This window comes from Haliotis rufescens, unplaced genomic scaffold (genome assembly GCF_023055435.1).
Source record: "Haliotis rufescens isolate VD_foot unplaced genomic scaffold, xgHalRufe1.0.p SCAF_13, whole genome shotgun sequence".
NCBI lineage: Eukaryota > Metazoa > Mollusca > Gastropoda > Lepetellida > Haliotidae > Haliotis > Haliotis rufescens.
This window is the reverse complement of record NW_025963813.1, coordinates 12,258,824-12,314,526: the sequence shown is the minus strand read 5'-3', so window position 1 is coordinate 12,314,526 and position 55,703 is coordinate 12,258,824. Positions and strand designations below refer to the sequence as shown.

At 40.1% G+C, this 55,703-nt stretch overlaps 1 protein-coding gene across 1 annotated transcript; it reads left to right on the top strand.

Moving 5' to 3' along the window:
• The first annotated feature begins 22,731 nt into the window (after positions 1-22,731).
• Positions 22,732-55,497, top strand: LOC124139111 (2-phosphoxylose phosphatase 1-like). Its single transcript, XM_046506133.2, has 4 exons — positions 22,732-22,844; positions 25,016-25,184; positions 49,725-50,183; positions 51,764-55,497. The coding sequence occupies exons 2-4, from the start codon at positions 25,064-25,066 to the stop codon at positions 52,975-52,977; spliced, it is 1,794 nt and encodes a 597-aa protein (XP_046362089.2). The 5' UTR covers positions 22,732-22,844; positions 25,016-25,063; the 3' UTR covers positions 52,978-55,497.
• The last annotated feature ends 206 nt before the right edge of the window (positions 55,498-55,703 follow it).

The window sequence follows — 55,703 nt, the reverse complement described above, 5'->3', positions numbered from 1 at the left end:
GTGTTGTTGTACTATACCGGACCTAGCAGTGTTGTTCTTCGTGAAACCCTCGAGGGGCAAGGATCTATTCCCCTTTTCTTTTGTCGGCTAGAAACTGGCGAATGATGAGCTAAAATGTGAGTGATTATTCTTAGAAACGAACGCGCGCTGACTTTAGACTGATAATAAGAGACTTAAGGTTTGAAGGAGTGCCGCCTCTGGGGCCGTGGTCGTTTCCTTGTCTATTTCACGTTATTGAAATTGGGCATGAAATCGACATAATGTAACCCGGGTAAGCCCTGTAATTAGTGTATGACCTAATGGATATATAACACCCCACTTCTTCCTTCTTTTGACAGTTCAGGGGATAAATGTACCACAGAGTATTGTTCCTTCTGCGATAGCAGTTCTGCGTAGACTCAAGAGTTGTGTCCCCTGTCAAAAAAGAACTGGATGTTGCATTAATAAGTTATTTTGCTAACCACACGTATATATTATTTTTGTGCATCTCGTTGAAAGTTTAATGATTTTCCTGAAATGTGTACTGCTTTAATTTATACGCTGAATCTGTTACAAAGTAATAAAAAGTGAATCTAGTCTAGTTTGAGAGGTTTGTCTTTATCTTGGGAATGGTATTTGATGCACCTTTTGAGAGATCACCGATTCATGCTTTAACAGTGTCATATGTGTAGCAATCAACTTTAGAGGGGTGTAGATATAGGTGTGTGTGTGTGTGTGTGTGTGTGTGTGTGTGTGTGTGTGTGTGTGTGTGTGTGTGTGTGTGTGTGTGTGTGTGTGTGTGTGTGTGTGTGTGTGTGTGTGTGTGTGTTTGTGTGTGAATATGAATGCATATATTTTCTCGTTGTATACTTGGTGTTTAAATGTGGAAACCAACTGATTTTTATTTTGATTAGAATATGAATTATTTGATACTTCTCTCGTGTATCTTGTCTTCCGTGTTGCTTGCATACAGTGTTATACATGCTGTTTAAAGTACACAAAGACCTACTTACTAATATTGGTGTAATTTTCATGTTGTAAATTAATAATATTTTGCATGTTAATATAAAATAAAACATATTTATAATAACATACTTACTGCAAATGTATGTATGTATGTATGTATGTATGTATGTATGTATGTATGTATGTATGTATGTATGTATGTATGTATGTGCACGTGTATATGTATGTATGTGTATATGTATGCACGTATGTACGTATGTATGTTATGTATGTATGTGTGTGTGTGTATGAATGGAATGTGTGTGTGTATAAACATGTTTTCGTGTGTCCGGGATAGAATAGGTCTTCAGCAACCCATGACATATATGACAAGTTATCAAGTAAGTTTGTTTGTTTGCTGTTTAAGGCCGCATTAATGCTGACTTGGTTTATGCATGTCATCGTACCCCATACTGGTAAATCGATGCTCATGAAGTCAATCACTAGATTGACTGCTCTGGACTAGACGTACGGCCGTCTTATAGCTGTTATGTGGTTGAGTGCGCTGTTTAACAACAAACAAGACACAGAAATTCAGCCTCAAACACATGTGTGTGCGTGCGTGTGTATGGGTGTATGTGAAATAATAATGATACCCCCTCTACATGTTCCATCGTCAACACGCAATTGAATCTGCCACCCGTCATAACCTCTTGAGTGTCTGATAAGAAATTACCTTCTTGCATGATACTTGTGAATATCTATTTACAAGAGGTGTAAGCCCTTCAAGACAAACTATCATTGTAACGTGAGAATAATTTATAAATCATTTATGTCACATGTGTGGTGATACTACTCGATAAATTATTTTCTGCCTGAAATATCATATATCGAACAAACGAAGCGATGAAAAACCATACATTGTCAAGGACATTGAGTGTCATACTCCATAATAATTCCATCTGGTTTGATAATGTAATTATCTGCACACAATCAGGAGTGGCTTGAAGCCCAGACCGCATTTTCACAACAATTTGGTTTATTTATGAAAATTCATGCCCGATTTCCGACGTTCTGACTACAAACTTCCAAATTACGTTTAGTTTGCAAACATAATTTGATTAAATGAACAAATATAACACAATCGTGAAAGTGTACTCATTTGTGAAATATGTATTTTTCGTCAAGAACAAAAATTCAATTTTCTGCTACAACTATGATACGACTTAGAAGTGAATGCTCCGGGGATCCTTCAGTTGACACAATGGCAGTTTGCCTGACTTGACTTGTAAATGTAAAGTCTTAATAAGTGCTGGAAGTAACTTTGTAAACGAGGGGTTTGATCGACAGAGCAAGACGTTTAGATAAGAATAAAGGTTGTTGAAGCACACAAACTCTACCTTTACAAAAACATAAAATCATCCCACATTGTGTGTCATCTAACACTAGCGATTGAGCACTGCTTAAAGGCTGGGCTTCTTTTTCTCACCTATGTTTCGTAAACTTGTTTGTTAAGTCAGGACAATACTTAAACGAAATCGTGAATTCAAAATTTGGAATGTATAAAGATAGATCGCCATAAAGTATATGTAGTGTATGTATGTCTGGGACCACAATTTTCCCCAAATATCTCGATTTTTCAGTTGAAATTTACAATTTTGGACATAATTCGTGATGAAACGCTGTCTTTAAGCACCATATCAATGTCTTTTCGAAGCATACGCAGATCCAGAAGATGGAGAGGGTTGGGGTGCGTACATCCCCACCCCAAACCCCAGCTTCAGCCCAACACTCACCCACCCATACCCATTTTCCTTTATTTTTAAAGCATACTCAACATATAAGGACATGTTGGAGTGTTGCAGGTGTACACAATCTGAACAATCTGAACGCACCACAATACAATAATAGACGACCACTATAAATGTGAGGTATCTGCTTTTATCTTTGACACTTGTATGTCCACTTATGATCGTCCCAACTCGCATCCGTGGTCAAGTGCGATAGGTGAGGTGAGGTGAGGTGAGGTGAGGTGAAGTGCGATAGAGCGTCTATCCAAAGAGTGGAGGGCCGGTCATACCAAAAAGACTCTGAAAGATGGACTTGTTGATACCCTGCCTTATTTACCACCAGCATAACACCGAACGAGCGCACTCGCACGCACACACAAACACAAACACGCACCCATGTGACGTTAACCACCATTTCACTTTAACCCCCCCCCCCAAAAAAAAAAAAGAAAAGAAAAAAGAAGAATAAATAAAAATAAATAAAATTTAATAAAGAAAGAAAGATTGAAAAGTATTCGCTTGTCGTCCGGAACGTAGCTTGGGTATGGCAGATGTTGATTCGAAGCTCAGACAAATAATGTTTACCAAAATAGGTCTCGAAGGCGCACGGCGTTCAACTATCGCCATGGATGATGATTGAAAATGCAGACGCCATTACACCTGTTCCATGCTTCTATACATTAAATCTCAGAATCTGAAATGGTAATTTCGTCTGAGCATTTTCAATAATAAGCTATGTAGTTGTGACAGAGACAAACACAATTTGTACAAATACAAAAAACTGCAGACCGACGTAGAACGTTTGCTATGTTTCCCCTCTTCACATCGGGGGCACGGGGCCAGTCGTCGAAGGCGCCGCTGTGCAGAGTTGCGTCCCCTGGACACGCCAGAACCCTATGCTTGTGGGTTCGAATCCCGATTCACCCCGAATATGTTTCTAGGTTTGTCAGCTCGTTGGTTTCACCGAAGTGGTAAACGTCTGAGACCTGCATCACTTCGGGCTTTCCTCCCACATTAAGCTGACACCCAGCGATATAACTGTAATACTGTTAAAAGCGGCGTTAAACCCAACTCACTCACTCACTCACTCACACTCATCATGCGTATTTATATTTGCATTCGACCGCCTCCGTGGTCTAGTGGTAGAGCGGGGTTCTATCCCCGGATGCCTCATGTCAAAAGACGTTAAAAGATGGTATTTGTTGTTACCCTGTCTGGCGCTTTGCATTAAGGGGCTAAAACAAGGACTGGTCGGCTCTGAGTCAGTGTACTGTGTATGAGTGGGGTATTCATGTTAAACTGCGGCATTGTATCTCAGTGAGCTGCCCATAAAAATCTTCTATCATCTGGTTGTCACACTCATCATGCATAATTACATAAATATGCATCTAAAATCACTTTTCCGTTTCCTTTTTGCCGAGTACTAGCATTTATTCATGAGTGCATTTACATTAATTCTTAAGCCCTTTTACTTATTGCTGCTGCTAATTGAACCCATTGTATAGCTATTTTTATCGTGAACCTAAACATGTGTTTAAATATAATTTGTCGTTTATTCATTGAAGCCGTGTGGTTATTTACTGATTTCATAATATAGTTCTGTACATAACGACTTCCTGGTTTGCATTTATCTGAATTCCCCAAGCACCAACATTTACAGTTTATTTTACAACGCTTCTCGTTTATATTTAAATTACGATTTGAGTATCACCAGTATTTAACGAACTGGTATATATTTCATTCCCCCATCGGGGGCACGGGTGGCCCAGTCGTCTAAGGCGCCGCGATTCGCTGTGCAGAGTTGCGTCCCTTGGGCACGCCAGAAACCTATGATTGTGGGTTCGAATCCCGGTTCGCCCCGATTATGTTTCTAGGTTTGTCAGCACCATACCCGTGCTCGTGGGTTTCACCTGCATTACTTCCGGCTTTCCTCCCGCATGAAGCTGACACGCCGTGATATGACTGGAATACTGTTAAAAGCGGCGTTAAACCCAACTCACTCATTCACTCACTCACTCACTCACTCATTCCCCCATCATCCATGAATACATGCGGTTTCTCTGTGGTGTAATGACATCAGCTGTGTGCTTTAGTCAGTTCTTGAAAAACTCAGTGGAGGCGATTGAGCCTTACCCAGTATTAAGCCTTTGCGAACATTACCATTTTCTGACATTCAAGCAATGTGTTCACAGAACCGATGGTCTATATCTTACATATTGTCAAGCGAGACACATTGCCTTTTCAGTGATATATAATATCAGCGACCATTCGTTAGAGCATCTGCTGGCATTGACCTCGTTGGAATCAGGCAGTGGTTTGAACAGAGCCAGACCTTATTCCGAATGTATCCACGGGTGACGAAAGAACGTTGAGTATTGATGACGCAGTTTTAGTACTCTGTCATAGCTACATCACTTCCTTGTCATAGGTACATCACAGCCGTACCACGTCTATGTCACAGCTACATCATAGTCGTACCACGTCTATGTCACAGCTACATCACAGCCGTACCACGTCTATGTCATAGCTACATCACTTCCTTGTCATAGGTACATCATAGTCGTTCACTTCTATGTCACAGCTACATCACAGCCGTACCAAGTCTGTCCCAGCTACATCATAGTCGTACCACGTCTTTGTCACAGCTACATCACAGCCGTACCACGTCTCTGTCACAGGCTACATCAAAGCCGTCATAGTCGTACCACGTCTATGTCACAGCTACATCACTGCCGTACCACGTCCGTCACAGCTACACCATAGTCGTACTACGTCTATGTCATAGCTACATCATATTCGTACCACTTCTCTGTCATAGCTACATCACAGCCGTACCACGTCTCTGTCATAGCTACATCACAGCTGTCAGTTGTACCACGTCTATGTCATAGCTACATCACAGCCGTACCACGTCTATGTCATAGCTACATCACAGCTGTACCACGTCTATGTCATAGCTACATCACAGCTGTACCACGTCTATGTCATAGCTACATCACAGCCGTACCACGTCTCTGTCATAGCTACATCACAGCCGTACCACGTCTCTGTCATAGCTACATCACAGCCGTACCACGTCTATGTCATAGCTACATCACAGCAGTACCACTTCTCTGTCATAGCTACATCACAGCCGTACCACGTCTCTGTCATAGCTACATCACAGCTGTCAGTTGTACCACGTCTATGTCATAGCTACATCACAGCCGTACCACGTCTATGTCATAGCTACATCACAGCTGTACCACGTCTATGTCATAGCTACATCACAGCTGTACCACGTCTATGTCATAGCTACATCACAGCCGTACCACGTCTCTGTCATAGCTACATCACAGCCGTACCACGTCTATGTCATAGCTACATCACAGCCGTACCACGTCTATGTCATAGCTACATCACAGCCGTACCACGTCTATGTCATAGCTACATCACAGCCGTACCACGTCTCTGTCATAGCTACATCACAGCCGTACCACGTCTATGTCATAGCTACATCACAGCCGTACCACGTCTCTGTCATAGCTACATCACAGCCGTACCACGTCTATGTCATAGCTACATCACAGCCGTACCACGTCTATGTCATAGCTACATCACAGCTGTACCACGTCTATGTCATAGCTACATCACAGCCGTACCACGTCTCTGTCATAGCTACATCACAGCCGTACCACGTCTCTGTCATAGCTACATCACAGCCGTACCACGTCTATGTCATAGACACATCACAGCCGTACCACGTCTCTGTCACAGGTACATCACAGCCGTACCACGTTTCTGTACCACCTTCCATGTCTATGTCACAGCCGTACCACGTCTCTGTCATAGCTAAATCACAGCCGTACCACGTCTATGTCATAGCTACATCATAGTCGTAACACGTCTATGTCATAGCTACATCATAGCCGTACCACGTCTCTGTCATAGCTACATCATAGTCGTACCACGTCTATGTCACAGCCGTCTCTGTCACAGCTGCATCACAGCCGTACCACGTCTCTGTCACAGGTACATCACAGCCGTACCACGTCTCTGTCACAGCCGTAACACGTCTATGTCATAGCTACATCACAGCCGTACCACGTCTCTGTCACAGGTACATCACAGCCGTACCACGTCTCTGTACCACCTTCCATGTTTATGTCACAGCCGTACCACGTCTCTGTCATAGCTACATCACAGCCGTACCACGTCTATGTCATAGCTACATCATAGTCGTAACACGTCTATGTCATAGCTACATCATAGCCGTAACACGTCTCTGTCATAGCTACATCATAGTCGTACCACGTCTATGTCACAGCCGTCTCTGTCACAGCTGCATCACAGCCGTACCACGTCTCTGTACCACCTTCCATGTCTCTGTCATAGCCGTAACACGTCTCTGTCATAGCTACATCACAGCCGTACCACGCCTATGTCATAGCTACATCACAGCCGTCATAGTCGTACCACTACCACGTCTATGTCACAGCCGTCTCTGTCATAGCTACATCACAGCCGTCATAGTCGTACCACTACCACGTCTATGTCACAGCCGTCTCTGTCATAGCTACATCACTGCCGTTATAGTTGTCATAGTCGTACCACGTCGTACCACATCACAGCCGTCATAGTCGTACCACGTCTATGTCACAGCCGTCTCTGTCATAGCTACATCACAGCATTCATAGTCGTACCACGTCTATGTCACAGCCGTCTCTGTCATAGCTACATCACAGCCGTCATAGTCGTACCACGTATTTAGTCATACCTAAATCAGTCTCTTCAATAACAATTCACGATGAAGATCAGTCCAAAATATAACCTGTTGTGGAATTAGAGATCGCGTGATTGTGCTTTGTAATCACATGAACGTGTTGGATGTGAGGTTGTGTGGTCCAATAGTGCTGCGAGGCGATATGAAATTATTGAACGTACATAACGACCTGCAAGTATGCGTGCGTGCGTGGGTGCATGTGTATGTATGCTTAAATATTGTACTCGTCAGGACGAATGCTGGTCTTAGAGTGCTACCCCACTGCTATACCATACCACAGTTTAACATGGACACCCCATTCAGACATAGCACACTGACACCAGCCGACAGGTTCTGGTTTTATCCAGCCAACAAAAATAGTTTGGGTAAATGAGGCAGGAAAAAGGGTCCAAACTGGGTCGCCCTTTGCGGACCCATTCGTATTTGTCCAGAGGAACCAACTAGTTCCTAAGTGGTGAGTGAGTTGGGTTTAACGCCGCTTTAAACAGTATTCCAGTTATATCACGGCGTGTCAGCTTAATGTTGGAGGGTAGCCCGAAGTGATGCAGGTCTCAGACGTTTACCACTTCGGTGAAACCCACGAGCATGGATATGGTGCTGACAACCTAGAAACATATTCGGGACGAATCGGGATTCGAACCTATTAAAACATTGGAAGTGGGTGGCTACGATGTGTGAACAACTGGTGTGCCTTGCCCAAACTACGCCATTTAGCTGCTAGCTGAACGCAGCATAAAACAGCATTCGTCTTGACGATATGACTGCCACAACATATTGGTAATATATACACTACATACGTTTTCTTTGAGTACAAGTAACCATGAAATTCTCACTTGAGTAAGTAATGAAACAGGTTCATCTTATGTTATTTGCCTTATTATTGTGTAACGAAAAACTGCTATCGCTTTGGTAAACTGGATCCGTCGTGGGGCAAATTTACATTTCGTTCTTATACTCATGTGAAGCGCGTGTAAAATCCCCGTTGTGATTCGAGGCTAGAAGTGCTCCCCAGCAGTCTGTCACAAGAAGTGATAACGTGGATCGGTTGGTCGGTGGCTTGTTGACTGCGTGTGATGTACCCTGACGGCGTGGATTGTTGCCCTTATGTTCAGACTCGATTATTTACAGGTTGTTATGTGTGATATAGCAGGAATATTGTTCAGTGAGGCGTTGAACAACAAACTCTTTTCATTTGCTGCTTGATATATAGTTTCAGATGCGACAACGATGAATATTCGTACGTGTGAGGCATTTTGATTTCTATTATAGAAGAAAGGGAGGAAGAAGAAGAAGAAGAAGAAGAAGATAATGTTGATTGGTTGGTCGGTGGCTTGTTGACTGCGTGTGATCGTACCTTGTTGCTCTTAATGTTCAGACTCGATTATTTGCAGGCTGTTGTCTTTCCCATCTCTCCCATTTTCTACTGCTGCTAAAATATTTGATTCAAAGATTGCTCCTGTTCTTTTGAATGGCTCAGAAATTTGGGGATGTGCCTTCAGAAAAAGCGTTGAAATGATACAACGTTATTTCTTTAAAAGTGTTCTTTCCGTTGGTAAAAGAACATCAACAAATGCAATAATTCTAGGAGAAGATCATTCTGTGTACACTATTACTATCGTTGTATTAAGTACTGGTGTCGACTACTTAGTCGCTTTCCTTGCTTGAATAGCTAGTGTATCACATGCTTTAGTCCAAACAAGCCTTGAAGAAAATATTAGACCAAGATATTTGAAATAGGATACAACTTCAATTTGTGAACCTTTATAAAACCATTTCTCAGTTTTCCTCAGATAACCACCCTTTCTATTATAAACATGTACTGTAAATCTCCAAAATTATACGACTGCTGACCCCTAGACCAAAATGCGACTCAATATCGATGTAAGTTGTTTGATATACATTGTGCTTGATACACACTGCCACCTGAATCTGGCGCAACAAACGACGAAAAATAGTATTGTTTCTCAAGCAGGCTGAACAAAAATATTTGCTCCAGACAATTATAGTTTTTACCTAGTATACCAATACTCAATGATGTAACAAAAAGCTGACTTAATTTCATTTGAGATAGAAAAAAAAGGAGAAAAACGTTTATCTCTCTGGTTATAATTGTTTCTTCGTAGAAAATAAATTTAAAGACCCTCAGTCATAATTTTAGATATGTGAATCATCTGAAAGTGGATTACCAGTGTATATTATCGAGAATGATGTCACCGAATGATCGCTACCAGTAATAGTTACAACGTACAGTTCCCAGTGTTTATTTCAAGTAGAATATTGTTACCAGTATATAGTTCAGCGTCCATGCTGTCAACCATTGGATGGACTGGTCTGGAATAGATTGCATGGCACCGTGATATAGCTGCAATGTTGCCGACTACGATGAAGAACAATATTTACTCACTATCTCACCCACATGCTTGTGGGACCAGTGAAGAAACAAATGTTTGTTTTGAAATTTGAAAAATATTATCAATATTTTCATTGCCTATAAGTCTCTAACGAGGGAAGAAAGATTGATATGAAGAGTAGACAAATGTTTCAAGGTCAGTAAACTCAGAACGAGTGGCGTTATTTTTAATGTTTTCTTGTGTACTCAAAATATAGAGACGTGAAGATTCGGGGTAGAATAGGTCTTCGGCAACCCATGTTTGCCGTAAAAGGCGACTATGCTTGTCGTAAGAGGCGACTAACGGGATCGGGTGGTCAGGCTCTCTGACTTGGTTGATGTATGTCATCCTACCCAATTGCGTTGGTCGATGCTCATGATATCAATCACTGGATTGTCTGGTCCAGACTCGATTATTTACAGACCGCCGTTATACAGCTGAAATATTGCTGAGTGCGGCGTTGAACAACAAACAAGAAGGGGGTTGAGGAGGACGATTCGATCAATGTATATTTTATGCACGCTTCTAGAGCCTAGAGTGGGTGTGTGTGTACGTGTGTGAGGGAGTGTTTGGTTGCTTGCTTGTTTAACGCAGCACTCGGTCGTCTGTACGGGAGTGTGTATGACTTAGTAATACTATACATAATACTTCAGCTGGTGGAAGAAAAGTGTTTAATGTAAGGTGTATGGAAACAAATTTACGCATGTTGTCGACAAAGCGGATTCATTGTATTGTCAAACCATTGTTGATATTAAGTCTTTGAAAGGCAATTAGAAGTGATACACATAAGGAAGAGAATTTATGTCAACTTCTTTATTATGAGGAACACAATATTTCGGAGTATATGCTTACTCCTGGGTTTATCTTTGTTTGTTTGTTGTTTAACGCCGCACTCAGCAATATTTTAGCTATATGACGGCGGTCTGTAAATAATCGAGTCTGGACCAGACAATCCAGTGATTAATATCATGAACATCGATCCACGCAATTGGGATCGATGACATGCATCAACCATGTCAGCGAGCCTGACCACCCGATGCCGTTAGTAGCTTTTTACGACAAGGATAGTCGCCTATTGCGGCAAGCATGGGGTGCTGAAGACCTATTCTACCCCGGATCTTCACGGGTCATATCATATATATAGTCAACTACGGTTGACGAACTTAATGGGACCATTAATTAAAATTCGTTATAACCGTAGTTCGTTATAAGCATATGTGCAACATATATACACAAAATGGCCGGGACCAAGAAACAGTTCGTTATATCCGGAAGTTCGTTATAAGCGTGTTCGTTATAAACGTAGTTTACTGGACATGTAGATTAAGGTATTTATTTCTGTACAGCTCCGAAGGCCTGTGGTTTGGGAATGATCATATATGAAAGTCGAAACATATGGGGGAGGTTCATAATTTAAAAGGCAAAATAACATATGACCGACATTACTCCTAACCCAGGATTGCCTCGAGAAGAAGGTGAGTGATGGATAACGAAGAGAGTGAGTAGAGATGTCCGCTGCATTTAAGAGTTCTCCGACAATAGATGAGATGAGGTGAAATAGGGTTTAACGTCGCGTTCAACCTTATTGCGATAATATAGCGACGTGCCCCAGCGTGTGTGGGGATACCCGACTTGAACGGAGTCGACCTTGTTTTATCCCCTTATAATGCCGAACGCCAGTTCGGGTAACAACAATCGCCATCTTTTAACGTCTTTTGTCATGGCGAACTGTTGTATGATAGAGCTTTTCCGACAGTACCACGACACTGACAACAAGGATGGGCTTCATGACAATAATCTTTGTTGGGAGAGGAACCTTGGTCTGCGGCCTGACGGGTAAACGCTTAATCATCACATACCGATTTACTTATTTAACACCATGTACACTACATTAAACAATTAAGAGACCCTTTATCCTATACTTTTACAGCATCCTATATTAGAGGTCCGGTCCTTATTGCTTATCTGTAACGACAGATAGATATGAATAAGTTTGATGGGAAGGAAATTAATACAGTTGATAGCCACAAACATTTAGGCGTTACGTTCGAATCAATCGGCGAGGGTTTTGTCATGTAAACAGTACTGTTTAAACAACCTCAGAAATTACATACTCATTAAGAAATTTAAGTTTATGTCAAACCGAGACACGCACAATTTCTCAAGTTGTGGGGTGGGGTGGTAGGTGGGGGTTGCACAATAGGTCAGAGTGATTGACAAACAAGAGAGATTGCAATTCTAAAAAGCTAGAATCATTATTGTTAGACCAAAATATACATCGCGAGCATCATATTATTTCGAAACTGGTTGGGAACCTTAGCATGCATGTAGATGGAAACGAGTACCCTGTCTTTTTTTATAAAATATATCACAATACAGTCCCATCTTTTTTACAAAATTCGGTTGCTTCCAAAAAAAAAAATTCTCTTAGAAATTAAGAAAATATCACCAAAAAACCTAATAAATCAAAATCATCCGAAGGCCCCTTCATACTTCTCTTTCGGACATAAAAACATATTATACATACTAAGCTAAGACAAAAGGTTAGTCAGTTAAATTATGATTTATGCAGACAGGAATAAAAGACACAGCACAATGTTTGTGTGATAGTTAATGTTAAAATGCATTTACATGTAAGTTTTTCTTTGAGTGTGACTTGTTTAATGAAGAAAGAGAAATTTTACTTTGAGAGAAGGTGTCGTAAGTGAATAAAATATGTTTAAATCAAATGAGAAGGGACGAATTAGTTTGGTAAACGTTGTGATGTTGCAATGTGATGGGAAACCATTAACTGGTGATGACCCCGTCTCTTGCGAGGAATGATCCCTCAGTTAAAAAAATCCGGCTTTTAATAAGACGTTTTGACAAAACATATGATTGAAGGCGTCTACCTATTCTCAGTCCATCAATCAGTCAAATCCAACATGACTGTATTACGTATTGCATCCAAGTGCACTCTTTATATACATGCGTATTGAATACGCAAATATAGAGTGAAGTTAAATGAACTCATGATTGCAAATAACGATTTGTTTAACATTGCTGGGGTATGCAATTATACATCAGTAACATGGAAGACTATCGGATAGCCCTATGACAATAGCTCGACAATGAAAAAGAAAACGATGTCTTTATTATTAAAAGGTTCACGTACTGAAAGCGGGTACTCTTGTAATTTCAAATTTAACCTATTTAAAATGCATTTCCTTTAAAGCATGCCATTCTAGCGCTTACAAAGACGTTCTTCAGTACTGCATCTAGTCAACCGTGTGACGTTGTAAAGTAATGCGTTAATCTTTAGATCGGGGCAATTTGTCACCGGCTTGTCGGATGTGATAGGTGAATCAGACCCTTCTTATTGTAGATGGCGATTGTATAATAAATCACCAAGGTTGTATATAGCCTAGTTTGTCATTCATGGCTCAGTAGACACCTACACTTAGCAAGTGGAGATTTTTCTGTCAAGTCGCGCGACGTGATCTCGCGTTATCAAAGCTCCTCACAGCGATTCATACCACAAGGTGCGGTGAGCTCATCCAAGGAGAATAATTAGTGACGTTCATGACAAATTTATATTACCCAAACACACGGGGGTTGCAAATTTGTGTGTTGGTCCTGGCATCAATAAAACTGTGGTCAAATGGCGATAAACTCAAATGAACCAAGACAGGTGTACAATGTGAGTAGTAGTGTCCGCTGAGGGTTAGTGGGATACACGATGCGAGATAAATGAACTACAATCAATTTGCAACGATGGACGTCGGAGGTTGTATGTGTGGTCGTGTTTGTTTTTGTTGTTGTCTTCTTTTGAAAATGCACGAAAATTCATATAGCACAAAAAATACAGTCTGACAGTAAACTCTGAACCTGTTGAATAATAAGACCGAAAGCCAATACTTAGAAGTTGCTTCTGCGGTAAACGGAATCAACCTAAAACTGCCCCTAGCAAAGCGAAAGAAACTAACTAACCAACCAACCAACCAACCAACCAACAACCAACCAACTAACTAAAAAGGCTGCATTTTAGGATTCCGGTTATACCATAAGCATGACATCATAACCTCTATATGAAAAGAAAACTTATATGTTTCTTTTTTAAACATAGTATGGACACCCAGATATTAGGTCGAGCCACCTCTTACACGTAGAAAGGAAATCAAAGTAGAATTTGTTCCCAGTAACCCGGGTGCATCGCATGAGTCGTACCAGCGCATCATCATATGTACAGTGACACAACTTCTCTGTGACCCTTCAGAGATTGGGGCCATAAAATGGCATTCTTTCGTTAGCTGTGGATCACGAGTGCATTTTGGCTTAATCCGATTTGAACAATATTCGACGTACAACACAGCATGTCAGCTCGGCGTGGAATGAAAGCCCGTAGTGAGACAGGTCTTTGATGTTAACACCTTGGTGAAACCAGCGGGCAGGGTAGGGTGTTGAGGAAGTGAGAAACAATCAGGACAAATTACAGAGCGAGTGAGTGAGTGAGTGAGTCGGGTTTAACGCCGCATTTAACACTATTCCAGTTATATCGCGGCGTGTCAGCTTAATGTGGGAGGAAAGCCCGAAGTGATGCAGGTCTCAGACGTTTACCACTTCGGTGAAACCCACGAGCACGGGTATGGTGCTGACAAACCTAGAAACATAATCGGGGCGAACCGGGATTCGAACCCACAATCATAGGTTTCTGGCGTGCCCAAGGGACGCAACTCTGCACAGCGAATCGCGGCGCCTTAGACGACTGGGCCACCCGTGCCCCCTACAGAGCGAAGGCAATTGCGGCGTCTAATACCCCGTTCACATGCACAACATTTACTCACGTAAGTAATTTTACACATGTGTAACTATACATACGTGTGGATATGTAAATTTACTATGCGTTCACATGAAAAGCATCTTAGGTGTGTAAATAATAAAATTATGTAAGGGACACATATTCGTCAGTCTGTTCACGACTTTCAACACAAAACAGGTTGTTTTACAATCAAAGTTTAAAGAGAAGAGAGTTACTTCACCGAAAATTTTCGCGTGGAGCAACATGTATTTGACTTAATTTGTACACAAAGTTTTAACTCCTTGAAACCAAAAGAAAACACCGTCCGCTCAACTCATATATATACACATAATAGTTGGCAACTGTTGACAACTTGTAACAGATATTAATCAGATCATCCTCTTATGTTGACACAAACATTCACATTGCAATATACACACACAGTGCAAATTTACATTTACATTTGCACCTGCTCCAGACATGATGCAAATTTGCTCCTGGTGTAAATACACACACATGAGTAAACACGTTCACATGACAATCAACTCACATATGTATTTCTACACACGTATGCACATATACACATATATGTATAGAGGCGCATGTGAACGGGGTATTAGGCGAATAGGAAACCACTGACCCCAATTGTGGTTAGAATTGAGATGACCCCAAGCATCACGCGGAGAGAGATATGGGTGTGTTTTGCTATCATGCCTTAGATCAGGGTCAACGGACATGCCGTGACGCCAAACCTGAGTTTAAGACACAATTTCTCTTCCAAGCACTTGGCTTCATTTTTTTCTTAACTAAAACAATGAGTAATAGTAATAGTAAGATTTGTACTCCTAAAGTAGAGTGGCATGCAACTGGGATAAATTATACACAACTGTTGCTACCTGTATTCTTGGGAAACTACAGCTGGGTAAAGAATAGTGACTTTGAAATATTGGTATTTGGACTATATCATATTTGGCGGCAATACAGAAATTTCTTGTTTTCTATGGAAGCTTCAACAATGAGCCAGGTACCTGATGAGTACATGCCTTATGCCTCTCAGTGTAGTACCAAGGTACTAGTCTAAATGATGCTGATAAAATGTATTGATCGACTGTTTTAAAATTTCGTGGGAAAAAGCACGCTCCTTGAAGCGGACCATGTGAAAATTCTACTTGAGCTACACTATACTGAACCACAAAAGAAACGTCACCTCAAGTAACATTGCATGAAAAGTTGTCATTTAAATATTTGGGTAATTTTTCTCAAAGTTTCTCAAATTTAACATTACCTTGTCCGGAAAAATATATTTGATGATAAAAAAACCAAAGCAGATGACAATAAAACCGATCGCCTAAACGCATCACGGCAACGGCCATGGTAACCCGATGCTTGTGAGTTCCGTGCAAAATGAAATGCGTTCCCCCATTTCTTGCCCTATAAAAATTCACCCAGATCGGATAATCAGCGACACCAAGCCCTTGGACGATTGCAAGCTGGACAAACCGCCAATACATTTCAAGGACCATATACAGGCTCCAGCAACGGTACAAGACCACCAACACAACAGATGCCCGACCACGTTTGAAGACCAAGGGTCACCTCCCGACGTCAGGATCGTCTACCACATGCCACATGCCACGACTGACAAGAAATCAGCGACACCAAGCCCTTGGACAATTGCAAGCTGGACAAACCGCCCGGCAAGTAGCCAATGCATTTCAAGTCCACATAAGGGTCATTTACAGGCTCAAGCAACGGTCATTACACTGTGAAACTTGTGTATCACTTCTTTTTGGTTGCCGTCATTACACTGTGAAACTTGTGTATCACTTCTTTTTGGTTGCCGTCATTACACTGTGAAACGTGTGTATCACTTCTTTCTGGTTGTCGTCATTACACTGTGGAACTTGTGTACCACTTCTTTCTGGTTGTCGTCATTACACTGTGAAACGTGTGTATCACTTCTTTCTGGTTGTCGTCATTACACTGTGAAACGTGTGTATCACTTCTTTCTGGTTGTCGTCATTATACTGTGGAACTTGTGTATCACTTCTTTCTGGTTGTCGTCATTACACTGTGAAACTTGTGTATCACTTCATTCTGGTTGTCGTCATTACGCTGTGAAACGTGTGTACCACTTCTTTCTGGTTGTCGCCATTACACTGTGAAACGTTTGAATAACTTCTTCCTGGTCGTCATTTCGCTGTGAAACTTGTGTATCACTTCTTTCTGGTTCTCGTCATTACACTGTGAAACTTGTGAATCACTTCTTCCTTGTCGTCATTTCACTGTGAAACTTGTGTACCACTTCTTTCTGGTTGTCATCATTACACTGTGAAACGTGTGCATCACTTCTTCCTGGTCATCATTACACTGTGAAACTTGTGTATCACTTCTTTCTGGTTGTCATCATTACACTGTGAAACTTGTGTATCACTTCTTTCTGTTTGTCGTCATTACACTGTGAAACGTGTGCATCACTTCTTCCTTGTCGTCATTTCAATGTGAAACTTGTGTACCACTTCTTTCTGGTTGTCATCATTTCACTGTGAAACTGGTGTACCACTTCTTTCTGGTTGTCATCATTACACTGTGAAACGTGTGTATCACTTCTTTCTGGTTGTCGTCATTACACTGTGGAACTTGTGTACCACTTCTTTCTGGTTGTCGTCATTACACTGTGAAACGTGTGCATCACTTCTTTCTGGTTGTCGTCATTACACTGCGAAACTTGTGTATCACTTCTTTCTGGTTGTCGCCATTACACTGTGAAACGTTTGAATAACTTCTTCCTGGTCGTCATTTCGCTGTGAAACTTGTGTATCACTTCTTTCTGGTTGTCGTCATTGCACTGTGAAACTTGTAAATCACTTCTTCCTTGTCGTCATTTCACTGTGAAACTTGTGTACCACTTCTTTCTGGTTGTCATCATTACACTGTGAAACGTGTGTATCACTTCTTCCTGGTCATCATTACACTGTGAAACTTGTGTATCACTTTTTTCTGGTTGTCATCATTACACTGTGAAACTTGTGTATCACTTCTTTCTGGTTGTCGTCATTACACTGTGAAACGTGTGCATCACTTCTTCCTTGTCGTCATTTCAATGTGAAACTTGTGTACCACTTCTTTCTGGTTGTCATCATTTCACTGTGAAACTTGCGTACCACTTCTTTCTGGTTGTCATCATTACACTGTGAAACTTGTGTATCACTTCTTCCTGGTCATCATTACACTGTGAAACTTGTGTACCACTTATTTCTGGTTGTCATCATTACACTGTGAAACTTGTGTATCACCTCTTTCTGGTTCTCGTCATTACACTGTGAAACTTGTGTATCACTTCTTTCTGGTTGTCATCATTTCAATGTGAAACGTGTGTACCACTTCTTTTTGGTTCTCGTCATTACACTGTGAAACGTGTGCATCACTTCTTCCTGGTCATCATTACACTGTGAAACTTGTGTATCACTTCTTTCTGGTTGTCGTCATTACACTGTGAAACGTGTGCATCACTTCTTCCTGGTCATCATTACACTGTGAAACTTGTGTACCACTTCTTTCTGGTTGTCATCATTACACTGTGAAATTTGTGTATCACTTCTTTCTGGTTGTCGTCATTACACTGTAAAACGTGTGCATCACTTTTTCCTTGTCGTCATTTCACTGTGAAACTTGTGTACCACTTCTTTCTGGTTCTCGTCATTACACTGTGAAACTTGTGTATCACTTCTTTCTGGTTGTCATCATTTCAATGTGAAACTTGTGTACCACTTCTTTTTGGTTCTCGTCATTACACTGTGAAACGTGTGCATCACTTCTTCCTGGTCATCATTACACTGTGAAACTTGTGTATCACTTCTTTCTGGTTGTCGTCATTACACTGTGAAACGTGTGTATCACTTCTTTCTGGTTGTCGTCGTCACACTGTGAAACGTGTGTATCACTTCTTTCTGGTTGTCGTCATTACACTGTGAAACTTGTGTATCACTTCTTTCTAATTGTCATCATTACACTGTGAAACGTGTGTATCACTTCTTCTGATTGTCATCATTACACTGTGAAACGTGTGCATCACTTCTTTTCTGGTTGTCGTCATTACACTGTGAAACTTGTGTATCACTTCTTTTTGGTTGTTGTCATTACACAGTGAAACGTGTGTATCACTTCTTTCTGATTGTCATCATTACACTGTGAAACGTGTGTATCACTTCTTCTGATTGTCTTCATTACACTGTGAAACGTGTGCATCACTTCATTCTGGTTGTCGTCATTACACTGTGAAACTTGTGTATCACTTCTTTCTGGTTGTTGTCATTACACAGTGAAACGTGTGTACCACTTCTTTCTGGTTGTCATCATTACACTGTGAAACGTGTGTATCACTTCTTTCTGGTCATCATTACACTGTGAAACGTGTGTATCACTTCTTTCTGGTTGTCGTCATTACACTGTGAAACGTGTGTATCACTTCTTTCTGGTCATCATTACACTGTGAAATTTGTGTATCACTTCTTTCTGGTTGTCGTCATTACACTGTGAAACGTGTGCATCACTTTTTCCTTGTCGTCATTTCACTGTGAAACTTGTGTACCACTTCTTTCTGGTTGTCATCATTACACTGTGAAACCTGTGTATCACTTCTTTCTGGTTGTCGTCATTACACTGTGAAACTTGTGTATCACTTATTTCTGGTTGTCATCATTACACTGTGAAACTTGTGTATCACCTCTTTCTGGTTCTCGTCATTACACTGTGAAACTTGTGTACCACTTCTTTTTGGTTCTCGTCATTACACTGTGAAACGTGTGCATCACTTCTTCCTGGTCATCATTACACTGTGAAACTTGTGTATCACTTCTTTCTGGTTGTCGTCATTACACTGTGAAACGTGTGTATCACTTCTTTCTGGTTGTCGTCGTCACACTGTGAAACGTGTGTATCACTTCTTTCTGGTTGTCGTCATTACACTGTGAAACTTGTGTATCACTTCTTTCTAATTGTCATCATTACACTGTGAAACGTGTGTATCACTTCTTCTGATTGTCATCATTACACTGTGAAACGTGTGCATCACTTCTTTTCTGGTTGTCGTCATTACACTGTGAAACTTGTGTATCACTTCTTTTTGGTTGTTGTCATTACACAGTGAAACGTGTGTATCACTTCTTTCTGATTGTCATCATTACACTGTGAAACGTGTGTATCACTTCTTCTGATTGTCTTCATTACACTGTGAAACGTGTGCATCACTTCATTCTGGTTGTCGTCATTACACTGTGAAACTTGTGTATCACTTCTTTCTGGTTGTTGTCATTACACAGTGAAACGTGTGTACCACTTCTTTCTGGTTGTCATCATTACACTGTGAAACGTGTGTATCACTTCTTTCTGGTCATCATTACACTGTGAAACGTGTGTGTCACTTCTTTCTGGTTGTCGTCATTACACTGTGAAACGTGTGCATCACTTCTTCCTTGTCGTCATTTCACTGTGAAACTTGTGTACCACTTCTTTCTGGTTGTCATCATTACACTGTGAAATTTGTGTATCACTTCTTTCTGGTTGTCGTCATTACACTGTGAAACGTGTGCATCACTTTTTTCTTGTCGTCATTTCACTGTGAAACTTGTGTACCACTTCTTTCTGGTTCTCGTCATTACACTGTGAAACTTGTGTATCACTTCTTTCTGGTTGTCATCATTTCAATGTGAAACTTGTGTACCACTTCTTTTTGGTTCTCGTCATTACACTGTGAAACGTGTGCATCACTTCTTCCTGGTCATCATTACACTGTGAAACTTGTGTATCACTTCTTTCTGGTTGTCGTCATTACACTGTGAAACGTGTGTATCACTTCTTTCTGGTTGTCGTCGTCACACTGTGAAACGTGTGTATCACTTCTTTCTGGTTGTCGTCATTACACTGTGAAACTTGTGTATCACTTATTTCTAATTGTCATCATTACACTGTGAAACGTGTGTATCACTTCTTCTGATTGTCATCATTACACTGTGAAACGTGTGCATCACTTCTTTCTGATTGTCATCATTACACTGTGAAACGTGTGTATCACTTCTTCTGATTGTCTTCATTACACTGTGAAACGTGTGCATCACTTCATTCTGGTTGTCGTCATTACACTGTGAAACTTGTGTATCACTTCTTTCTGGTTGTTGTCATTACACAGTGAAACGTGTGTACCACTTCTTTCTGGTTGTCATCATTACACTGTGAAACGTGTGTATCACTTCTTTCTGGTCATCATTACACTGTGAAACGTGTGTATCACTTCTTTCTGGTTGTCGTCATTACACTGTGAAACGTGTGCATCACTTCTTCCTTGTCGTCATTTCACTGTGAAACTTGTGTACCACTTCTTTCTGGTTGTCATCATTACACTGTGAAATTTGTGTATCACTTCTTTCTGGTTGTCGTCATTACACTGTGAAACGTGTGCATCACTTTTTCCTTGTCGTCATTTCACTGTGAAACTTGTGTACCACTTCTTTCTGGTTGTCATCATTACACTGTGAAACCTGTGTATCACTTCTTTCTGGTTGTCGTCATTACACTGTGAAACTTGTGTACCACTTCTTTCTGGTTGTCGACATTACACTGTGAAACGTGTGTATCACTTCTTTCTGGTTTTCATCATTACACTGTGAAACGTGTGCATCACTTCTTTCCGGTTGTCGTCATTACACTGTGAAACTTGTGTACCACTTCTTTCTGGTTGTCGTCATTACACTGTGAAACTTGTGTATCACTTCTTTCTGGTTGTCGTCATTACGCTGTGAAACTTGTGTACCACTTCTTTCTGGTTGTCGTCATTACACTGTGAAACCTGTGTATCACTTCTTTCTGGTTGTTGTCATTACACTGTGAAACTTGTGTACCACTTCTTTCTGGTTGTTGTCATTTCACTGTGAAACGTGTGTATCACTTCTTTCTGGTTGTCGTCATTACACTGTGAAACGTGTGCATCACTTCTTCCTTGTCGTCATTTCACTGTGAAACTTGTGTACCACTTCTTTCTGGTTGTCATCATTACACTGTGAAATTTGTGTATCACTTCTTTCTGGTTGTCGTCATTACACTGTGAAACGTGTGCATCACTTCTTCCTTGTCGTCATTTCACTGTGAAACTTGTGTATCACTTCTTTCTGGTTGTCATCATTACACTGTGAAATTTGTGTATCACTTCTTTCTGGTTGTCGTAATTTCACTGTGAAACGTGTGCCACTTCTTTCTGGTTGTCGCCATTACACTGTAAAGTGTGTGTATCACTTCTTTCTGGTTGTGCTTCTGGTTGCAAAAGAAGCGCTGAAACCTTATTAGCCATAAACACTTTCATGTCTTCATATGTGGCTTGATTAAGCGTCAAACCATACTCACTCAATCACTCTCCCTGTCTAGCGTCAACAGGATGATGAAAAGAAGGCTTGCATGTTGTAATTCCATGCTAACATACAGCTGTTACATTTTCAGCTGTACACGACGTCGCCTTTTGGAGCCTTTCCACACATCAATACAACATTGGGATTTGTTAAAAAGATGTTTGCTGAATGATGGTCTGTTTATGCCAAGGAACCTGTCTCAACAAAAGAAGCATGTGTGCTTACGTGGAATGTGTGGTCAGATTAATAGAATTTACGTGCGCTTCCAATGAAAATTTCGACAATTTGACTTGGTGTGCGAACCGAAGGGAGAGAGAGAGAGAGAGAGAGAGAGAGAGAGAGAGAGAGAGAGAGAGAGAGAGAGAGAGAGAGAGAGAGAGAGCTACTAAGCTGTTATTCCACCACCAACACCACTACCACTACTAGTTGCCTGTTTCAGGTCAGGTAGATAAAAAAACAAAACAACCTTAAATATTAAACACATATTTGTTGTATGTCCTCTCACAATTCGCGCTTCGTAAAAATTCGTTGTGGGAGTTTTTAAAATAAATTTAGCAACAGGTTTTAATTTTAATAAGTAAAATAACATACATTTTTAAATAGATGGAGATATGATAAGCTGGGTAATCGGGGATGGCCCAACGGTAAATAAATAGTATTTTAGCGGTGTGATATCGTGTTTAAGTTTTAGAGTTATGCCCCTTTGATGGATACATCTCACATCCGGAAAAAATAATGTGATGTTTTTCTTCCGAAATATTTGATATTAAGCACATCTTCCAACCTCATACAAGTTAGCAGACTGTAAGTCCATGTTCAGCGCAATAAGTACATTAAATGCACGGTTGTAATGTATAGTGCAGTGTCCTATTGTCCTTGTTTTGGGGGGCTGCGTGGGCAACATCTTTCTGAACATACCCTCTGACGTAAGGGCTGAAGGTCCCAAAGATTACGCCGAATACGTCATTCATGCAGTGTTATTGAACACACCAACATTTTCAGTTTATTTAATGTTGAATGAAAAGTGACCCAACTGTATCAGCTGCTGAGCATAAATTTTATTTAAATTTAGAAAAAATACCGTCTTACAGACATTGACACGTTTCAGCTGCGTTTTTGTGTCAACATGGTAAATAGTTCAGTCATGCCTCTATGTTCTCTCATTATCAGTATCATCTGTGTCAGCACTTAAGTATTGTCGTGAATGCTGTTTGATGTTCAATATTATTTGTTGTAAAAATGTTAAGCATTTGACGTCGAGACTTGGTAGACATGATATCATTGACAGACAGTCACAAGGTTTCAGATTAGTTAATTTTATCCACTCAGCATAGAATCTGGGTGAATATAGTCATAACCTGGTCTGTCTGTTTGTCCATTTTACGTTGCCGTAGCATTACTTGAAAACTGACAATTTTCATCAAAACTTGGTACATGTTTTCACCAGGGGCTGAAGTGGTGCCTTTTGCCTTTTGCTTTTTTCTTTTTTTTTTCTTTTTTTTTGGGGGGGGGGAGTTCTTCTTCTGTTGACACTTGTCTACATTAGGAACACTTTTCATAATACAGTTTGTGCCTTGTGAATAGAGGATTGAACACACATCACTGTGCCAGCTTGAAGTACCATTTGGATTTAGTTGATTTTTTTGGACCATGAGTGCACATTTACCCACTGATCAGTGAAGTTGGTGTGCATGTTTGGTAGCTTCCTCTTTCTGCTGAACATGATAAAAATTGTACAGATTTTCAGATAACATTGGATTAATTAACCCAAACTCACGACTAACGCTGAACATCAGAAAGAGTTGTTTAATTTACAAGGGTGTCTTATCCTAATAGTCACGAAGGGGTGCTTGTTTGGAAAGAGGATCCATGGACTAAGGATAGAGTTGGGTTGACAGGACTCAATTTCAGGAACTAGCTATAACTTGCACACCAGACAAAACCCGGTTGCACAAAACCATCACTGGATCGTCTGGTCCAGACTCATTATTTACAGGTGGCCGCTGTCATATACCTGGAATATTGCTGAGTGAGGCTTTAAACAAAAAACAAAAAAACAAACATAACATCAACTGTAGATGTATATGATAAGAAAATATACTGATGAAAATGAATATGGGAACGCTTAGTTTTAGACAATGTAAAATGATATGCTGTCATCTGTTCCTACTGTTTACCATATACATGTTGGAAACAATGATCACAAACGCATCTCAACATCTGAATTTGTTCGCCCACTATTTCAAATGTACTGACATCAAAGCTTATTTCCCAATATTTTTCATTGTTCCCTCTTTCTTTTCCATCAGTATATGATCTATGATACCAGATCAGTTTCGTTAATATTCTGAAATTTTAAGTTCACTGACATGATCGCTTTGAATGGAATCACTTATACATCCATTAATGTCCTGTCATTATCATAAGATTGACTTCATTCAATCACAATTTGTGTAAAATTTGGACATGCATTGGGTTGATGTATTAGGTTGCATTTTTCAATATGAGGTTATACTAGTGTATGTTTCATATGGTTAAATCAGGGGGTGGTCGAGTAGCCTAGTGGTTAAAGCGTTCGCTCGTCACGCCGAAGACCCGGGTTCGATTCCCGACATGGGTACATTGTGTGAAGCCCATTTCTGGTGTCCCCCTACTGTGATATTGCTGGAATATTGCTAAAAGCGGCGTAAAAACATATCCTAACCTCCACTCCCTGATGAAAACAGCACCAGATTTGCGAAAAACAATGCTTCATGTAATTAGGTATAAAAGAAAAAGTGAAAACAGGTGCTACCCTACCATTCACCATGCATTCATTTCTCCAACATTCTCAACATGCATTTATTCCACACAACATGTTCAAGCTGACCATGTTTACCAAATAAAAACCAATATATTTCATCATTTATTCACACAAACCCTGCCCTGAACATTCTGAAGATGGCACAATGTATCTGTTTCAATGTGTTTTCCAGCTCTCTCTGATGTGGTGATGTGCTGAGGTGTGACGACCAGGGCAGGTGATGCTGGTCACTCGATGCTTTCACTACGCTGTATCTCACACAATGGGTCGGTGTTCGCTCCGCAGGCTGGTCGTGGTCATCGCGACGCTGTCTGTCATGGCAACCATCACATTCTTTATATGTAAGTATCTCTTTACAATACAGCCATTCCATTCTTAAGAGCCAATCTCTCCCTGTGTCCAGTAGAAATATTGTGCACCTTGTGACTTAAAAGCAGTATTTGACCACAACAGTAAACATTACTTCAGTTACCAATGCTGGTGACCACAACAGTAAACATTATTTCAGTTACTCATACTGGTGACCACCACAGTAAACATTTTAACAGTTACCCATACTGGTGACAACAACAGTAAACTTTATATCAGTTAGACAGTTACCCATACTGGTGACCACCACAGTATACATTATTTCAGTTACCCATACTGGTGACCACAACAGTAAACATTATTTCAGTAACCCATACTGGTGGCCACAACAGTAAACATTGTAACAGTTACCCATACTGGTGACCACCACAGTAAACATTGTAACAGTTACCCATACTGGTGACCACAACAGTAAACATTACTTCAGTTACCCATACTGGTGGCCACAACAGTAAACATTGTAACAGTTACCCATACTGGTGACCACCACAGTAAACATTGTAACAGTTACCCATACTAGTGACCACCACAGTAAACATTATTTCAGTAACCCATACTGGTGACCACAGCAGTAAACATTATTTCAGTTACCCATACTGGTGACCACCACAGTAAACATTGTAACAGTTACCCATACTGGTGACCACAACAGTAAACATTACTTCAGTTACCCATACTGGTGGCCACAACAGTAAACATTATTTCAGTAACCCATACTGGTGACCACAGCAGTAAACATTATTTCAGTTACCCATATTAGTGACCACCACAGTAAACATTATTTCAGTTACCCATAGTGGTGACCACCACAGTAAACATTGTAACAGTTACCCATATTGGTGACCACCACAGTAATCATTGTAACAGTTACCCATACTAGTGACCACAACTGTAAACATTATCTGAGTTACCCATACTGGTGACCACAACAGTAAACATTATTTCAGTTACCCATACTGGTGACCACAACAGTAAAGATTGTAACAGTTACCCATACTGCTGACCACCACATTAAACATTGCTTCAGTAACCCATACTGCTGACCACAGTAGTAACCATTATATCAGTTACCCATACTGGTGACCACCACAGTAAACATTGTAACAGTTACCCATACTGGTGACCACAACAGTAAACATTATATCAGTTACCCATACTGTTCACCACCGCAGTAAACATTGTAACAGTTACCCATACTGGTGACCACAGCAGTTAACATTATATCAGTTACCCATACTTGTGACCACCACAGTAAACATTATTTCAGTTACCCATACTGGTGACCACAACAGTAAACATTATAACAGTTACCCATACTGGTGACCACAACAGTAAACGTTATTTCAGTTACCCATACTGGTGACCACAACAGTAAACATTATTTCAGTTACCCATACTGGTGACCACAACAGTAAACATTATATCACTTACCCATACTGGTGACCACCACAGTAAACATTATTTCAGTTACCCATTCTGGTGACCACAACAGTAAACATTTTATCAGTTACCCATACTGTTCACCACCGCAGTAAACATTCTAACAGTTACCCATACTGGTGACCACAACAGTTAACATTATATCAGTTACCCATACTGGTGACCACCACAGTAAACATTGTAACAGTTACCCATACTGCTGACCACAACAGTAAACATTATATCAGTTACCCATACTGTTCACCACCGCAGTAAACATTGTAAAAGTTACCCATACTGGTGACCACAACAGTTAACATTATATCAGTTACCCATACTTGTGACCACCACAGTAAACATTATTTCAGTTACCCATACTGGTGACCACAACAGTAAACATTGTAACATTTACCCATACTGGTGACCACAACAGTAAACATTATATCAGTTACCCATACTGGTGATCACAACAGTAAACATTGTAACAGTTACTCATACTGGTGAACACCACAGTAAACATTATATCAGTTACCCATACTGATGATCACAACAGTAAACATTGTAACAGTTACCGATACTGGTGACCACCACAGTAAACATTGTTTCAGTAACCCATACTGGTGACCACAACAGTAAACATTATATCAGTTACCCATACTTGTGACCACCACATTAAACATTATTTGAGTTACCCATACTGGTGACCACAACAGTAAACATTGTAACAGTTACCAATACTGGTAACCACCACAGTTAACATTATTTCAGTTACCCATACTGGTGACCACAATAGTAAACATTATATCAGTTACCCATACTGGTGACCACCACAGTAAACATTGTAACAGTTACCCATACTAGTGACCACCACAGTAAACATTATTTCAGTAACCCATACTGATGACCACCACAGTAAACATTGTAACAGTAACCCATACTGGTGACCACAACAGTAAACATTGTAACAGTTACCCATACTGCTGACCACCACAGTAAACATTATTTCAGTTACCCATACTGCTGACCACAACAGTAAACATTATTTCAGTTACCCATACTGGTGACCACCACAGAAAAGATTGTAACAGTTACCCATACTGGTGACCGACACAGTAAACATTATTTTAGTTACCCATACTGGTGACCACAACAGTAAACATTATTTGAGTTACCCATACTGGTGACCACCACAGTAAACATTATTTCAGTTACCAATACTGGTGACCACCACAGTAAACATTATTTCAGTTACCCATACTGGTGACCACAACAGTAAACATTATTTCAGTAACCAATACTGGTGACCACATTAGTAAACATTATAACAGTTACCCATACTGGTGACCACCACAGTAAACATTGTTTCAGTTACCAATTCTGGTGACCACCACAGTAAACATTATATCAGTTACCCATACTGGTGACCACAACAGTAAACATTGTAACAGTTACCCATACTGGTGACCACCACAGTAAACATTATTTCAGTAACCAATACTGGTGACCACAGTAGTAAACATTATATCAGTTCCCCATACTGTTGACCACAACAGTAAACATTATAACAGTTACCCATACTGGTGACCACCACAGTAAACATTGTAACAGTTACCCATACTGGTGACCACAACAGTAAACATTGTAACAGTTACCCATACTGGTGACCACCACAGTAAACATTATTTCAGTTACCCATACTGGTGACCACAACAGGAAACATTGTAACAGTTACCCATACTGGTGACCACAACAGTAAACATTGTAACAGTTACCCATACTGGTGACCACCACAGTAAACATTGTAACAGTTACCCATACTGGTGACCACCACTCTAAACATTGTAACAGTTACCCATACTGGTGACCACCACTGTAAACATTGTAACAGTTACCCATACTGGTGACAACAACAGTAAACATTCTTTGAGTTACCCATACTGGTGACCACAACACTAAACATTGTAACAGTTACCCATACTGTTGACCACAACAGTAAACATTATTTCAGTTACCCATACTGGTGACCACAACAGTAAACGTTTTATCAGTTACCCATACTGGTGAACATAACAGTAAACATTATATCAGTTACCTATACTGGTGACCACAACAGTAAACATTATTTCAGTTACCCATACTGGTGACCACAACAGTAAACATTGTAACAGTTACCAATATTGGTGACAACAACAGTAAACATTCTTTCAGTTACCCATACTGGTGACCACAACAGTAAACATTATTTCAGTTACCCATACTGGTGACCACAACAGTAAACATTGTAACAGTTACCCATACTGGTGACCACCACAGTAAACATTGTAACAGTTACCCATACTGGTGACCACCACTCTAAACATTGTAACAGTTACCCATACTGGTGACCACCACTGTAAACATTGTAACAGTTACCCATACTTGTGACCACCACATTAAACATTATTTGAGTTACCCATACTGGTGACCACAACAGTAAACATTGTAACAGTTACCAATACTGGTAACCACCACAGTTAACATTATTTCAGTTACCCATACTGGTGACCACAATAGTAAACATTATATCAGTTACCCATACTGGTGACCACCACAGTAAACATTGTAACAGTTACCCATACTAGTGACCACCACAGTAAACATTATTTCAGTAACCCATACTGATGACCACCACAGTAAACATTGTAACAGTAACCCATACTGGTGACCACAACAGTAAACATTGTAACAGTTACCCATACTGCTGACCACCACAGTAAACATTATTTCAGTTACCCATACTGCTGACCACAACAGTAAACATTATTTCAGTTACCCATACTGGTGACCACCACAGAAAAGATTGTAACAGTTACCCATACTGGTGACCGACACAGTAAACATTATTTTAGTTACCCATACTGGTGACCACAACAGTAAACATTATTTGAGTTACCCATACTGGTGACCACCACAGTAAACATTATTTCAGTTACCAATACTGGTGACCACCACAGTAAACATTATTTCAGTTACCCATACTGGTGACCACCACAGTAAACATTATTTCAGTAACCAATACTGGTGACCACATTAGTAAACATTATAACAGTTACCCATACTGGTGACCACCACAGTAAACATTGTTTCAGTTACCCATTCTGGTGACCACCACAGTAAACATTATATCAGTTACCCATACTGGTGACCACAACAGTAAACATTGTAACAGTTACCCATATTGGTGACCACCACAGTAAACATTATTTCAGTAACCAATACTGGTGACCACAGTAGTAAACATTATATCAGTTCCCCATACTGGTGACCACAACAGTAAACATTATAACAGTTACCCATACTGGTGACCACCACAGTAAACATTGTAACAGTTACCCATACTGGTGACCACAACAGTAAACATTGTAACAGTTACCCATACTGGTGACCACAACAGTAAACATTATTTCAGTTACCCATACTGGTGACCACAACAGGAAACATTGTAACAGTTACCCATACTGGTGACCACAACAGTAAACATTGTAACAGTTACCCATACTGGTGACCACAACAGTAAACATTGTAACAGTTACCCATACTGGTGACCACCACAGTAAACATTGTAACAGTTACCCATACTGGTGACCACCACTCTAAACATTGTAACAGTTACCCATACTGGTGGCCACAACAGTAAAAATTGTAACAGTTACCCATACTGGTGACCACAACACTAAACATTGTAACAGTTACCCACACATTTGACCACAGCAGTAAACATTATTTCAGTTACCCATACTGGTGACCACAACAGTAAACGTTTTATCAGTTACCCATACTGGTGAACATAACAGTAAACATTATATCAGTTACCTATACTGGTGACCACAACAGTAAACATTATTTCAGTTACCCATACTGGTGACCACAACAGTAAACATTGTAACAGTTACCAATATTGGTGACAACAACAGTAAACATTCTTTCAGTTACCCATACTGGTGACCACAACAGTAAACATTATTTCAGTTACCCATACTGGTGACCACAACAGTAAACATTGTAACAGTTACCCATACTGGTGACCACCACAGTAAACATTGTAACAGTTACCCATACTGGTGACCACAACAGTAAACATTATTTCAGTTACCCATACTGGTGACCACCACAGTAAACATTCTTTGAGTTACCCATACTGGTGACCACAACAGTAAACATTGTAACAGTTACCCATACTGGTGACCACAACAGTAAACATTGTAACAGTTACCCTTACTGGTGACCACAACAGTAAACATTATATCACTTACCCGTACTGGTGACCACAACAGTAAACATTCTTTCAGTTACCCATACTGGTGACCACAACAGTAAACATTTTGACAGTTACCCGTACTGGTGACCACCACAGTAAACATTATTTCAGTTACCCATACTGGTGACCACAACAGTAGACATTATATCAGTTACCCATACTGGTGGCCACAACAGTAAACATTGTAACAGTTACCCATACTGGTGACCACAACAGTAAACATTGTAACAGTTACCCATACTGGTGACCACAACACTAAACATTGTAACAGTTACCCATACTAGTGACCACAACAGTAAACATTATATCAGTTACCCATACTGGTGACCACAACAGTAAACAACATTTCAGTTACCCATACTGGTGACCACAACAGTAAACATTGTAACAGATACCCATACTGGTGACCACCACAGTAAACATTATTTTTGAGTTACCCATACTGGTGACCACAATAGTAAACATTGTAACAGTTACCAATACTGGTGACCACAACAGTAAACATTGTAACTGTTACCGATACTGGTGACCACCACAGTAAACATTATTTCAGTTACCCATACTGGTGACCACAACAGTAAGCATTATTTGAGTTACCCATACTGGTGACCACAACAGTAAACATTATATCAGTTACCCATACTGGTGACCACCACAGTAAACATTTTATCAGTTACCCATACTGGTGACCACAACAGTAAACATTATTTCAGTTACCCATACTGGTGACCACAACAGTAAGCATTATTTGAGTTACCCATACTGGTGACCACAACAGTAAACATTATATCAGTTACCCATACTGGTGACCACAACAGTAAACATTCTTTGAGTTACCCATACTGGTGACCACCACAGTAAACATTGTAACAGTTCCCCATACTGGTGACCACAACAGGAAACATTATAACAGTAACCCATACTAGTGACCACAACAGTAAACATTATATCAGTTACCCATACTGGTGACCAAAACAGTAAACATTACTTCAGTTACCCATACTGGTGACCACAACAGTAAACATTATAACAGTAACCCATACTAGTGACCACAACAGTAAACATTATATCAGTTACCCATACTGGTGACCACAACAGTAAACATTATATCAGTTACCCATACTGGTGATCACAACAGTAAACATTGTAACAGTTACTCATACTGGTGACCACCACAGTAAACATTATATCAGTTACCCATACTGGTGATCACAACAGTAAACATTGTAACAGTTACCGATACTGGTGACCACCACAGTAAACATTGTTTCAGTAACCCATACTGGTGACCACAACAGTAAAGATTTTAACAGTTACCCATACTGGTGACCACAACAGTAAACATTATTTGAGTTACCCATACTGGTGACCACAACAGTAAACATTATATCAGTTACCCATACTGGTGACTACAACAGTAAACATTATTTCAGTTACCCATACTGGTGACCACAACAGTAAACATTGTAACAGTTACCCATACTGGTGACCACCACAGTAAACATTATTTTAGTTACCCATACTGGTGACCACAATAGTAAACATTGTAACAGTTACCCATACTGGTGACCACAACAGTAAACACTATATCAATTACCCATACTTGTGAACATAACAGTAAACATTATATCAGTTACCCATACTGGTGACCACCACAGTAAACATTATTTGAGTTACCCATACTGGTGACCACAACAGTAAACATTGTAACAGTTACCAATACTGAACAGTAAACATTGTAACAGTTACCCATACTGGTGACCACCACAGTAAACATTATTTGAGTTACCCATACTGGTGACCACAACAGTAAACATTGTAACAGTTACCAATACTGAACAGTAAACATTGTAACAGTTACCCATACTGGTGACCACAACAGTAAACATTGTAACAGTTACCAATACTGAACAGTAAACATTATAACAGTTACCCATACTGGTGACCACAACACTAAACATTGTAACAGTTACCCATACTGGTGACCACAACAGTAAACATTGTAACAGTTACCCATACTTGTGACCACAACACTAAACATTGTAACAGTTCCCCATACTGGTGACCACAACACTAAACATTGTAACAGTTACCCATACTTGTGACCACAACACTAAACATTGTAACAGTTCCCCATACTGGTGACCACAACACTAAACATTGTAACAGTTACCCATACTTGTGACCACAACACTAAACATTGTAACAGTTCCCCATACTGGTGACCACAACAGGAAACATTATAACAGTTACCCATACTGGTGACCACAACAGGAAACATTATATCAGTTACCCATACTGGTGACCACAACACTAAACATTGTAACAGTTACCCATACTTGTGACCACAACACTAAACATTGTAACAGTTACCCATACTTGTGACCACAACACTAAACATTGTAACAGTTACCCATACTTGTGACCACAACACTAAACATTGTAACAGTTCCCCATACTGGTGACCACAACACTAAACATTGTAACAGTTACCCATACTTGTGACCACAACACTAAACATTATAACAGTAACCCATACTAGTGACCACAACAGTAAACATTGTAACAGTTACCCATACTGGTGACCACAACAGTAAACATTGTAACAGTTACCCATACTGGTGACCACAACAGTAAACATTATTTCAGTTACCCATACTGGTGACCACAACAGGAAACATTGTAACAGTTACCCATACTGGTGACCACAACAGTAAACATTGTAACAGTTACCCATACTGGTGACCACAACAGTAAACATTGTAGAAGTTACCCATACTGGTGACCACCACAGTAAACATTGTAACAGTTACCCATACTGGTGACCACCACTGTAAACATTGTAACAGTTACCCATACTGGTGACAACAACAGTAAACATTCTTTGAGTTACCCATACTGGTGACCACAACACTAAACATTGTAACAGTTACCCATACTGTTGACCACAACAGTAAACATTATTTCAGTTACCCATACTGGTGACCACAACAGTAAACGTTTTATCAGTTATCCATACTGGTGAACATAACAGTAAACATTATATCAGTTACCTTTACTGGTGACCACAACAGTAAACATTATTTCAGTTACCCATACTGGTGACCACAACAGTAAACATTGTAACAGTTACCAATATTGGTGACAACAACAGTAAACATTCTTTCAGTTACCCATACTGGTGACCACCACAGTAAACATTATATCAGTTACCCATACTGGTGACCACCATAGTAAACATTGTAACAGTTACCCATACTGGTGACCACAACAGTAAACATTATATCAGTTACCCATACTGGTGACCACCACAGTAAACATTATTTCAGTTACCCATACTGGTGACCACCACAGTAAACATTGTAACAGTTACCCATACTGGTGACCACAACAGTAAACATTATTTCAGTTACCCATACTGGTGACCACAACAGTAAACATTATATCATTAACCCATACCGGTGGCCACAACAGTAAACATTATTTCAGTAATCATACTGGTGACCACAACAGTAAACATTGTAACAGTTACCCATACTGGTGACCACAACAGTAAACATTATATCAGTTACCCATACTGGTGACCACAACAGTAAACATTACTACAGTTACCCATACTGGTGACCACAACAGTAAACATTACTTCAGTTATCCATACTGGTGACCACAACAGTAAACATTACATCAATTACCCATACTGTTGACCACAACAGTAAACATTGTAACAGTTACCCATACTGGTGACCACCACAGTAAACATTATTTGAGTTACCCATACCGGTGACCACAACAGTAAACATTATTTGAGTTACCCATACCGGTGACCACCACAGTAAACATTGTAACAGTTACCCATACTGGTGACCACAACAGTAAACATTGTAACAGTTACCCATACTAGTGACCACAACATTAAACATTATATCAGTTACCCATACTGGTGACCACAACAGTAAACATTACTTCAGTTACCCATACTGGTGACCACATACTGGTGACCACCACAGTAAACATTATTTCAGTTACCCATACTAGTGACCACAACACTAAACATTGTAACAGTTACCCATACTGGTGACCACAACAGTAAACATTATTTCAGTTACCCATACTGGTGACCACAACAGTAAACATTATTTGAGTTACCCATACTGGTGACCACAACAGTAAACATTATATTATTAACCCATACCGGTGGCCACAACAGTAAACATTATTTCAGTTACCCATACTGGTGACCACAACAGTAAACATTGTAACAGTTACCCATACTGGTGACCACAACAGTAAACATTAAATCATTAACCCATACCGGTGGCCACAACAGTAAACATTATTTCAGTAATCATACTGGTGACCACAACAGTAAACATTGTAACAGTTACCCATACTGGTGACCACAACAGTAAACATTGTAACAGTTACCCATACTAGTGACCACAACATTAAACATTATATCAGTTACCCATACTGGTGACCACAACAGTAAACATTACTACAGTTACCCATACTGGTGACCACAACAGTAAACATTACTTCAGTTACCCATACTGGTGACCACAACAGTAAACATTGTAACAGTTACCCATACTGGTGACCATCACAGTAAACATTATTTCAGTTACCCATACTGGTGACCACAACAGTAAACATTATATCAGTTACCCATACTGGTGACCACCATAGTAAACATTGTAACAGTTACCCATACTGGTGACCACAACAGTAAACATTATATCAGTTACCCATACTGGTGACCACCACAGTAAACATTATTTCAGTTACCCATACTGGTGACCACCACAGTAAACATTGTAACAGTTACCCATACTGGTGACCACAACAGTAAACATTATTTCAGTTACCCATACTGGTGACCACAACAGTAAACATTATATCATTAACCCATACCGGTGGCCACAACAGTAAACATTATTTCAGTAATCATACTGGTGACCACAACAGTAAACATTGTAACAGTTACCCATACTGGTGACCACAACAGTAAACATTATATCAGTTACCCATACTGGTGACCACAACAGTAAACATTACTACAGTTACCCATACTGGTGACCACAACGGTAAACATTACTTCAGTTATCCATACTGGTGACCACAACAGTAAACATTACTTCAATTACCCATACTGGTGACCACAACAGTAAACATTGTAACAGTTACCCATACTGGTGACCACCACAGTAAACATTATTTGAGTTACCCATACCGGTGACCACAACAGTAAACATTATTTCAGTTACCCATACTGGTGACCACAACAGTAAACATTATTTCAGTTACCCATACTGGTGACCACAACAGTAAACATTATATCATTCACCCATACCGGTGGCCACAACAGTAAACATTATATCAGTTACCCATACTGGTGACCACCACAGTAAACATTATATCAGTTACCCATACTGGTGACCACAACAGTAAACATTACTACAGTTACCCATACTGGTGACCACAACAGTAAACATTACTTCAGTTACCCATACTGGTGACCACAACAGTAAACATTGTAACAGTTACCCATACTGGTGACCATCACAGTAAACATTATTTCAGTTACCCATACTGGTGACCACCACAGTAAACATTGTAACAGCTACCCATAGTGGTGACCACCACAGTAAACATTATATCAGTTACCCATAGTGGTGACCACCACAGTAAACATTATATCAGTTACCCATACTGGTGACCACAACAGTAAACATTACTTCAGTTATCCATACTGGTGACCACAACAGTAAACATTACTTCAGTTACCCATACTGGTGACCACAACACTAAACATTGTAACAGCTACCCATAGTGGTGACCACCACAGTAAACATTATTTCAGTTACCCATACTGGTGACCACAACAGTAAACATTATATCAGTTACCCATACTGGTGACCACCACAGTAAACATTGTAACAGTTACCCATACTAGTGACCACCACAGTAAACATTGTAACAGTTACCCATACTGGTGACCACCACAGTAAACATTGTAACAGTTACCCATACTGGTGACCACCACAGTAAACATTATTTCAGTTACCCATAGTGGTGACCACAACAGTAAACATTGTAACAGTTACCCATACTGGTGACCACAACAGTAGACATTATATCAGTTACCCATACTGGTGACCACCACAGTAAACATTGTAACAGTTACCCATACTGGTGACCACCACAGTAAACATTGTAACAGTTACCCATAGTGGTGACCACCACAGTAAACATTTTTTCAGTTACCCATACTGGTGACCACAACAGTAAACATTGTAACAGTTACCCATACTAGTGACCACCACAGTAAACATTGTAACAGTTACCCATACTGGTGACCACCACAGTAAACATTATTTGAGTTACCCATACTGGTGACCACAACAGTAAAGATTTTAACAGTTACCCATACTGGTGACCACCACAGTAAACATTGTAACAGTTACCCATACTGGTGACCACCACAGTAAACATTGTAACAGTTACCCATACTGGTGACCACCACAGTAAACATTGTAACAGTTACCCATACTGGTGACCACCACAGTAAACATTGTAAAAGTTACCCATACTGGTGACCACCTCAGTAAACATTATTTGAGTTACCCATACTTGTGACCACAACAGTAAACATTATTTCAGTTACCCATACTGGTGACCACAACAGTAAACATTATATCATTAACCCATACTGGTGGCCACAACAGTAAACATTATTTCAGTAAGCATACTGGTGACCACCACAGTAAACATTGTAACAGTTACCCATACTGGTGACCACAACAGTAAACATTGTAACAGTTACCCATACTAGTGACCACAACATTAAACATTATATCAGTTACCCATACTGGTGACCACAACAGTAAACATTACTTCAGTTACCCATAATGGTGACCACAACAGTAAACATTATTTCAGTTACCCATACTGGTGACCATCACAGTAAACATTATTTCAGTTACCCATACTAGTGACCACAACACTAAACATTGTAACAGTTACCCATACTGGTGACCACAACAGTAAACATTATTTCAGTTACCCATACTGGTGACCACAACAGTAAACATTATTTGAGTTACCCATACTGGTGACCACAACAGTAAACATTATATTATTAACCCATACCGGTGGCCACAACAGTAAACATTATTTCAGTTACCCATACTGGTGACCACAACAGTAAACATTGTAACAGTTACCCATACTGGTGACCACGACAGTAAACATTATTTCAGTTACCCATACTGGTGACCACAACAGTAAACATTAAATCATTAACCCATACCGGTGGCCACAACAGTAAACATTATTTCAGTAATCATACTGGTGACCACAACAGTAAACATTGTAACAGTTACCCATACTGGTGACCACAACAGTAAACATTGTAACAGTTACCCATACTAGTGACCAGAACATTAAACATTATATCAGTTACCCATACTGGTGACCACAACAGTAAACATTACTACAGTTACCCATACTGGTGACCACAACAGTAAACATTACTTCAGTTACCCATACTGGTGACCACAACAGTAAACATTGTTTCAGTTACCCATACTGGTGACCATCACAGTAAACATTATTTCATTTACCCATACTGGTGACCACCACAGTAAACATTATATCAGTTACCCATACTGGTGACCACCATAGTAAACATTGTAACAGTTACCCATACTGGTGACCACAACAGTAAACATTATATCAGTTACCCATACTGGTGACCACAACAGTAAACATTATTTCAGTTACCCATACTGGTGACCACCACAGTAAACATTGTAACAGTTACCCATACTGGTGACCACAACAGTAAACATTATTTCAGTTACCCATACTGGTGACCACAACAGTAAACATTATATCATTAACCCATACCGGTGGCCACAACAGTAAACATTATTTCAGTAATCATACTGGTGACCACAACAGTAAACATTGTAACAGTTACCCATACTGGTGACCACAACAGTAAACATTATATCAGTTACCCATACTGGTGACCACAACAGTAAACATTACTACAGTTACCCATACTGGTGACCACAACAGTAAACATTACTTCAGTTATCCATACTGGTGACCACAACAGTAAACATTACATCAATTACCCATACTGTTGACCACAACAGTAAACATTGTAACAGTTACCCATACTGGTGACCACCACAGTAAACATTATTTGAGTTACCCATACCGGTGACCACAACAGTAAACATTATTTGAGTTACCCATACCGGTGACCACAACAGTAAACATTGTAACAGTTACCCATACTGGTGACCACAACAGTAAACATTGTAACAGTTACCCATACTAGTGACCACAACATTAAACATTATATCAGTTACCCATACTGGTGACCACAACAGTAAACATTACTTCAGTTACCCATACTGGTGACCACCACAGTAAACATTATTTCAGTTACCCATACTGGTGACCACCACAGTAAACATTATTTCAGTTACCCATACTAGTGACCACAACACTAAACATTGTAATAGTTACCCATACTGGTGACCACAACAGTAAACATTATTTCAGTTACCCATACTGGTGACCACAACAGTAAACATTATTTGAGTTACCCATACTGGTGACCACAACAGTAAACATTATATTATTAACCCATACCGGTGGCCACAACAGTAAACATTATTTCAGTTACCCATACTGGTGACCACAACAGTAAACATTGTAACAGTTACCCATACTGGTGACCACAATAGTAAACATTAAATCATTAACCCATACCGGTGGCCACAACAGTAAACATTATTTCAGTAATCATACTGGTGACCACAACAGTAAACATTGTAACAGTTACCCATACTGGTGACCACAACAGTAAACATTGTAACAGTTACCCATACTAGTGACCACAACATTAAACATTATATCAGTTACCCATACTGGTGACCACAACAGTAAACATTACTACAGTTACCCATACTGGTGACCACAACAGTAAACATTACTTCAGTTACCCATACTGGTGACCACAACAGTAAACATTGTAACAGTTACCCATACTGGTGACCATCACAGTAAACATTATTTCAGTTACCCATACTGGTGACCACAACAGTAAACATTATATCAGTTACCCATACTGGTGACCACCATAGTAAACATTGTAACAGTTACCCATACTGGTGACCACAACAGTAAACATTATATCAGTTACCCATACTGGTGACCACCACAGTAAACATTATTTCAGTTACCCATACTGGTGACCACCACAGTAAACATTGTAACAGTTACCCATACTGGTGACCACAACAGTAAACATTATTTCAGTTACCCATACTGGTGACCACAACAGTAAACATTATATCATTAACCCATACCGGTGGCCACAACAGTAAACATTATTTCAGTAATCATACTGGTGACCACAACAGTAAACATTGTAACAGTTACCCATACTGGTGACCACAACAGTAAACATTATATCAGTTACCCATACTGGTGACCACAACAGTAAACATTACTACAGTTACCCATACTGGTGACCACAACGGTAAACATTACTTCAGTTATCCATACTGGTGACCACAACAGTAAACATTACTTCAATTACCCATACTGGTGACCACAACAGTAAACATTGTAACAGTTACCCATACTGGTGACCACCACAGTAAACATTATTTGAGTTACCCATACCGGTGACCACAACAGTAAACATTATTTCAGTTACCCATACTGGTGACCACAACAGTAAACATTATTTCAGTTACCCATACTGGTGACCACAACAGTAAACATTATATCATTCACCCATACCGGTGGCCACAACAGTAAACATTATATCAGTTACCCATACTGGTGACCACCACAGTAAACATTATATCAGTTACCCATACTGGTGACCACAACAGTTAACATTACTACAGTTACCCATACTGGTGACCACAACAGTAAACATTACTTCAGTTACCCATACTGGTGACCACAACAGTAAACATTGTAACAGTTACCCATACTGGTGACCATCACAGTAAACATTATTTCAGTTACCCATACTGGTGACCACAACAGTAGACATTATATCAGTTACCCATACTGGTGACCACCATAGTAAACATTGTAACAGTTACCCATACTGGTGACCGCAACAGTAAACATTATATCAGTTACCCATACTGGTGACCACCACAGTAAACATTATTTCAGTTACCCATACTGGTGACCACCACAGTAAACATTGTAACAGTTACCCATACTGGTGACCACAACAGTAAACATTATATCATTAACCCATACCGGTGACCACAACATTAAACATTATATCAGTTACCCATACTGGTGACCACAACAGTAAACATTACTACAGTTACCCATACTGGTGACCACAACAGTAAACATTACTTCAGTTACCCATACTGGTGACCACAACAGTAAACATTGTAACAGTTACCCATACTGGTGACCATCACAGTAAACATTATTTCAGTTACCCATACTGGTGACCACAACAGTAAACATTATATCAGTTACCCATACTGGTGACCACCATAGTAAACATTGTAACAGTTACCCATACTGGTGACCACAACAGTAAACATTATATCAGTTACCCATACTGGTGACCACCACAGTAAACATTATTTCAGTTACCCATACTGGTGACCACCACAGTAAACATTGTAACAGTTACCCATACTGGTGACCACAACAGTAAACATTATTTCAGTTACCCATACTGGTGACCACAACAGTAAACATTATATCATTAACCCATACCGGTGGCCACAACAGTAAACATTATTTCAGTAATCATACTGGTGACCACAACAGTAAACATTGTAACAGTTACCCATACTGGTGACCACAACAGTAAACATTATATCAGTTACCCATACTGGTGACCACAACAGTAAACATTACTACAGTTACCCATACTGGTGACCACAACGGTAAACATTACTTCAGTTATCCATACTGGTGACCACAACAGTAAACATTACTTCAATTACCCATACTGGTGACCACAACAGTAAACATTGTAACAGTTACCCATACTGGTGACCACCACAGTAAACATTATTTGAGTTACCCATACCGGTGACCACAACAGTAAACATTATTTCAGTTACCCATACTGGTGACCACAACAGTAAACATTATTTCAGTTACCCATACTGGTGACCACAACAGTAAACATTATATCATTCACCCATACCGGTGGCCACAACAGTAAACATTATATCAGTTACCCATACTGGTGACCACCACAGTAAACATTATATCAGTTACCCATACTGGTGACCACAACAGTAAACATTACTACAGTTACCCATACTGGTGACCACAACAGTAAACATTACTTCAGTTACCCATACTGGTGACCACAACAGTAAACATTGTAACAGTTACCCATACTGGTGACCATCACAGTAAACATTATTTCAGTTACCCATACTGGTGACCACAACAGTAGACATTATATCAGTTACCCATACTGGTGACCACCATAGTAAACATTGTAACAGTTACCCATACTGGTGACCGCAACAGTAAACATTATATCAGTTACCCATACTGGTGACCACCACAGTAAACATTATTTCAGTTACCCATACTGGTGACCACCACAGTAAACATTGTAACAGTTACCCATACTGGTGACCACAACAGTAAACATTATATCATTAACCCATACCGGTGGCCACAACAGTAAACATTATTTCAGTAATCATACTGGTGACCACAACAGTAAACATTGTAACAGTTACCCATACTAGTGACCACAACATTAAACATTATATCAGTTACCCATACTGGTGACTACAACAGTAAACATTACTACAGTTACCCATACTGGTGACCACAACAGTAAACATTACTTCAGTTATCCATACTGGTGACCACAACAGTAAACATTACTTCAATTACCTATACTGGTGACCAAAACAGTAAACATTGTAACAGTTACCCATACTGGTGACCACCACAGTAAACATCATTTGAGTTACCCATACTGGTGACCACAACAGTAAACATTATTTCAGTTACCCATACTGGTGACCACAACAGTAAACATTATTTCAGTTACCCATACTGGTGACCACAACAGTAAACATTATATCATTCACCCATACTAGTGGCCACAACAGTAAACATTATATCAGTTACCCATACTGGTGACCACCACAGTAAACATTATTTCAGTTAACCATACTGGTGACCACCACAGTAAAAATTGTAACAGTTACCCATACTGGTGACCACAACAGTAAACATTGTAACAGTTACCCATACTGGTGACCACCACAGTAAACATTGTAACAGTTACCCATACTGGTGACCACCACAGTAAACATTATTTGAGTTACCCATACTGGTGACCACCACAGTAAACATTATTTGAGTTACCCATACTGGTGACCACAACAGTAAACATTATTTCAGTTACCCATACTGGTGACCACAACAGTAAACATTATATCATTAACCTATACCAGTGGCCACAACAGTAAACATTATTTCAGTAATCATACTGGTGACCACAACAGTAAACATTGTAACAGTTACCCATACTGGTGACCACCACAGTAAACATTGTAACAGTTACCCCATACTAGTGACCACAACAGTAAACATTATATCAGTTACCCATACTGGTGACCACAACAGTAAACATTATTTCAGTTATCCATACTGGTGACCACAACAGTAAACATTACTTCAGTTACCCATACTGATGACCACAACACTAAACATTGTAACAGCTACCCATAGTGGTGACCACCACAGTAAACATTATTTCAGTTAGCCATACTGGTGACCACCACAGTAAACATTATATCATTAACCCATACCGGTGGCCACAACAGTAAACATTATATCAGTTACCCATACTGGTGACCACAACAGTAAACATTACTTCAGTTATCCATACTGGTGACCACAACAGTAAACATTATATCAGTTACCCATACTGGTGACCACAACAGTAAACATTACTTCAGTTATCCATACTGGTGACCACAACAGTAAACATTACTTCAGTTATCCATACTGGTGACCACCACAGTAAACATTACTTCAGTTATCCATACTGGTGACCACAACAGTAAACATTACTTCAGTTATCCATACTGGTGACCACAACAGTAAACATTACTTCAGTTATCCATACTGGTGACCACCACAGTAAACATTATATCATTAACCCATACCGGTGGCCACAAAAGTAAACATTATTTCAGTAATCATACTGGTGACCACAACAGTAAACATTGTAACAGTTACCCATACTAGTGACCACAACAGTAAACATTATTTCAGTTACCCATACTGGTGACCACAACAGTAGACATTATATCAGTTACCCATACTGGTGACCACAACAGTAAACATTGTAACAGTTACCCATACTGGTGACCACAACAGGAAACATTACTTCAGTTATCCATACTGGTGACCACCACAGTAAACATTACTTCAGTTATCCATACTGGTGACCACCACAGTAAACATTACTTCAGTTATCCATACTGGTGACCACCACAGTAAACATTACTTCAGTTATCCATACTGGTGACCACAACAGTAAACATTACTTCAGTTATCCATACTGGTGACCACCACAGTAAACATTACTTCAGTTATCCATACTGGTGACCACAACAGTAAACATTACTTCAGTTATCCATACTGGTGACCACAACAGTAAACATTACTTCAGTTATCCATACTGGTGACCACCACAGTAAACATTATATCATTAACCCATACCGGTGGCCACAAAAGTAAACATTATTTCAGTAATCATACTGGTGACCACAACAGTAAACATTGTAACAGTTACCCATACTAGTGACCACCACAGTAAACATTGTAACAGTTACCCATACTGGTGACCACAACAGTAGACATTATATCAGTTACCCATACTGGTGACCACAACAGTAAACATTGTAACAGTTACCCATACTGGTGACCACAACAGGAAACATTGTAACAGTTACCCATACTGGTGACCACAACACTAAACATTGTAACAGTTACCCATACTAGTGACCACCACAGAAAACATTGTAACAGCTACCCATAGTGGTGACCACCACAGTAAACATTACTTCAGTTACCCATACTGGTGACCACAACACTGAACATTATATCAGTTACCCATACTGGTGACCACCACAGTAAACATTGTAACAGTTACCCATACTAGTGACCACCACAGAAAACATTGTAACAGCTACCCATAGTGGTGACCACCGCAGTAAACATTATTTCAGTTACCCATACTGGTGACCACAACAGTAAACATTATATCAGTTACCCATACTGGTGACCACCACAGTAAACATTGTAACAGTTACCCATACTAGTGACCACCACAGTAAACATTGTAACAGTTACCCATACTGGTGACCACCACAGTAAACATTGTAACAGTTACCCATACTTGTGACCACCACAGTAAACATTATTTGAGTTACCCATACTGGTGACCACAACAGTAAACATTGTAACAGTTACCCATGCTGGTGACCATAACAGTAGACATTATATCAGTTACCCATACTGGTGACCACCACAGTAAACATTTTATCAGTTACCCATACTGGTGACCACCACAGTAAACATTGTAACAGTTACCCATAGTGGTGACCACCACAGTAAACATTTTTTCAGTTACCCATACTGGTGACCACAACAGTAAACATTGTAACAGTTACCCATACTAGTGACCACCACAGTAAACATTGTAACAGTTACCAATACTGGTGACCACCACAGTAAACATTATTTCAGTTACCCATACTGGTGACCACAACAGTAAAGATTTTAACAGTTACCCATACTGGTGACCACCACAGTAAACATTGTAACAGTTACCCATACTGGTGACCACAACAGTAAACATTGTAACAGTTACCCATACTGGTGACCACCACAGTAAACATTGTAACAGTTACCCATACTGGTGACCACCACAGTAAACATTGTAGAAGTTACCCATACTGGTGACCACCACAGTAAACATTATTTGAGTTACCCATACTGGTGACCACAACAGTAAACATTATTTCAGTTACCCATACTGGTGACCACAACACTAAACATGGTAACAGTTACCCATACTGGTGACCACCACAGTAAACATTGTAACAGTTACCCATACTAGTGACCACAACAGTAAACATTGTAACAGTTACCCATACTGGTGACCACCACAGTAAACATTGTAACAGTTACCCATACTGGTGACCACCACAGTAAACATTGTAACAGTTACCCATACTAGTGACCACAACAGTAAACATTGTAACAGTTACCCATACTGGTGACCACCACAGTAAACATTGTAACAGTTACCCATACTAGTCACCACAACAGTAAACATTGTAACAGTTACCCATACTGGTGACCACCACAGTAAACATTGTAACAGTTACCCATACTGGTGACCACAACAGTAAACATTATATCATTAACCCATACTGGTGGCCACAACAGTAAACATTATTTCAGTAAGCATACTGGTGACCACCACAGTAAACATTGTAACAGTTACCCATACTGGTGACCACAACAGTAAACATTGTAACAGTTACCCATACTAGTGACCACAACATTAAACATTATATCAGTTACCCATACTGGTGACCACAACTGTAAACATTACTTCAGTTACCCATACTGGTGACCACAACAGTAAACATTGTAACAGTTACCCATACTGGTGACCACAACAGTAAACATTGTAACAGTTACCCATACTGGTGACCACCACAGTAAACATTGTAACAGTTACCCATACTGGTGACCACCACAGTAAACATTGTAGAAGTTACCCATACTGGTGACCACCACAGTAAACATTATTTGAGTTACCCATACTGGTGACCACAACAGTAAACATTATTTCAGTTACCCATACTGGTGACCACAACAGTAAACATTATATCATTAACCCATACTGGTGGCCACAACAGTAAACATTATTTCAGTAAGCATACTGGTGACCACCACAGTAAACATTGTAACAGTTACCCATACTGGTGACCACAACAGTAAACATTGTAACAGTTACCCATACTAGTGACCACAACATTAAACATTATATCAGTTACCCATACTGGTGACCACAACAGTAAACATTATAACAGTTACCCATACTGGTGACCACCACAGTAAACATTATTTGAGTTACCCATACTGGTGACCACAACAGTAAACATTATTTCAGTTACCCATACTGGTGACCACAACACTAAACATGGTAACAGTTACCCATACTGGTGACCACCACAGTAAACATTGTAACAGTTACCCATACTAGTGACCACAACAGTAAACATTGTAACAGTTACCCATACTGGTGACCACCACAGTAAACATTGTAACAGTTACCCATACTGGTGACCACCACAGTAAACATTGTAACAGTTACCCATACTAGTGACCACAACAGTAAACATTGTAACAGTTACCCATACTGGTGACCACCACAGTAAACATTGTAACAGTTACCCATACTAGTGACCACAACAGTAAACATTGTAACAGTTACCCATACTGGTGACCACCACAGTAAACATTGTAACAGTTACCCATACTGGTGACCACAACAGTAAACATTATATCATTAACCCATACTGGTGGCCACAACAGTAAACATTATTTCAGTAAGCATACTGGTGACCACCACAGTAAACATTGTAACAGTTACCCATACTGGTGACCACAACAGTAAACATTGTAACAGTTACCCATACTAGTGACCACAACATTAAACATTATATCAGTTACCCATACTGGTGACCACAACAGTAAACATTACTTCAGTTACCCATACTGGTGACCACAACAGTAAACATTGTAACAGTTACCCATACTGGTGACCACAACAGTAAACATTGTAACAGTTACCCATACTGGTGACCACCACAGTAAACATTGTAACAGTTACCCATACTGGTGACCACCACAGTAAACATTGTAGAAGTTACCCATACTGGTGACCACCACAGTAAACATTATTTGAGTTACCCATACTGGTGACCACAACAGTAAACATTATTTCAGTTACCCATACTGGTGACCACAACAGTAAACATTATATCATTAAGCCATACTGGTAGCCACAACAGTAAACATTATTTCAGTAAGCATACTGGTGACCACCACAGTAAACATTGTAACAGTTACCCATACTGGTGACCACAACAGTAAACATTGTAACAGTTACCCATACTAGTGACCACAACATTAAACATTATATCAGTTACCCATACTGGTGACCACAACAGTAAACATTACTTCAGTTACCCATACTGGTGACCACAACAGTAAACATTATAACAGTTACCCATACTGGTGACCACAACAGTAAACATTATTTCAGTTACCCATACTGGTGACCACCACAGTAAACATTATTTCAGTTACCCATACTAGTGACCACAACACTAAACATTGTAACAGTTACCCATACTGGTGACCACAACAGTAAACATTATTTCAGTTACCCATACTGGTGACCACAACAGTAAACATTATTTTAGTTACCCATACTGGTGACCACAACAGTAAACATTATATTATTAACCCAAACCGGTGGCCACAACAGTAAACATTTTTTCAGTTACCCATACTGGTGACCACAACAGTAAACATTGTAACAGTTACCCATACTGGTGACCACCACAGTAAACATGATTTCAGTTACCCATACTGGTGACCACAACAGTAAACATTATTCAGTTACCCATACTGGTGACCACCACAGTAAACATTATATCAGTTACCCATACTGGTCACCACAACAGTAAACATTATATCAGTTACCCATACTGGTGACCACCACAGTAAACATTGTAACAGTTACCCATACTGGTGACCATAACAGTAAACATTATATCGGTAACCCATACTGGTGACCACAACAGTAAACATTATTTCAGTTACTCATACTGGTGACCACCACAGTAAACATTATTTCAGTTAACCATACTGGGGACCACCACAGTAAACAATTTTTCAGTTACCCATACTGGTGACCACCACAGTAAACATTATTTCAGTTACCCATACTGGTGACCACAACAGTAAACATTATTTCAGTAACCCATACTGGTGACTACCACAGTAAACATTATTTCAGTTACCCATACTGATGACCACAACAGTAAACATTATTTCAGTGAATCTTGAAATTTGCCCTCTAACCTAATATTATAATAACATTTATGCTTTGAGAATGCCATGATATTTCATTTTGAAAAGGTTTACGACTGACCATGTTTTCCTGATGAATTTGTTGTTTTAATAATCAGATTAGTTCGAGATTGCAGACTTACGGAAAATCAACCAACTTCTCCCTTACATTCTTACTATATGAATTAAAGATGATAGTTTTAATGAAATAGAAATTCAAATTGACAAGCAAAGATAGTAATTTATCAGCGGTAAGTGTATTCGGCGTCACGACAGTCGTCACTTATTTGTAAACATAACGGTCATTCGGTTGCGAGTTCAACTCAAAGCATGGTTGGGGCCACCTATCAGAGTGGGGAGTTTTGACTGGTGGCAGTGATAGTATAGAGAGCTCTCCGAACGGACTATCGCTGTGAGGAGCTTGTAGCTCGGTCCTGCCTCACACTTCAGTGAAACAACTCTGCTGGACCCCTGCAGCTTCATTTGCTGTCAAAAGTAAGCAGTAAATCCATGAAGGAGTAATACAGGATAAGTGTACGAAGGAAAAAATATTTCGATTTTTGTAAATTTATTTCAGATTCCCTCAGTCTGGATTCCCCAGGCCTTCCTGGTATGAAGCAAGGCCAGTTGGTGAAGTTGCGAGCTCGGCAGCGCCAGTTGGAGGAAGGCATGACACCCCTGATGGAGAAACTTGAGTCCGCCGATTCCGACCAAGCACTTCTGTTCCACCATGCACAAGAAGGCAATGTTGAAGGCATTAAGAGTATAAGGAACAAAAACTTTGATGTGAGAATCATGAACAGTAATGTGGTGCGAGAGAAGACACCATCCAAGGGGAAGAAATCCAAGCTGTTGGAGAAGATGTCGTGGCCGGACAAGAGGAAGGGAGACAAGGGGAGACAAGTAGCTAAAGTCCACAGTCCAAAGCACAGGTCTCAGAGACTGGATGAGTTCATGGGAGTGACGAATCCTCTTGCTGTGCCGCGGATAGCCGAATATTGTAATATACCTGTGAGGGAAGTCCGGGGACGGGAGGGTAAGTATCCGTTTCAGACAGGTGGGCTTCAAGTGTGGGTGTGAGTGAGTTTAGTTTAACGCCACCTTGAACAATATTAGAACAATATTCTATATATAGAAAAAAACAGCATGTAATCTTGATGTGGGAGGTAAGCTCACAGCGGTGCAGGTCTTAGACATGTACTGCTTTGGTGAAACGGGGCGGTCGGGTAGCCTAGTGGTTAAAGCGTTCGCCCAACACGCCAAAGACCCAGGTTCGATTCCCCACATGGGTACAATGTGTGAAGCCCATTTCTGGTGTGCCCCGCTGTGATATTGCTGGAATATTGCTAAAAGCGGCATAAAAAACATACTCACTCACTCACTTTAGTGAAACCAACAAGTATAGCTACTGGGATGTCAAACCTAGAAACATTACCAGGGCTAACAGCGATTGAAAGCCACTATAGGTTTCTGCACAGAGAATTGTGGCTTCTCAGCCAACTGAGCCATCAGTTCACCCCTACACATGCAACAATAAACTTAAACCTTAAAACTTCAAACTTCAAAGAGATTTTCAGAAAGAAAATCACAGAATTCATCATTCCAAAGAACTAATATGACAATTGTAGCTGAAAAACAGAATAAAAACTTCAGCCCATTCAGTAACCCACCACAATGTAAAATATTTACAAACTACACGTTTGACATGTGCAGACTGCACAATGAACTGAAATGCAATGATTAAAAATATTCACACTGTGATGGCAACATTATCTGTTTATGATTCTGAATAATGCCCTGTAATCTTTGCAGCGGCAACTATAGTGTAACTTTTACATTTCAACGCTGATAAAACTATTTCTTACCGTATCGACGTAATAAGCGCCCCGCTCTTATAAGCGCCCATGGCGATATTTGCTAATATATTGGCTAGTGAACAATCCCAATCAGCACCCCTTCCGATTATCTATCGTATGTCAACATTTCAGGCTGTCAGCATAAACCACGAAATTTACGATTTTGCAGCTCTGTTTTTTTCACCGAAATAATATTCTAATAAGAGACCCCTATTTCTAATTTTGAGAGCGCCCTGGGCGCTTATTACGTCGAATACGGTATGTACTTGATAGATAGTGTGATAGACTGACTTTTCTGAAGTTGAGAAAAGTGATATTTGCAGTGACTCCTGATATACAGAACTATTATCATACAAGAGTTGCCTCCCCTTAAATTGTCTCCCTTTATCCTGTCAAGCCCTTACCAGACTGTTGACGTACTGTTGACGTCATTTTTACGTTTGTTCCACATTGACAAGGCAAATAAATGACAGATGGTTGTTTATGGAGTTAATATAACTTCTTGCCGTTTATTATTCTCTCAAAAATGTTCAGTTATAAACTGTAAATTTCCCATTTAACTTGTCAATCTAGACTTTTCGTTTCCAAATACTGTAAATCACCTCGACAACATGTATAAAGCTGTAACAAGAGTTATAGTTTAACAGCATGAACTAGGAAATATTTCATTTTTACTGACACTTGCTGCAGACTTGGGGCCTCTAGCAGGTCAAGATAGATCCCTGTGATGTTAACTCACGCCTTACTGTTTCATCCCCAGGTGAAGCTCCTCCAGGCTACTCCCTCAAGTCTGTGTATCTCATTGTACGACACGGAGACCGATCCCCGATGGGCAGCTTCAAGAACTCACCAAATCCAATTCTCAGCTGCCAACATGACTCATCCAAAAAATTTGACATCCCCAATTTTGACAAATTTGCCTCAACGATGCAGTATTACCAATCTCATCTCCATCCCGGAAACACCTTCCCTTTCCACCTGTACCCCCGCTCCCAGACATGTGAGAGCTCAGAACTCACCGGACAGGGCTCCCTGCAGCATCTGCTGACTGGCTGGCACCTTCACGAGCGCTACGTCCAAAAATGGCGGCTGTTCTCGGAGCCCTTCAGCCCCAGCCAGGTGTATGTGAAAAGCACGGGTTACAGTCGAACATACCAAAGCGCGATAGCTCTTCTCTACACATTCCTCCCTGCTTTGAATTTGACCGATTTGAACATCTTTCGGTCTGATAATTTGTTTTTTTGTTCAGAGAAATCGTTTGGACATTCCTGTTCATGTCCTGTGCTGAAGCATTACAAAAAGATGAGTGATGGAGAGGCAGGGGCCTATGATAGGAACAACACGGATTTGAAGCGGGTCCGACAATACATTGCTAATGTCTATAATATAAAGAGACAGGAGTTGCCATGGCTATGGTCAATGATAGACACCCTCATGGCATATGCTTGTCATAAGATATCTCTCCCTTGCAACAAAAACAATGACTGCATAGAACCCTCATTTCTAGCAGAACTGTGGCATCAGCTTGACTTGCATGGTGCCAAACTAGATGAATTAGATTCCTATCAAAAATATGCTCGTCTGGGTATTCATCCATTGTTGTATGAGATTAAACAACACATGGTTCTCACCACCAAGAAGAAGGCGAAGGTGAAGTTTGTTCTGTACTCTGGCCACGACACAACGGTCAGTCCTTTGGCCACTGCGTTAGGAATTGGACATGGACGATGGCCAAAGTATGCAACGAGAATTGCATTTGAGTTGTATTCAAGAGAAGAGCCGAAAAAGCATCACTTTCTCCGTATTTTGATGAATGGTGAAGACGTCACCTCAAGGGTCAGCTTCTGCAAGGGTCAGGCTAAGAGTGGGTTTTGTAAATTGAAATATTTTGTTGAGTTTGTTCAGAAGGAAAATCTCTCCCTATTTAATGGTAAGACTTATGCTCAGGCCTGTGAGATGCCAACAACACATTAAACAGTTTGAAAGTGCTAACGTAGGTCATGTTGAAGTTGCCTGGTTGTTTGAATCATTATACACAACAACATAGAGAAAATGTGTGATTCCAGCTCTATCATGTCTATAGGCAATGTATTGTGTTCAGTGAGGATGACAATGATTGTTTGTTGATGGTGACAAGAAAGGGGATCTGGTTGGGATGATAGAACTGAATGGTCTTGTGTGAGCTTATTTCAGCTTTCTCTTGTCAGGCTGCCTTTTATAGTTTAGCTTTTGAAGTCTCCCAAACCACAATGTCAATGATGCTGAACCTTTGAATTGCTGATCTGAGCAATGGTGGCTAAAGATGTGCCCATACTCAACCATGTCGATGTGCATCTTTGTCATATTGACATTAGTTATGAATGTGCACTACATTTCTATGAAAGAATTATTGAGTATTTTGGTCTACATGTGTTGGGAACTTTGACCTAATTCCTGTCTGTTAAAAGATGGTACTTGTTGTTACCCTGCCTGGCACTCGGCATTAAGGGGCTAAAACAGGGACTGGTCAGCTCAGAGTGAGTATACTGTTAAACTGCGGCATGGTATCTCAATGGGCCAGCACCAGCACTAGCACCCCCATATTTTGGGGTGACCCTCCCCTGGTTCCCTCTGACCCACCCCAACCTGTAATAAATGACCGGTCCCTGAGTGCTCTAACCAAACCCCTTCTAACAGGGTTCACATACAAGACAGAAAATAGTTCCAACTGTAGGTTGGTCCAGCAGCTCAGTTTGTTGGCGTATTGGATCTTCATCCATGCAATGTGCACTTCTTTCTGGTTGTCGGGGACACGGGTGGCCCTGACGTCTAAGGCGCCGAGATTCGCTGTGCAGAGTTGCGTCCCTTTGGCACGCCAGAAACCTATGATTGTGGGTTCGAATCCCGGTTCGCCCCGATTATGTTTCTAGGTTTGTCAGCACCATACCCGTGCTCGTTGGTTTCACCGAAGTGGTAAACATCTGAGACCTACATCACTTGGGGCTTTCCACCCACATTAAGCTGACATGCCGGGATATAACTGGAATACTGTTAAAAGCGGCGTAAAACCATACTCACTCACTCCCATGCAATGTGACAGCAGTGGCCATCAAAATGGGCTTAACCTCTTGTACCTTTCAGGCGTCAAACCAGAATCTTGAATACAATGAGCTAATACTCCAATTCTACCCCACTGCCCTTGAACAAATTGGAAAAAAGTATGAAATATTTACAATTCAGAAGCATATTAAACAACATAATTCAGATTATTATTTTTTCAAAGTGTGATGAAGTTGCTTTCTTCTTGATCATATAAGCTGGATTACATTTGTAATTGCCAACTTTGTATTAATGCCTGGAGTATTTGCTGGTTGGTATTTAGTTTATGCATTAGGCCAGACGCTTTTTCTTCTTTTCTTTTTTCCGTTTAAGGATATTTGCCCCAAAAAGTCAGGTCGGTAGGTGAAAAAAAACCACCCCAAAAAACAATCCTATTTCAAATATATTTACAGTAGAACATGGATATAACGAACTACAAGGGACCGGAGAAATTAGTTTGTTATATACATTGTTCGTTATATACGTTTTCGCGAGGAAACAACTGCCATCTTAGATCAAACAAACACAATACAGCATGCAGCATTGCCCGCCATGTTAGCGTGTGCAAGTGAAGTGACACTTTGACATCATCTCATGAAATTTATGTTTGTCCTACAGACACGATTAGTCCAGCATCCAGTAAGATAAGCATAAAGCAAGTTCAACAAGTTTGAATCGTCACCGCTGATTGTGTTCATTCGCCGCTGATTGCGTATAGTCAATTGTTAGTGACACTTGACACTGAGTGAGATTTCTCATTTCGCTATACACGTCACTAATTAGTGGTATTTGGGCTTGTCGGGGATCAGATATCAGTTTGCTATATACGTTAGTTCGCTGTAGAGAGTTCGTTACATATGCACATTTATATGTGACAATACAGAGGAGATAAATCGGCGATTTTGTAACATTTCGTTGTATCTATCCGTGTTCGTTATATCCGTGTTCTACTGTATTTTTTTCCTCCAAATGTGAAGTAGGGGGGAATAAATGGGGGCAGGAGTTTTTAACATAAAATATTGATAGTTTTTAATTATAGTATTGTAAATAATTTATTTTGATAGTGACTGTAAATGAGGGGTGCTTTTTAAATTTTGTTTACTTTTGTTGGAAGTAAGGAAGAAAATCACTGCTTTCATGTTTAAGAAAGTTTGTTTTTTTGAGTTGGTGGCCTTGTGAACCAAATTTTTGAGGATTCTTGCCTTCTGTTTATAACCATGATGATGTACACTGCAGCATGCTGCAGGGAGAACTCATTCACAGTTTTAGCTTCTCATCATGTCTTCATCAATCCTACACCGCCTCCGTGGTCTAGTGGTAGAGCGTCCGCCCGGAGAGCGGAAGGTCCGAGGTTCGATCCCCGGCCGCGTCATACCAAAATACGTTAAAAGATGGTACTTGTTGTTACCCTGTCTGGCGCTCTGCATTAAGGGTTTAAAGCAAGGACTGGTCGGCTCTGAGTCAGAATACTGTGTCTGAGTGGGGTATTCATGTTAAACTGCAGCATGGTATCTCAATGAGCAAGCACTATAACAGGGTATGAAACTCCCAAAAATTTCAGCCAGACCACAGGACTGGCTAGCTGAAATACTTGCCAGCCCTGACCAAAACCTGCCTGCCCA

What these genes read in the sequence shown, in the direction of transcription:
- LOC124139111 (XM_046506133.2), top strand. Translation starts at nt 25,064, where the DNA reads ATGCTGGTCACTCGATGCTTTCACTACGCTGTATCTCACACAATGGGT. An exon ending in AACCATCACATTCTTTATAT is followed by an intron (nt 25,185 to 49,724) that starts GTAAGTATCTCT and finishes AATTTATTTCAG; the next exon opens with ATTCCCTCAGTCTGGATTCC. An exon ending in GGAAGTCCGGGGACGGGAGG is followed by an intron (nt 50,184 to 51,763) that starts GTAAGTATCCGT and finishes TTTCATCCCCAG; the next exon opens with GTGAAGCTCCTCCAGGCTAC.